We start from the raw sequence: 72,089 nt of genomic DNA, 5'->3' as shown, positions 1-72,089 counted from the left end.
GGTTAATGTTAGTCAGGGCCATTCTCTTGTAGGGGTTATTGAAAGTCAGATTGCGTTGCGCTAAAAAAATATTGTGTGTCAGTTTAAGCACAGTCATGTACAATTGTTCTAAGGGGACGTTTCAAGAGCCCTTTGAACCTGTTTTAATTCAGCACAGAATACCATGATTTTGTTTTCCAGCTGTGTAATTTGTCTTTCGGTTTCTTCTTACAGCTTCTGTACCTGTTCTCTTCTCTTATAGACCTCTGTCTGTACCTGTTTTTGTGTCTTATCGATTTCCCCTTGTAAAATTTTCGCTTTTGCTTCTCTGTCTTGTCTCAAATCTTCTAAGTAATCGATAAGCATGATACCTCATTACTCATCTTTCTCTACCTGCATCTAAACTGACGGGTGAGAGTCTGCCATCCTGTGATCCTGCCTGTTCTCGATCAAACATTTCACATCCACGTGTTTCTATGGAACTGTCATCCCCCAGTCCAAGTGACGGCAGCCCACTAAAATTTTTGCTCGGACTATCTGACATACACAGGGTAGTTCCGAACCGTTACTACAGCCTCAACGTGACCCCCTCATTCCTCGTCATCTGAGTGACCTCCTGTTACACCATCATAGCTAGTATCATCCAAATAAGGTAATTCTTTGTTAGGATCTGCTTGTCCATCCGGAATGGTAGTATGCGCCTCATCCAAAATATTTTTACATAAATCACGCTTTTGCTCTATTTCTCTCCACTTTCTAACTTACTCTGTTCGCTAGCATTACGTGGTTTACTTCGTGTCGACAGTAACTTTGTTCTCTACACTCCCTACAAAATGAAAAATGATGTACAAGAAAACATATAAAATTACAACGAACTAACTAGATCTGAAATGTATCTGACCATACTTAATCGTTACCAGCAGAAAACAGCACCATAACTGACTTTAAAAAATTCGTTGGTAATCACACAAACATAACAACAAGACACAAGGCTGACCAAAAAATGTGTGGGGTGAGAGCCCACCGCACTAAAAGAATTCTAAAAAAAAACCACAATACACTAATTCTAATCAAAACTAGTTGCTGCATCATGTAATTAGGGCAAATTACTGAGCTTGTGGCCAGTCTTCTTACTAAGTGTATAACAAAATTATGTGCTGACCATGTGCATTGTTGCAGACCATTGATGGTCGAACTCAGGAATCCAGTTGGCAGAGCTGAAGCCAGGACCCACCATGCCATTTCTTGTCAGGAGCCCAAGCAAGTTCAATAGTGTCAAGGGGCAGTGCAGAGTGATACAGCAGTATTCGGAAGTACTCCTTTATTCACCTAGTTTATAGAAGCGTAATGTCGGCGCGCCATCTGCGTGCTGTTCTGTGAGTCCAGCTGTCTCAGCATTCCTGGACTGCCGACACCTCTGCTGAGGTCATCAAGGCCACCTGATGAAGGAAGTCAGCTGCGCTGGCCTGGTCATCGCCCGCCAAGGCGTCACGTCTTGCGCCGCGTAGCTGCCCTGGTCCTAGCTGGCCTCCACCCTGTTTGGCCTGCTCTGATGAAGGTGGTTGTACTGGTCACCCATGGCCCTCAGCAACTGCTGCTCTCAAGACAGGACCGGACTCCAACTCACGCCCTCCTGGACGCTGTGCTGAAACTTGCCATCAGTGGTGCTTGCCAGATGGCAATACCCACCACAGTCCCTGACGCCGTTTCAGCACTGCTGCACCTCCCACAGCATAAGCCAGGTGGGAAGTGAATGTGGCCCGTCCTGGACCTGCTGCAGACTGCTGTCACTGCCCACCTTCAGGCAGACCCTGCAGTCCCCAGGTATCCAGCTGCCATTCCGTCCTACCCCAGTGTTGTGTCTCTGGAGGCGAAATACAGCCTGAAAAAGTACATAGAAACAAAGTACAGGTTTACACAGAGTATTTACAACATCGCTGCCAGACTGGGCCATTTAAGCGTAGACCAGAACAGGTCCGACCTGACTTTCGACTGACCTGGCACACACCTCAAACTAAAAGTGCCTGACTATTTATACTGCTTTTCCCCTCACTTCTGACGTAGTGGCAGAGAGAGACAGAGACTATGGCAGGAGTAAATTCCCATACGTCAGCCACTTACACATCGCCACTCCCGGCTCTGGCCTACTGCCTCGTCTCATACATCGCAATAACTTAAAACACCGCTGCTGTTCCCTGCCTCGTTGTTGCTTAGCCCGAACAAATCGTACGTGCAATATGCCGCTGCAGGAGCCGACTATTACCACACACTGCCAGCGGCCCCAGACTTCATCGCCCAACCGCGCCTTTACTGAATTTTAACAAAATTCCCCCTTCCTACGACTAAGACTAATATTGGTGTAGCAACATCTTGACTACTCCCAGAAATTCCTCAATCAGGGTCGCCATTATTTTTTGTAAATCCCTGGTGTACATACGGCAACTGTAAGAGTGACCGCCAGTGTTGTGTATGCAATGGTAATATCACACCTACAAATGAATTAAAAACACCCCTGCCATTGACAACCTACATGCAGAGGAATACATTAGATGATATATCTAGTCGTGATGATATTCTGTTGTTGCATAAATACGAAATCGTTAATGTTCAATAGATATCCTACTAGAATGAATATAACTGGGTACCATAGAAGTATTTATTTTCGGACAACAGAGAAACAAGATAAATGTATAAAATCCACACAGAATGTTAAATCCTACTCTTAACCTAGATTTGAGATTGGGAGAACATCTATCACTTTACTTAAAATCTTGCCCCGCCCCCCTCCCCCATTTACTAGATTAAGTTGATTGATATCGATTAGTCCTGTGAAACTGCAAACGTCCACTGCGACTGGCACTGACAGTAAAGAGCTCAGAGAACAAGCAAATGGAACGAAACACATTTACTGTGACCGTTTCCCTATCTGCCGAGCTGTCACTGATTACAGTACTGGAAGACGAGGTTCTGCAGCATCGATCTGCTCTGTACTGTTGGTCACCGTGCAGAGGATGGAGTCCTGGAAAGGCAAAAATTAATGTTTCGTCTCGTCATTTCAGTTAAAACATCTTGCTACTGCCGAGAAAATCCGATATGTCACAGTTGATTGTGCTTCGATAACAATCCGACTGGGTTCTGGGTTCGAATCTCTGTGCAACACAAAGCTTTACCTCACGGCATTTCAAGTAAATTACTTGTGAAGAAGCAATATTTATCATCTCTCGTAGTTTGTTAACAGGGACAATAGATGCTGGGTAGGAATTCGCGTCTGTTAAAAATGTCTACTTTATGTAATTTAAAGTTGATATTTACTAACTGATACTGTCTAAAATCGAGGTATATCACTCTCTGTATGCCTAGTCAGGAATGACTGTTGTATCCGTCAGTCACGAAATCTTTGCTTAGTCTGCATGACCTGGGTTTGACTCCATATACAGAACGAGACGGTTCGTCGTGTCATTTGAAGTTCATACATATTCTCAACTAGCAGCTCGTGAATAACTTAAATTTTAAATGTTATTTGGTGTTAAATAATAAGTATGATATCTTACTTTGAAGAGGAAATCATGAATACGACGAACTTACTGCGTGCATTACCTATCTGACGTAATAATGAGAGTGGTAACATTTCAGTTATGTCATTTATTGTAATAAATGTGAGATTACAAGCCTTAAGGACAGTCTTATCTGTGATGAGGTGTTCCCTGATGTTTGTAATATCGTGGTATTACTTTATATCTTGAGTTATTGCGGTACAGAGCAGTGAGCAGTGAACCATTTTCAATAGTCAAACGATTGTACCGAGGAGCGATTAGAGGACCTGCTAGACAGCCGCGTTATGAGGTTGTATGCGAATCAGGCGAAATGCAATTCAGGTCGTTCGAATACTTTTGAGCACGACTTTACAACATGGTAGCGTATCTAGGAACAAATAATCTATCAAAAATTGCAGTTGTTGCACCCGAAAAAATATTGTCAGTACTATGTTTAGTCGTCTGTCTGCTACAGTATTATTCTACTCATATCAACAAACAGTAAGTGAAATCAAATTAAGCAGACGTATTATCAAAAACCAGTTAAAAGTTTATTTTTGAAACAGTAACTACTGGAAACCAGTACAAATTTCAATTTTCAAGCACAAAAAGATATTGAAACACTAAAGAAACTCAGTTTATTTGAAAGTAGTACATAGGAAAGGAAATCTACTAATGTGCAATTACACGATTGATGAGAAATTGCTGGAAACAGCATACATCTTAAAATATCTAGGACTAACTATCAGAGCGACCTGAACTGTAACTACCACATAAAACAAGTAGTAGAAAAAGCAGATGCCAGACTGAGATTCATAGGAAGAATCTTAAGGAAAGATAACTCATACAAAAAAAAGTAGCTTACAAGGCACTTGTTCGACCGATTCCTGAGTATTTTCATCAGTCTGGAATCCTTACTAGGTAGAACTGATAGAAGAGATAGGCACCAAATCTACATTCATATCTTCATGGCTACTCTGCAAATCACACTTCAGTGCCTGGGAGAGTGTTCGTCGAACCGCCTTCACAATAATTTTGTTATTCCACATTCGAACAGTGCGTGGAGAAAACGAACACCTACTTATTTCTGTAAGAGCTCTAATTTCCCTTGTTTTATTGTGATGATCGTTTCTTGCTATGTTGATCAGTGTCAATAAAATATTTTCGTATTCGGAGGAGAAAGTTGGTGATTGAAATTTCGGGAGAAGATCCCGCTGCAACGAGAAAGCCTTTATTTTAATGATGTCAGTCACAAATCCTGTATGATGTGCGTGACCTTCTCTCCCCTATTTCTTGATAATACAAAACTTTCTCGATGTACTCTGTTAATCCTGTCTGAAAAGGATTCCATACCTCACAGCAGTACTCCAAAAGAGGATGGACAAGCGTAGTGTAGGCAGTCTCTTGAGTAGATCTGTTGCATGTTCTAAATGTTCTGCCAATACAACACAGTTTTTGCGTCGCTTTTCCCACAAAAGTTTTTATGTGTTCTTTCCAATTTAAGTCGTTCATGATTGAAATTCCTAGGTATTTAGCTGAATTTACGGACTTTTGATTTGACTGATTTATCGTGCAACGAAAGTTTAACGGATTCCTTTAGCACACATGTGGATGACCTCACACTTTTCATCATTCAGGATCAATTGCCAATTTTTGTGCCTCGTAGATATCTTTTCTAAATCGTTTTGCAATTTTATTTGATCTTCTGATGGCTTTACTAGACGATAAACGTCAGCATCAACTGGAAACAGCCTAAGACGGCTGCTCAGATTGCCTCCTAAATCGTTCATATAGGTAAGGAACAGCAGAGGGCCTGTGATACTACCTTGGGAAAATCACTTCTGTTTTTCCGATGACTTTCCGTCAGTTATTACGAACTGTGATTTTTCTGATATGAAATCACGAATCCAGTGGTACAGTGGTACAGTGTCAAAAGCATTCTGAAAATCTAGAAATACGGAATAAATTTGAAATCCCTTGTCGATAGCATCCAACACTTCGTGTGAGTGAAGAGCTTGCTGTGTTTCACAAGATCAATATTTTCTAAATCCGTGTGGACTGTGTGTCAATAGACAGTTCTCTTGGAGGTAATTTACAAAGTTTGAACACAATGTATGTTCCAAAATCCTGCTGCATATCGACGTTAATGGTAAGGGCCTGTAATTTGGTGGACTACTCCTATTGCCTTTCTTGAATTTTGATATGACCCGTGCAACTTTCCAATCTTTGGGTACGGATCTTTCGTCGAGCGAGCGGTTGTATATGGTGGTTAAGTACGGGGCTATTGCATCAGCATACTCTGAAACGAACCTAATTGGTATTCAATCTGGACCAGAAGACTTGCTTTTATTAAGCTGCTTCAGTACTCAGAGATATCTATTTCCAAGTTACTCATGTTGGCAGCTGTCCTTTGTTATTTCTAAAAGAACAATACTGCATTTTTACTGCAGAATAGAAGTGACAACAAAATTCTCGTTAACTGTGTAGCTGTGAACGTACTGACGACTTGCAGAACCTTGTCAACCATTCGTCAAAGTCAGTACCACTGATGAATTAAAAGGTATCTGTAGCAAGAACATTCATTCCCTCATGCTGCACAGTAAGAGGAATGGAATATCGTACTCTATGTCAAATATAACTGAGGTGCAGGAAGAAAATACTTTGGTAAGTTTCAGTCCCAGATGCTCATTATTAATGAGACACTGGGATACAGGAATCCCTGAAACTGCAACAAAATTGGCGATTTATTTTCATCCAAGTTGTTCCACTTTTTCACTTCAGAGAAGCTCCATCAGTAGTAGGTTTGAGTAGCGCATACATTTATCTAATTGCCAAGTTAAATATTGCTTTTTGTCAAAATGAAGTATAAACTGCGCAAACTCACCTTGCGATAGCCATTGCGACAGGATATTGAAACAGTGTGTCTCATTTAATTAGCTATAGGTGACAAGGGAGATCAATACCTTATGGGAGAACTTCTTGTGTCGATTTGCTGTAATGTGGGAGAAGAAATTTCACGTTTATTTTCGCACAAGCAATGACCTTTTAAAAATTACAGTGCTTGATAGAAAAATGAAAATTAAATGAAAATGTAGATTCAGCTATATCATCGTAGGTAAAGTTCTGCACGTTAACCTCGTGGCAAAACACTCTCCTAGCATTTACCAAAATCTCGTTTCGATATCTCGAACGTTTTAGGTGATATGAGTTACGCTACGAATATTTCAATCTCACGCGCGTGCAATCGGAAGTAAACTCCATACATAAATTCCATTTTCTCGAGAATGGAGACAGGTAGAGTCCTCCTCCCATGCCTGAAGAAAATTTCAATATCTTAGCTACATTTCGTTTGCAGCAACACATGGTGTAATATGTACCAGTCGCAAAATCATCGTGATTCACATTTTTCATTGCAGACTTTTCCGAATTTCGCACAGTATCTTACTTAAGTGCAAATGCCAGAATAAGTATGACCATTAGCGAGGTGATGAACACTTTACCATGAAGCTGACATACTAAGCTATAGACAAAGTAAAAATCATTTTTTATGGATAGTTTTTGTAAAAGCGTGTGAGAGAGACTACTGACTTAACGGAGCAGGCATGACGTTCTCGACCTGTTATGGCACTGCTGCAGCTTGGCTAGTAGGCTAACCAAAGTTCTCTTTGTGCACCTGAAGGCGCGTACAGCTGCCTTGGACAGTGCAGCGAGTCGGTACGCCAGACTACGTATTTTTTGTCTGTTCTTACACTTACGCTCATAGTGCGGGTAAATCAACGAGACGTGCCAGGTCAGAACTGAATACACCTACTGCCAAAGTGTGGGTGGTACTACCGAAACGCCTGTCATTTAAATCCTACAAAAGTGGCGAAGAAAAGGGAGCCAAGTTTTGTGAAGAAAGGTTTAAACAAAGTGCAGACTGAAGATGATTTTCTTAATAAAAGCGCGTTCAGTGACGAACCCACCCTCCGTATCTCTGATAAAGTGAATCGGCGCAATGTTTGGATGTGGGTTGAGCAGTAACCACGTCGTATAATCGAACATGTACGGGACTCGCCTAAGGTAACAAGATTTACAGTCCTTTTTTGCCGGATCAGCTGTCGATACAAGCAGATTACTTGAGTTAAATAATATTTTTTCGCCAGCGTTTATGTTTCTGTTGAGATGTCAGCTTTTCAGATTGCTTTGACGGACGCCATAAGATGTTTTGATGATGGCGTAAAAGGTAGATTAAAAACCATGAGCAGTCTAGGCATCAAAACTTGGGACAAAATGAAAAGTGGGCTGCTAGGTGTGGTCAGGTAATGTGTCACTGTAGTTGGAAAAACTGCTTGTAGCATGACAAAATAGGCCAGTATAACAAAGAAAAGAAAGAAAACTAAAGAAGATGAAAAGGACATTCAGAATCAACAAAATTATGGAGATGGAATGTTTCGACATTTTATCACTGATAAGAAAGTGGCACACTAATCTTTTGTTTCATTTTCCGGTAGTCAACGTTCTTGCATACTTAGGTCCCATTATCTCATTCAATATTAAAGCTACAATAGAAAAATTTTGCATACAAGATCGTGCTTGCTTACGCAGTGAAGCACATTATTCAGTAACGTATTAAATATTGTAAGCTAGAGCATGTCATATGTTTTCAATTACTACGAGAAAAAATTGACTTGTAAAAAACATTTTTTTGAAATACACGCAAAACAACAGATTTTTAAATATTCTTGGTTTACCGTTTCAACAAGTTGATAATTGAAAGAACAGATCTTGTTTTGACCTTTTATTTTGAATTCTAACTTAATCATAGCTAACACTTGGTTCAAGAATCATGAAAGAAGGTTGTATACATGAAAGAACCCTGGAGATACTAGAACGTTTCAGATAGATTATATAATGGTAAGACAGACATTTAGGAACCAGATTTAAAATTGTAAGACATTTCCAGTGGCAGATGTGGACTCTGACAACAATCTATTGGTTATGAACTGTAGATTAAAACTGAAGAAACTGCAAAAAGGTGGGAATTTAAGGAGATGGGAACTGGGTAAACTGAAAGAAGCAGAGGTTGTACTGAGTTTCAGGGAGAGCATAAGGGAACGATTGACAGGAATGGGGGAAAGAAATACAGTAGGAGAAGAATGGGTAGCTTTGAGGAATGAAATAGTGAAGGCAGCAGAGGATCAAGTAGGTAAAAAGACGATGGCTAGTAGAAATCCTTGGGTAACAGAAGAGATACAGAATTTAATTGATGAAAGGAGAAAATACAAAAATGTGATAAGTGAAGTAGGCAAAAAGGAATACAAACGTCTCAAAAATGAGATCGACAGGAAGTGAGAAATGGCTAAGCAGGGATGGCTAGAGGACAAATGTAAGGATGTAGAGGCTTATCTCACGAGGGGTAAGATAGATACTGCCTACAGGAAAATTAAAGAGACCTTTGGAGAAAGGAGAACCACTTGCATGAATATCAGGAGCTTTGATGGAAACCCAGTTCTAAGCAAAGAAGGGAAATCAGAGAGGTGGAAGGAGTATATAGAGGGTCTATAAAAGGGCGATGTACTTGAAGACAATATTATGGAAATGGAAGAGGATGTAGATGAAGATGAAATGGGACATATGATACTGCGTGAACAGTTTGACATAGGACTGAAAGATCTGAGTCGAAACAAGGCCCCCGGAGTAGACAACATTCCATTAGAACTACTGACAGCCTTGGGAGAGCCAGTCCTGACAAAACTCTACCATCTGGTGAGCAAGATGTATGAGACAGGCGAAATATCCTCAGACTTCAAGAAGAATATAATAATTCCAATCCCAAAGAAAACAGGTGTTGACAGATGTGAAAATTAGCGAACTGTCAGTTTAATAAGTCACAGCTGCAAAATACTAACGCGAATTCTTTACAGACGTATGGAAAAACTGGTAGAAGCCGACCTCGGGGAAGATCAGTTTGGATTCCGTAGAAATGTTGGAACAAGTGAGGCAATACGGACCCTACGACTTATCTTAGAAGAAAGATTAAGGAAAGGCAAACCTACGTTTCTAGCATTTGTAGACTTCGAGAAAGCTTTTGACAATGTTGACTGGAATACTCTCTTTCAAATTCTGAAGGTGGCAGGGGTAAAATATATAGATCGAAAGGCTATTTACAATTTGTACAGAAAGCAGATGGCAGTTATAAGAGTCGAGGGACATGAAAGGGAAGCAGTGGTTGGGAAGGGAGTGAGACAGGGTTGTAGCCTCTCCCTGATGTTATTCAATCTGTATATTGAGCAAGCAGTAAAGGAAACGAATGAAAAGATCGGAGTAGGTATTAAAATCCATGGAGAAGAAATAAAAACTTTGAGGTTCGCCGATGACATTGTAATTCTGTCAGAGACAGCGAAGGACTTGGAAGAGCAATTAAACTGAATGGACAGTGTTTTGAAAGGAGGGTATAAGATGAACATCAACAAAAGAAAATCAAGGATAATGGAATGTAGTTGAATTCAGTCGGGTGATGCTGAGGGAATTAGATTAGGAAATGAGACACTTAAAGTAGTAAAGGAGTTTTGCTATTTGGGGAGCAAAATAACTGATGATGGTCGAAGTAGAGAGGATATAAAATATAGACTGGCAATGACAAGGAAAGCGTTTCTGAAGAAGAGAAATTTGTTAACATCGAGTATAGATTTAACGTCAGGAAGTCATTTCTGAAAGTATTTGTATGGAGAGTAGCCATGTATGGAAGTGAAACATCGACGATAAATAGTTTAGACAAGAAGAGAATAGAAGCTTTGGAAATGTGGTGCTACAGAAGAATGCTGAAGATTAGATGGGTAGATCACTTAAGTAATGAGGGGGTATTGAATAGAACTGGGGAGAAGAGGAGTTTGTGGCACAATTTGACCAGAAGAAGGGATCGATTGGTAGGACATGTTCTGAGGCATCAAGGGATCACCAATTTAGTACTGGAGGGCAGCGCGGAGGGTAAAAATCGTAGAGGGAGACCAAGAGATGAATACAGTAAGCATATTCAGAAGGATGTAGGCTGCAGTAGGTACTGGGAGATGAAGAAGCTTGCACAGGATAGAGTAGCATGGAGAGCTGCATGAAACCAGTCTGACGACTGAAGACCACAACAGCAAACAACAACTGTGGAAGTATAGGTGGCGGACTGCACGTACATCGGTTTTGGAGGACTGGGTTCTACATGATTCTGGGACGAACCCTACTACAAGCTCCAAATCTGATGTACGCACTGTCCGCCATCTCTAAGTAGAATCGTCAGTCTGAAAGGACCCATGATCACACAAACGCCCAAAAACGACTTTCTCTTGAAATGTTGTGTGGTGTGGTTGGTGTCTGTGAGGATACTTGTTTTGGTATAGCCGTACTGCATATCAACTGTCTCCATCTGCTTTGCCATACACAAACATCATCTCGGCATGTTCCCGACATGAATACCAGAGCATTCTGCTACTTACAGTGACCTGCGTCAATCATGCAGTCTGCAGCACGCAAGGAACACACGGCTCCTGGCCAGAACGGTCATTCGTCAGCGTCATTTACTGTGGCAACGATGCATTTCCGGACACATGTTCACAGGTCCTTTTTTCCTCCACTTCCTGTCAGGAATCCGTACCCGCTGTTTGTCGATTTTATAAATGTTCGTCCTATACTTAATAGCTAATATGCATTTGTCCCGGTTTTTTGGGAGAGGATCACGGCGAACCTAGCCTTGTAACATGTCTTTTCACGTTTGGAGAAACATTAAATTACGGAAGTAATTTTTATAATTTCAGAGGAAGACCGCAGCACTTAAAAATTTAATGCCATTATTTAAAAATGAAATAAGAAAATATATTAAACTTTTATTATATAACCAACTAGTAACGAAAGTGTGAAAACTGCTTGAAGGTGCAACACACTCTCCTACACATTAGGATGATCAACGTCTTTCTAATAAGCTAACACAATGATGAAAGGAAATCCATTGTGTTTCGAAATGTAGCCGCAAGGCACGAGTCGTGGGGTGGCTGTAGGATGGCGTATGAAGTGCATGCACAAAAAAGAATATCTTTCGCTTGAAAGCCCCTTAAAATTTTCAGTGAAATCTTTTTGTTTCTGTTACAGTAGTATAAACATATTGAATTTTTACTTCCACTAACACTACACCTCCACTGTACCACGAGTAGTCTGCTACAAGATTTATGCCACAGTCTAACATAAACAGTTGCAACACTCTTATCCATTTTTATCACACTCTGCGACAGCAGCGCACCAAGTGGCCAGCGAGAAACACCTTTGAATACGATATCGGATGAGTGCGAATAGTGTTGTTTATATTGATCTGTAACATAGTTTTTGCAATGGAGAGCTTATGAAGTGCCACAAACACCGAAAACTAAAAAATAACAACACATTTGGCTTTCTTTAGTTTTCTAACAACTCTGGGAGGTATGAAACAGTAGAAGACGTGAGTTTTTGCAGAAAGACTTTGTGTATCTATTCAAAAACACGAAATTTTGTTCACTATACTACCAGTGAAATCAGTGAATGTGGAACGCAGGAAACTTGTAAGGAATTCACTCCTACATTATGTAATCTACCAAGTAAGCCACCAAAACTGTAGCCAAAGAGAAAACTTGATAGACGTGTTAATAACACGTCAAAAGTCATTGTTGCTACATCTGAGCCACAATCGTCAAAGACCTGCAACACTTTCGCTTCTAAAGCAAAATTAGTTACATTTGGGCCTCGTCGTCAAATAATGAATCCTGCCTAGTCGTCAAAGATGGGAGTCCAGGAAACCGGCTTCCTCAGATCGCTAGGCAACAATTCAAGCAAATCGTATTAATGAGTTTTATTACGAAATGAAATTTACAGATACTTAACTTTGAGTTATACAGATGCGTCGAAAGCAGAGGGCGACATGCAAAATAGCAATTTTCTCAGTTTAAACAATTCGAAGTCGCTCCTATACAAGTGCTGCTGGTGCCTCATTTCTCTCTGATATCTCATGTTTCCCTTCAATTACCATAATTACGTAAGAGTTAAAAATAATGGAAATAACTTCACGAAACTGTTTCTAAACAATAGCTGCAAGAGCACTATTATTTGCTAACTGACACCGCCTATTTCCTTGCGTGTAGGTGTTTCACATGTTGTAATGTAACGTTCTCATCACACTCAGGTGTCATCTTGTGCTCTTGCGATGAGAAGAAATGCGCATTACGTTTCGTAGAACTTGCTATGACGTGTAGCTCTTTGGAAATGTGGGATCAAAACCTTCCAGACGAAAATAAAATTTCTTATGTTTTTCCCTCTTTTGTCCATAAAACAAAGAAAATGCTTTTCAGGCAATTCATTATTTATTATAGTCATGTTAATTAGTTTGTCTGGTTAAAAAAAAGCAATTTAGTCATAACTAACTCATCGTGGATCCAGAGAAAGTGAACGACTAAAGATACCAAAGAGTTACTATTATGCATTTCACAGAAATTTTAAATCAGTAGTAGAGTTTTATAATTCTTTATCATGAATCACATATTTCCTTCCTGAGAGTTATGAAAGGGAAAATGTCTCCCTGAATTAAGTCTCACATATAAACTGTGTATTGCTCTGAATGCCGGAAGATGAGTCGTCTAAGGAATCTAAGTCGAGTCGTCAGTCCCTTCTCCTGGACATGCTTGCTGGTGGCACAGCATCTGCAATTTCAAAAACCATAATGGCGCCTATGGAACGAGTTAAACTGCTGTTACAAGTGCAGACCAAATTGAAGAAAATTGAAAACAAAGCAAATTACAGAGGTTAGTATTCTGCAAGGCGCAGTGAAAAGGTTTTTTATTTTTCTCAGTATGTCTCCTCACTTTTTTTCTAGTTTGAGTGTCAACACACACATACACAGGGAATGTGTGATGCAAATTCTTCCCGTACGAGAAATGGGCTTCAGAATAAGAAAAAGAATACGCAATAGACAGAAGCAACTATCACATCATAAATGGCTTTCTCTCTCTCTCTCTCTCTCTCTCTCTCTGTGTGTGTGTGTGTGTGTGTGTGTTTTACAACCACTGATTGTAATCAGTTATAGTTCTCTCTGTGCGTCCTCAATCCAGGCAATTGGTAATTCCCTGTTAACGATATGAGGTGTTTCGAAATCTGTCTTACGTGTCCACAGCGGCCCAGTTAACATCAAAGAAAGTTGTTACTTTTTCGATTACGGTACCCTAATCAGCTATCATATACGTGCCATAACTTACTGACATTTGCCGGCGTCGGTCAAAGACGTAACGTCTATATGAAAAATTGTCTTGAATCGTGGCTCATAGTTAAAAAAATAAATAAATTTTGTTATTAGTCACAAATGCTGTTAAAGAAGAATAAGCTTATAATTAGCATGCATTATAATTTATGACAAGTGCTGCAGAATTCATGGGTATAGGACCATGATAGAATATTTACTTACCGTAACGACACTATATTGTATACTTGTCTTGTTGTGAGTTTATTTCTTACAAGTGACATCTTCCTTATGGGTTATATATCACGTGCCTTCGTATAGAAATAATAACACTTGTTTTTGTTTATCTGTGCCAAACTTCGTAATGAAAGAAATATGCTTGTATATAAAAGATCAAGAAGTTTTTATGTGAGAAGTGAATCTGTTTATGTAACTTTATTTTTTCATTTATTGTTGATGGAATGATCTAGTGAGAATATCGCTAAGTTCATAGGAACGGTTCCAAGTACAGTAGGACAACACATACCTGAATAATCAACGTAAAAGTTCCAGACTTAATGACTATCCTCTAGTTCATATAAAATGCTAATGATATTCTGCCCATTTACATGACAAAATTTTTCCCAGTCTGTTTTCCGAAAACTAGGAAGAGAATTAGCTCTTACGTCTTTCATTAATGAAACTGTCGAACAGGTTCGAATTCCTAAACTAGATTTGGAAGATGAGCCGTGGAAGCTCGAGCACCGTAGGCATTTCTCAAGAGTCAAATTCTCATTTCAGCTCATGAGAAAAGCACTGAGATAGCAGTTTCGTCAAATAGAATGAATGCTTCACTGTGTTCAATGTGAAGTAGAAACTTGGTGATCGCCTGTTGTGGAATGGTATCGAGCATTTTCGAATTTTTAAAAAGTGACTTTGCTTACCGAGATTTTGCCTTTTACATCTGCTACTGAATCTGAATGGAAGTGTTTAGTACCTTTTAAATTCCGCTATCCTAAATACACGGCGAGTATTCAAAAATTAAAATGATTAAGTTGGCAGTTCACCGCGTAATATGGAGGTAACTTTTTATCGCAATTTTTCCCTTAATGAACTTTGATGTGAAAAACACCATCGGTATGATTCGCTGCTTACAACTGTATACCTTTTTGAGTGTAGGAATATCGACATGTGCAGAAAATATACACGTACAAGATCCTCTAGAGAAGCAACTCAAACGTCAAGATATATAGGGACTATTTTTAGAACAAAGCAGACCTTGTAAGAAGAATTTTTATTATTTTTGTATCTCTCTGATAAGAAAGGAGCGGATGATCACTACTGTCCGTGATTGTGACCTTACGTGAATCATCCTCCAAAACTCGAAAATTCAAAAATGGCAAAGGATTTGTTATATTTCTCATTCACGGTGATAAATTGGGTAAATGTACGGAAAACTCAGCAGCATGCCATACTTAATCTCGATATTTGTACAGCGTTTGCACTTACGTTCTCAGAGCTCAGCACTGTAAATTTTTTGTTCAAAATTTTCGAGAATTCGCGAGAACAAATGTCGTTCCCACCTTGATCCACGCACCGAAAGTTCACAACTTTCGTTAGTTTAAAAACAACAGTGCTTGATCATCTTCTGATAGCAGTCGACAAATAGTCAAGTTTTCGTAAAGAAACAAAACTTAGGTTATATCCATAATGTTCTTTCCAAATTGTTATATTCTATATACATTAAATATCAGATTTTTAACAATCAGTATTTATTCCAGAAATTATTGCCAAAAGTGAATTATTGAAAAAATGATTTGGATATTGTCATCTAAACATATTTTGTGTCCTGTTCTCGCTTCCCGCACACGGGGTCCCGGGTTCGATTCCCGGCGGGGGTCAGGAATTTTCTCTGCCTCGTGATGACTGGTTGTTGTGTGTTCTTTATCATTGACTCGCAAGTCGCCGAACTTGCCCGCATGGGGCCTCCCGGCCAACAATGCCATACGATCATTTCATTTCATTTCATTTTGTGTATTACCTTCCTGTGCATCATGAATTTGCAATTGAGGACTTTGTGAGTCGCAGATAAATTTTCCATTTTGTACACTAAACACTTCACCAGAGTTAGGTATATAACATCTACCTGACATCAGTATACTTGAAGAATTTTCGAAAATATCAAATTCCTGGTTAGAGAAGACAAAGTTAATATTGACTACTGAAAACAGCTCGATTTTCTCCATTCCGTTCACGAACGTATGTTGGGTAACCATCTGGAAAATCTTCATAAAGTTAACTTCCTTTCCACCTAAAAGCAGCTTTATTTATTCTTCTTTGCAGCATCAATAAAATGATTAACTGTTACAAGAAAAGCAATTTCTCAAGTTTCAGCACCTCAACTTCAATTAGATAGAGGAAATTAAGCCATTTTTGCCTCACTATGTTTGTGAATTTTTTTCGTAACTGAGTAAAGCCTAAGAAAGTTTTGGCGAGCATGGACAGTCTGCTATATAGAAACGGTAAATAAATTAAATAATGGAATGAAAAGAAGTACCCAAAATCCAGTTACGATTGAAACTCATAACGTAGCATCCAATGCAGTGTACAATGGGATTTTTGACTGCTATTTTGTTTTGTTTTAGCTGTTCACAATTTTTACTTCGTTTATCGTTTTATCCACACCTGTCACATCTGCCTTCGTACCCAAAATCAGTCGACACACTAAACACAGAGCACAGTGCTGTTAGCTAATAACTTTAGCCTAGGATGAAACAGACGTAAAGCTGTCAGTGATGGCCGAGTACCTTCTGTTTTTTATCGATGTAATAAATCTCTAGCAGTCATTGCGTTAGAGTCTTCAAGGAGTGCACGATTCTGACCAGATAAATTGGAGAACCTATCCTGCAGAAGCGTAGACTGTAAAACCCGGTCCCTGGTGATGGCGGCGGTGCGTCATGGCATGGATTCACAAGACATCAAAAGCATGTAAGCAGCTATCCTAATCCATGACCACTCAGCCAACACACGCAAATCAAGGAGTTTGATCGAAGTTGAGAACCGAGTGAGATGGCGCAGTGATTAAAAACACCGGATACCGGATCAAATGCCCGGACGCCCATGCAGATTGTTCTCCGCCGTTTTCTTAAATCGATTCAGACTCTTGTCAGAATGGTTACCTTAAAAAGGACATATCCCATTTCCTTACCTATCTTTAGCGTTTCCAAGAATGTTTCCTGTCCCTTGTGGCATTGTTGTCGACCTTTCGTGAGACCACAAATCACGCTCTCTGGCGACACAAATGTGTTCAGCGCGTCGGGTCACCTGGAGGATGCTTCGCGTATGTGGGGAGTTCCTCACACTTCTATAGGACAATCTGGGAGCTATGGGGTAAAGGTTCGTGATCACGTTACGAGATGTCCGCTATCAGAGAGGCCAGAGGCACAGTGAGAGGAAAGTGGTTTGCGCGCTTGCTCAGACGAGTAAAGTTCTAGCGTGAAACATCAGCCGCCTCATTACCAGCTAGATAAGTGGGCCAATATTAGTATCTCTGGCTGTAACGTCGGCGCCAGCTGTCATTCCTACGAACAGCTCTCATTTCATACGAAGTGAGATGAATGTGGCGACCTTATGACGTGTATCGAAGACGATGGAATCCGTGTATCGATTTTTATGATCGTTCGAGGCGCTGGACTACTGAAGGCACCGTTAGATGTCTCTGGTCTCACAACCACGTAATCCTAGCCATTCTAGCAGATAAATTAATGCAACAACTCATTGTATCTTCAATTAGTATATTCATTTCAATTTTGGAAGTTGTTTCTACCTTTTTTCTGTGAAAGAACTTGCGAACATCATACTCGTTATGCATTCCGAAAAGTAACAATAAGTTTTCAGAGTTGTAAATAAGTATCTGTTTATAATAAAGACGAATTCCACGTTGAATTCGGTAAGTTAGTTCTAGGATCGGAAAAAGGAGACGTGGGCATAATACAGGTAACAGGACCATTTCAATGGCAGCAGCATTCATTTATCACAACGCTCTTGACATTTACATCCTTAATCTGCATACCACTGTGAAATACATGGTAGAGAATTTTTCCCATTGCATCGCGTAATAGTGTTACTAGTGGTCAGCGTTAATTATTGTAGCGTGACAGGACGGGACTTTACTGATTGTTTGGACAACAACGAACTCCTGTAATATCGTTATGCATATTTATGGATTGTTGAACACCTGTTCTTTCATTCCTGTGCTAGTAGTTGTGGGCCTGAGTCCACTATTGGGAACAATTGGCAACTGAAACATTTTTTCTACAGCCTAAATCTCATCACCCACATTATTTACTCTAGGTATAGCAATTTAAAAGTTTTGTCATTCAGATTCGAAAACTGTTAGTAGTTCCTTAATAAACCAACAATCACAAGCCATTTATTTAAGTTTCTGCAACACTATTTGTATCGCTGAGACACGTGCTATATTTACAGCGTTGGCCGTGTCCTACGTGAGCGATGGAAGCGAGCGACAGCTTCAGGCGACAAAACACAATCCATAGAGGTAGAATAAGGGGAGATGGCGCTACAGACTTACGCTGTAAGCGGTTTTGAAGCCAGTGGGCGGGGCCTGCCGCCATCTTAGATCCCCCAAAACATTAGCAGACGAGTGTTTACAATTGCTTCTTGTTCGTTATTTCTGTCTTGTGCACGCGATATTTATTAAATGTTACTCTGTTTTAGTGAACAACACAGCATAAGGAACGCAACTTCAAACGTTTTTCTGATCTTAAATGCGTACTCGATACAGTAATACGACACGAAAATATGACGCTTCTGGCCTCAGTACAGTAATTCCTTTTTGTTTATACACTTCGAATAACAGAGATGAGAAGCATGTGCTATGAAAAGCGTGCTTTCTTAATCCATTTCTATTCACTTTCATTGTGTTTGTGTCGATAATTGATAAAGCAGAACTCTAAAAGCAATGATTGATAGTTTAAAGGCACATATCTGTATTCGTTGCATTTTCAAGTCCAACGCAAATTTTTAATGTTTAAGTTTGCAAGAAACTTGCCTTATTTCCTTTGGTGTCCCATAGATGTATGGAGGGATGATATGAACAAGACAGCTGTCATGTCAACAAAGTGAAAGATTCGTTAAATTACGAAGGAAAAGAACAGAATTTAAGATTGTCAGGCCCATTGTAGTTTACACATCTGCTTTGTTCATAAATTGTACCTAGCAAGTGACATTCAGTGTGGCAAATAACAGCAATTTACAGGGTAACACGACAACACAGTGATTAATGTAATGATCTAAATAGCCTGACTTAGATGGGGAACTTTGCTTTAACAAATATGTAACCAAATTTATAATTTAAGCACTGTAACATGTAACCTATAGCTTGATATCCTTAAATGATAAAGGTCAGAATTTATTTTCGTTAATCGTCATACTTACTGTGCTGCACGAAACTGAGTACATGGCTGAACGAAATTTTTAAGAATTTGCAGAGGTAAAATCACGATGTGTACGTATAGTTCATTTAAGGCCATACATTATTGCGTATGAAATGTAACCAATATATCTAACTTGTATTTAAAATTGAGACCGGAATGATATCTCTTTTAATTCTTGAGGTATTGGTTGTTACACTACTGGCCATTAAAATTGCTACGCCACGAAGTTGACGTGCTACAGACGCGAAATTTAACTGACAGGAAGAAGATGCTGTGATATGCAAATGATTGGTTTTTCAGAGCATTCACACAACGATGGCGCCGGTGGCGACACCTACAACGTGCTGACATGAGGAAAGTTTCCAACCGATTTCTCATACACAAACAGCAGATGACCGGCGTTGCCTGGTGAAGCGTTGTTGTGATGCCTTGTGTAAGGAGGAGAAATGCGTACCATCACGTTTCCGATTTGATAAAGGTCGGATTGTAGCCTATCGCGATTGCGGTTTATCGTATCGCGACATTGCTGCTCGCGTTGGTCGAGATCCAATGACTGTTAGCAGAATATGGAATCGGTGGGTTCAGGAGGGTAATACGGATCGCCGTGCTGGATCCCAACGGCCTCGTATCACTAGCAGTCGAGATAAAAGGCATCTTATCCGCATGGCTGTAACGGACCGTGCAGCCACGTCTCGATCCCTGAGTAAACAGATGGGGACGTTTGAAGACACGTCTCGGTCACCTCTTGTTCGTATTGACGGCACTTTGAACAGTGGACGTTACATTTAAGATGTGTTACGACATGTGGGTCTACCCTTCATTCGATCCCTGCGAAACCCTACATTTCAGCAGGATAATGCGCGACCGCCTGTTGCAGGTCCTGTACGGGCCTATGTGGTTACAGAAAATGTTCGACTGCTGCCCAGGCGAGCACATTCTCCAGATATTTCACCAATTGAAAACGTCTGGTCAATGGTGCCGAGCAACTGGCTCGTCACAATACGCCAGTCACTACTCTTGGTGAACTGTGGTATCGTGTTGAAGCTGCATGGGCAGCTGTACCTGTATACGCCATCCAAGCTCTTTTTGGCTGAATGCCCAGGTGTATCAAGGCCGTTATTACGGCCAGAGGTGGTTGTTCTCGGTACTGATTTCTCAGGATCTATGCACCCAAATTGCGTGAAAATATAATCACATGTCAGTTCTAGTATAATATATTTGTCCAATAAATACCCGTTTATCATCTGTATTTCTTCTTGGTGTAGCAATTTTAATGGCCAGTAGTGTATATCCGCGGACGGGTCGCTTGCGGCGCGTCCGAACCGTTCCTGCGCTTTGGGAATCGAGTGGTAGTAAAAACCGAAGTATCTCATACAAGGTTCAAACGACGAATTTTGGAAATGACAGCACGCAGAAAGGACTATTTTATCATATGATTAACAATCGAAACGTTTTTGCAAACGCGTGAGCAGAGCGAAAACAAGACTCCCTATATCTTACACCATGAGTTTTTGTCCAAATTTTCATAGCCAAACAAAGGGAGAGAAACAGGTAAACGGGGTATCAAAGTGACCAGTATGAGGTCTAGTTTGGCATGAAAATATTTAACTGCTTGAAAGTAATCAGGGTAATGAACGAAAACTTAAATAATAAACTGAGGAAAAATTGAAATATTTCACGAAAAGCTGCTGCAAATGAAGTGTCAAAAATTTCATCTGTTCAAGACCCAGCTATTTTGCACTTAAAAAGATACATTGGTGCGGTATTTACATGTCAAAAAGGCTTCATTCGAATCAAGTACATTAGGAAGGCAAACGAGAAGTCACTGAGATCATGCTTTCCGAATAAAACTTGAAACTCAGAAATGGAAGAAATCAGTCAAATGATAAAATTGTTTGTGTAATAGAAATAAGTGGATCAGACAAACGTTCTATGTGCCTTTGAATGATGCTCGAAATCATGAATAGAAAATGAAGTGCACCTAATGCTTCCCTAATTTTTTTTTTTCGTAATTTGAGACAAATCATTACACAAAACGTTTGACTTTCTTTTAAAAAATTTTGGGAGCTTTACTTTTACTGGCTTTTTAGAGTAATAGAAACGCTTTTCCTTAACACTGACTGCTGATGAATTACGTTCGCAACATCAAATATCTGTAAAATTTCATGGTTCATTGTAATTCATTAGGAATTAAATGTGTGTGATATACTCGCTACCCCTACATTACAGCTAGCTGCTTTTCAGTGGTAACAATCTGTGTGCTTATGTTTGTATTTAGTGTAGTTAGTCATGTGATAGTCATACCTCAGCATTTATTGGTTGTTAAAAGCTATTGATCATGTAAAAAAACATTCGCATTTAATTTATTGATGAGATAGTCGAATGCTCCTCTGCTCATTCACGTGTATTCGAAGAGTTTGTATGGTGATCTTCCAGTTGACAATACTTCTGAAATTCTCCATGGAGATTCCTCCCTTTGTACATTTTATGCACAGCATTCCTTTTTGCTTTATTTTCTTAAGTAAACCTAATTCTGTAGCCTTACTATCCAGCTACAGTATTCTACAGGTTAAGGACGCCGTTGTATAGAAACAGCTGGTTGGCTCTAAGCAGCCACCTTGTAGCGCTACATGGTCGCTCGCACGCAGGATACCCAAGGTTGTCGCCCGATGCTGTTGCTTGTTTTGTCACTGGAGTGTTGCGTATCCGGAAGTCGATTGCTGTCGCTCGCTTCTGTCGCTCATGTAGGACACGGCCTAATACTATCACCCTTCAAAGCATGTCCCTTTCCTCCTGACTCACCTTGTATGTAAGCAAGAATTTTAACACGAGGCCTGCCGAAAAGTAATGCCTTCGAATTTTTTTATGTGAAAACTCTTTGAAGTTTTTTAAATAAAACAAACATTTTACATCTTTTTCTCCATGTTTACATATTTTTTCCTCAACATAATCACCCTTTCTCAACACAATTACCCTGGTGAAGAACACATTTCTCGCAACGAGAGACCAGTTTGTTGATACCGCCACTGTGGAATGTTTGATTTTGTAGATGGAGCCACAGCCTAATCTCTGGTTGCACCGCTTCTTCCTCACTATCAAAGTGAAGAATTCGAAGGTTTTCTTTAAGTTTTGGAAACAAATGAAAATCGGTTGGTGGCAAGTCGGGACTGTACGGAGGATGACCGATGACAGTTCACCCAAAGTGTCGGATTGTTGCAGGAGTCGCAGCACTCGTGTATGATCTGGTGTTGTCATGCTGATGATGGAGAGGGTGCTCCATGCGTGAACAAACTCTTCAAATTCGGGACTTATTACTGCACGCTGTTTCTCTTCTCACACACCGACATAGTTATCGTTCCTCGCCGCCATGTAACACGCTACAATTTGGGGGCCTCTAGCGGCAGAAGGCTGCAAATATGTAGACATAAAGAATAAAGATGTGGAATGCTACAGTTCAATTCTTTGATCTTGGCGGCTCGCGCATGCCCGCCCAGACGCGGGAGATTGCTGCGTTGCCAGTTGCACGCCCCAAGAGAAGCAGCGCCATAGTACAGTATAGTTCGCGAACTACGTTTAGGGGGAAGCGCGCAGTTTATGAAGTAAAGCCACCACGGTCGCATTAACCCTTTCGCTGCTACAGAGACGTGCTCCCCGCATTCCGCGCTGTGCGCGATTTTGTCATCACTGCACTGCTCACCTGTACAGACACACGGTGTTCCGATGCTTTGACACACGTATCATTCGATTTCACAAACACTATTTGGCCCAAAAATTTGATTTTTACACGTCTTCTTGAATGATACCTTCCCCCATAAATGACTTAATTTTGTTTCGATGTTCAACGCAGTTATTGTGCAGCATTAAATGTAGTAAACCATTGCAAGAAATTTTGAAGAGTTTGCGGAGGTAAAAGTCCATAGCGTATACTTTCCGTATGGTCGATTTTAGTTGCCACTAAAAATTTCAAAAAATTACATTCAAACGAATAAAATTCATGAAGTAAGACACTTCGATATTGTTTTACATAAAGGTTAGAACTCAGAACTTTTCGCTTAGCAACCAAACACTTTAACCATTACGCTAACGCAATTCGTCATTCGACAGACTTCCTGGAAGACTTTAAAACATCACGCAAAATACAAACACTGTTCGTATGACAATGAATTACTCACGTTTCGTCGAAGTACAGTAGGAAATAAACAACTAGCGATGTTCCTTATTGCGAAAAAGCGGTTAGTGAGAATGATACAGACACCTTTCCTTGCTATCGCCTGAGTTAGGAGGCTTACTGCTTGTTTGGTTTAATTAATTAATATAATATGAAACAATTGGTATAAAGAATGCTTTTTTCAAACTTTCTATACAAGAAAGTCTGCTGTCAAGATATTGCTTTTGTTCAATTACTTTATTTATGACTGAAAGTTTCTAAAACTGAAGACACTCGTTCGTGCTCTGCACTGCAGTCGAGCTTTGGCAACGTCGTTCTCTGTTCATTGTCTGACTGTGTTTTGTGGCGTCTGTTTTTTGTGACGTCAGATGCGCAGAACGAACCTAAACTCGGCCGCCGTCGTAAATGACGCGCACTTTAATAACTTTGCTTCATTTAAAGCTTTCACGTAAAAAATGCGGGTACATTACTTTTCAGCATGCCCTCGTAATTTTCGTTTTTTATTTTTCTTAGAGAACGAAGTTTTGGGGCCTTTGGGACTGTGAGAGAAAATTGTATCCCCAGTAACTGCTCTCTTACAAATAAGTAGAAAATAGATAAAGATGAAAGAGGTACTATTCATTTTTCCGCACAAAAGGAAATTGGTCCGTTTCTGTGTAAACGGCATGATAACCCGGTTTTCTCTTCAGTATCAAATAAAACTGGTGGAATGCGAGAAACTAATGCTAAAAGATATTCTCAGTGGTCAAGGAAACACATTGAAGTTTCTCGACCCTCCATTCTAATTGTATACAAGCACGTGGCTGGAACTGATTAAATGGATAAAAACGTGAGTACAGGATAAATTTCCGCAACAGGAAATGGTAATGGACTCTTTTCAGTTGGTTATTGGGTGTGTCTGTACAGTGTACGCAATGCGTGGATGGCAATAGAAATACCTTTTCTCATGTAAATTTTAGAATAGAATTTGTGAACGTGTACTTGAGCCGGTGAGGTACGCCACTGAAAGGATCTGGACAAGCCCAGCACTCCAGTACTGTAGTAATAGATGAGCTCGAGTTTGATGTAATGAACCATCTGATTGTGAATATACAGGAGCTCAAAAGAAGACGATGTGCTGATGACATCAGCGTGTACCAATTGTAAGGAATGTGGTGTGGGACTGTTTGCTGAATGTTTTGTTCCTTATCATACGAAGTAATTTGTTGTTTTTGTTTTTGATTTTTACTTTGTGTTCATGTTTAATTTATTTCTTTGCATGTAAATGTATATTTTCCATTCAATAGCGCTTTGCATTACATAGAACGTGATTCTGTGATGACTGTAAAGGGTAAATGTGTCAGATTGAGGTAAGGGACCCTGGTCCAGAAACGACCAAATCGTAGGTTATAAGTAGACTGCGGATTTTAGGTAAAAACCTGTTTTGTTCCTGAGTTCCTATTTGCAAACAAATTTGTACTTATGCGTTTCATGACTATTTACACTTAATAGCGTTAATTCTATAGGACCTAAAAAAGCCTATTTCGACGTTACTGCCTATTTTTGCCTATTTCGGCTTTAATATCCTAAAAAGCACCTATTTCATAATATAAGACAGTGGCTCCAACTTTTTCCATACTTTGCCTAACACTTCGGTCTTTTTTTATTTTTTTATATCTCTATCCCTGTTAATACCAGATTTGTTTTCGCTGGGAAAAAGTGAACGATGAACTGTTTTTAATTTTCCTTTTACTGCGGTGCATGGGAGCGGTAGCGGAAGTACCGTATTCGTTGCTGGACATATGGCACCTGTCAGATGGCCGCCCCTTCTGAACAAGCGAATAGAATCTACCGGTGCTTCAGATGAAAACATCCTACTACTGGCAAATTATTTTTCGAACAGGAAAATTCACGTATAATACCTTTCACGAAACAGAGTAGTTTGATAGGACTGCCTGTAGACAGCAGCGAGAAAATGCGCGAAGGGCAGTAATTTAGCTATAGAGGGCGTCTACGATTAACATTGTGATTTTTTAATCCGTAAAACGTTTCTTTGCGAAAATACACAGCTGGCCAGAATCCTACGAACGAAATATTTTCAAATATAACATTTAGTACTCCCACGTTCAATTCTAATGTGTAACTCAAATCTTTGACCGGTTCCCAGTATCTCACAGAAGTTAAGCACTGTCGCGCTCGGCACGTACTTGGATGGATGACCATTCAACCGTGCCGAGTGCTGTTGGTACTAAGGCAAGCAAACGAATTGTAAACAGTCTCTAACGACCTTCGCCTTCGACGGGACGTAAAGCCCTAAGTTTACTTCCTTTTTCTAATCTTTGAAAACACAAGAACTCTATGTCAGATTAACGAAGTAGGTACTTTTTAGGATTTTGATGCCAAAATAGGCAAAATTAGGCGTCAACGTCGAAATACGCAATTTTAGGTCCTATTGAACTAACGGTATTCAGTTTAGTTAGTGTATTTTAATTTATTTTTATTTTCTCTGCATCATTTTTATTAGAGCCTATTTTAGGTTTTATACAGTCTAAATGAACTACTGAAGGAGCCTATTTTAGGTGCCTAAAACACACTTTTTTACGACCTAAAAATCCGTGGTCCAGTTATAAGTGTCAATCTTTCTGATACCTCTGACGATAGAATACGTGTACTGATACTATTATTGTTAAGACTGTAGGACAGACGCCGGCCGGAGTGGCCGTGCGGTTCTAGGCGCTACAGTCTGGAGCCGAGCGACCGCTACGATCACAGGTTGGAATCCTGCCTCGGGCATGGCTGTGTGTGATGTCCTTAGGTTAGTTAGGTTTAATTAGTTCTAAGTTCTAGGCTACTGATGACCTCAGAAGTTAAGTCGCATAGTGCTCAGAGCCATTTGAACCATTTCTTTGTAGGACAGGCAACTTTCGGAGGTGGTGTGTGGACCAAAACAATCAAGTCTAGTAAACAGAGGCTCTAAAATGAATATCTTGAGAACTATGTTCATTGTACAAGTGCTCATAGGCCTTATGGTTCGCATTTTAGATCCAAAGTTTATCAGACTTTTTTCTTGTTTGCTCCATACTGCCACCTCCGAAAGTTACCTACCCTCAACAGTGCCAGTACACGTAGGACTACAACGCACTAGACAAGCTGGCTGCGACTGCCTGGCTGCGGCAGCCAATAAAACAATGACGTTTCATTGTAGCCACGCATTAGACAGCGATGGTTTCCTGGCTGCAGTATAGTATAAGCTGGATTGCACGGCAGCGAGCTGGATCCGCGCAGCCAGTTGTGTGAGGAAGGGTGTCTCGTGGAGACCACATGTGACTGCCTTCATTCTCTGTGCATTTGTGGAAGCACGCAGATCTTGTTTGCACCCAGTCACAGAATTCGCGATGACGTTACATATGAAGAAATTTATTTTCACAATTGTGGTGTTTTACTGCTGATAGTTTTTTTTAAAAAAAAATTCAGCATTTTCTCCCCTGTGCGACCATTTGTAGTTAGTGTCATGAATCTTGGAGTTACTAGGTGACACAGAATTTTGCAACAACAAATACTTTGTTTTAGTTTAAAAAAGGAGAAATAACTAAATTGTGACTATCACCATGTTACCTTCGAATTTATGAACATTTGCTTGACGCTATTTGACAGAAGGTATGTCAGACCTGCAGATTTCATTGTTTTGTTTTATGTTCATTTGATCTGCATAAAAATACAAGCAAACAGAGTAAATAATAATATCGTTACAACAAAGATCTATTAAGCAATAACAAAATAATTTACTTGTGGCAAAAATTGTATTTATCTAACTACAACTGACATTAGATTTAACATAATTATTGGTTGATCAGATGTACTTAACGAAAAGCTGATTAAATTTTGGAAATTTATTTGCCAGTAATATTTGATTAGCAATTCAGGATTAATTGTCAGTGACCATGTCATTTCTAGGTGTAGTGGATTGCTTCGTTAGAGTCTTCAAGGAAGAAGGCTTTCTCAGTTATTGGCGGGGAAACCTTGCTAACATCGTACGAGTTGTTCCCTTACAGGCCTTAAATTTTTCACTCAAAGACAGATACAAGGAAATATTTCTTAAAGATGAACGTAACGCAAGTTTTTGGAGACTTTTTCTTGGAAATTTGGCATCTGGTGGAGCAGCGAGTGCAACATCTCTTACCGTTGTATACCCACTGGATTTTGCTCGAACAAGGTAACTACAGGCTATGAGGACATGACTAATTTTGCACGAACGATGTACACGAGATAAGACTGCAATGTCACTGTAGATCAAAGTTGCTTCTTTGCTTCTGTAATTCTCTGTCTTTGTGAAAACTGCACATAATTTACTTCTTATACTTTTATTGGTTTCATTTGTCATAGATACAGAACTTATTGAAAAAGTTTGTCTTATATTTTGTGCTTTTGCTAAACTTACAATGTAACATAAGACAACTAAGGGTTATTAAATAACGAAATATAAGAAACTATCCTCAGAATAACAGGTGATTTTATGAAATTTTACTATCCAGCATCTTCAGAAGAAAATATTGTCTAATTTCTTTTAGCTGTATGTTGTCAATTTGAACGAATATTTTGTCAGTAGTATCTACAGTCAGATATAATTCTAATTCAGTTAATATTATAAGTCTCTTTTCTGATTGCAGACTGGCCGCAGACACTGGCAGGACTTCCGTTGATAGACAGTTCCGTGGTATGACAGACTGCTTGGTGAAAACATTCAAGTCAGATGGTATTGTTGGGCTCTACAGAGGTTTTTGGATATCCTTACCTGGTGTCATCATCTATAGAGCAGTTGCACTTGGAGGTTTCGACACAATAAAGGCACTACTGCCTCAATCAAAACAAGATTCTATGGGTACATCATTGTGTATTGCTTTGGTATGTACACGTGAAAATACAATTTACATTTGTCGCTGTCAATAGGTACTATTTATAAATGAGATTACAAGCATTATATGTATATATTGCCTATGATTTAGATAACGTGTTACATATCTCAAAGAAGTTATGTAAAGTATTTCAAAACCCTCCAACTTGTAGAAACTGCAAAAACATTTGAGCAATTTTCTTATCTCAGGAAAACTCAAGCGCGAAGCAAAAAAGATCATAAAAAAGTATGATTTGCTTAAAAAACGACGATTACTTCTTTATATTGATAACATTTCAGTTATAACGGGAAATTTTAAGTCAGATTAATGAAGAATCCATCATATAACTTCCCCATCTTTCAATCACCTTCTGTCAATGCAGACAATGGAAATGTTCGAAAACGTGAGTTACTGAATAAATCTGATGCAGCTTGAACGCCAAGAGGATGTTTTAGCAAGGAGCCTCTGTGAAAGACGTCTGTGCCCTATCATGAAGCATTTTACTGCAGGATCTGAAAATAATTAGTAGAAACAAGATGAAATATATACATACGAGAATTTTGGCGGCATCTGAGAAAAACCTTTGGAAGATAGAATAAAGCTTATACAGGTTTCGGAGCAAAAGCAGTAAATAAAAGAAATAAAAAGAAAACAAAGGCAAATTACTGTAGGTGAAAGAATGGTGTAGGAAACGTGTTGCAATGTTTAGCTGCATCATTTTGTAGGAATTTTATCGAATGTCAGCCATTTCTGGTTTGATTCAACCACATTTTACATCTAAATCAGCTATAAGAGTTTAGCGATGACACTGATAAACGTGCTGAATAGTTTCAGCTGTTGTGTGGCCTCTTATTTAGTCATTCTGCTTTTCTGTACGGAGTATTCCAGTGATCAACGTATCTTAAGGAATGATGCATAGGAGGAAATGTGCCGTTTTGCAGTAAGGGAACGGGCTCGAAAGCATTGAAGTTAAATGTGTTGTGTAATAACTGTGCCAGTGGAATACGAGAAGAAATGAGCCGTTCATACGATGTAATTATTTGGTTTATTGCGTATATAGCTAACACCGTGGGCAGGCACCACTGTCTTGCAAGTAACACATTGGGAACAACAGCTAGACCATTATCATTCAGAGGAATAGCAAGGGTTAGGCCCTGCAGACTTCGGACATCACACTCTGTTGGGCCAATAACTGTTGAAAGAAGGTTCGCTTTAACGGCCCATCGACTCCGTGGTCATTAGAGATGGAGAAAGAGCTCGAGTAGAGAAGGGAAATTCGCAGTCACCTTTTCGAGGGAACAGTCCTAGCATTCCCCTCAAGCGATTTTGGGAAATCAGGGAACCTAAATTTGGATGACCGTGCGAGGATTTGAATCGCTGCCCTAAAAAAGGCAGCCCAGCGTCTTACTACTGCCTCACATCATTCGGTCACATGGCTCCTACAACGCAATATGGCCGATACTTAATATTCTGCGTATATAATTTTCTTGGTTTTTCGGTTGGTACGTGCTTCCTACATGCTTAACTACATCAGTGTAGACTTCTAAGAGCCATATAATACTACCAATCGTTCTGTCTAGGCATAAGGGAGACATGTGTAATGTTAACTGTGTTGCATGGAATAAATGACCTGCACCTACCAGTTTCGTTTAAGTTCACAAATGTTGACTGTGAATGTTTCACTTAAGCTGTTGATAAGACATTAAACTGCTCTCTAGTAAAGTAAGTACCAACATAGATCTCCTCATGCCACTGTTTGGCAATTCGTCTTTGAGACGGTTAGAGTAAGTAGATGGTCGCCAGTCCAAATCTTACACGTGCTTATATTAACCATTCAGCTATGCAGCGTTACGGATATTACATGTGGATCATACTATCTTTTTGCACATGCTCAAGAACGTGATTAGCCAGGAAGAACAGTGTCATATTTTACAGAAAACCTTCCTGTACGCTATTTTGTGCAGATATACAGACCATTACTAGGTCCACGTCTACATAGTAACGTCTACTTTTTGAACACATTAATTTTTAGATTTTTTATCTAACATACGACTGAAAACACAATACGTTTGTTAAAGATATATAAAAATATATAAAACAAAGATATTAATGAAAATAAAATAGTTTAGTGTAGAAACCTTTATAACATTTAGGTTAATTCTCATTATAAAGTAATACCAGTAGCCGATCACTGTCATTAGTGATATTTACTGAGAACGAAATCGATGTCGCAACTTTACTGTAATTGAACCTAACTACGAATGAAAACATTTTGTATCAAAAGAGCTGAGTTAGTTTACTGCTACTTACATCGAAAATTCTGCGTCCCTTGGGAGTGTCAAGAAATTTTTTGCATTGTCTACGTATAATATTAAAGTACACTTTGCACAACGTCCTGCAGGGTCTGGAATTTTTCGCCGCAATATCAAGATAGCTTGGTCACTATTTTCGGTATGAAAAGAAAGTTCTCGAATACTGCGCGGTTTGTGCGGATTCCACACGTACATTTACATAACTATTTTGCAATTCACAGTCAAGTGCCTGGTAGAGGGTCCACCTAACCACCTTCAAGCTACTGCGTTTCTCTACCGTTCTATTCTCGAACAGCGCGCGGGAAAAATGAACACTTAACTCTTTCCGTGCAAGCTCTGATTTCTCATATTTTATTACAAGGGTCATTCTCCCCGTATAGGTGGACGCCAACAAAATATTTTCTTATTTGGAGGAGAAAGTTAGTGACTGAAGTTTCATGAGGAGATCCAGTCGCAACAACAAACATCTCTATTTTAATTATTGCCTCGTCAATTCGCCTGTCATATCCGTGACACTCTCACACCTATTTTGCGGTAATACAAAACAAGCTGACTTCTCTGTATTTTTTCGGTGTCCTCCGTCAATACTGTCTAATACGGAACCCACATCGCGCTGCAGTACTCAAGAGGACGGACAAGCGCAGTGTAGGCAGTCTAATTATTAGACCTGTTGCATCTTCTAAATATTCCGCCAATAAATCACAGTTATTTGTTAGCTTTCCCCACAACATTTTCTATATGACAGTTCCCTAAGTATTTAGTTGAATTCAAAGCCTTTAGATTTGTGCGATTTATCGTGTAACTGAAATCTTCCGAATGTCTTGTGATACTCATGTGGAAGAATTCACGCTTTTCATTATACAGAGTCCATTGCCACTTTTCACACCATACAGATAGCTGGTCTAAATCATTTTGCAGTTGGTTTTGATCACCTGATGACTTTACGAGATGGTAAATGACAGCATCATCTGCAAACAATCTAAGAAGGCTGCTCAGGTTGTCTAGTAAATCGTTTATATAGATTAAGAACAGCAGAGGTCCTAAAAACTTCCTTGGGGAAAACCAGATAGCTCTTCTGTTTGACTTGATGACTTTCCGTCAGTTACTTCGAACTGTGACTATTCTGAGGAAACAACGAATCCAGTCATACAACTGAGATGATACTCCTTAGGTACGCAATTCGACTAGAAGTTGTGATTCTTGAAGTTTTCCGGGCGTATTGAATGTTCGATGAGGTTTCGGGATTGCAGCCCGATCATGTTGACTTCTTACCACGATTTTTCGGCTGGCAACTGCCCAGCCATATTCAGGTGAGACTTTAAGTCATTATGAATAAACTGTCTTCTCTCAGAAGAAATTAGAGAGATTACCGGGTCGCAAGCCTTGTGCAGTTGAAACCCGCTGTCACCATTTATAAGATTTTGTGCTAGGCGTATTTCCAAAGATTCTTTAATTACTCAATCCCAAAAAGTTCTCGCTGGGGCCAAGATTTTCGTGGCAGAAAAATCCATAGCGTGTCCTGTGGTAATACAGTGCTCAGCTACAGCCGACTTACTGGGCTGCGAAAGGCGAATGTGGTGCTCATGTTCAACGCACCATTCATGTATTGTGCGTGTCGTCTGAACGATGTAAACATTACCACACTGGCATGAAATTTTGTTGATTCCGGCCTTCCGCAGGCCCAGCTCGTCTTTCACTGAACCGAGAAGGGCACTTATCTTCGCTGGTGGACGTAAGATTAACTTGATGTTTCCTTAGGATCCTGCCTACTTTAGATCAAAGGTTGCCGACCTAGGGGAGGAACGCCCTGGACTTGAACAGCTCTTTATCTTCTTGATGATGTGGGTGGTCACGTTTCTTCCTTCTTCGCGCTGTGCTAATTTGATGTGGAGAGTAACCATTACCTCTTAACACCGGCTGTAGATATTCTAGCTCCTTTGTAAGGCTGTCTCCATCAGAAACAATACGAGCACGGTGCACCAACGTTCTAAGGAAGTTTGTGAAGGGTAATGGCACCTCGACGCTTGCAGGTAAAGGTCCGTATGTGTGGATTTACGGTAGACAGAATGCCCTAATGATCCATCCACTCTCCTAGTAACCAAGACGTCCAAAAACGGCAAGCAACCATTCTTCTCCATCTCCATCCTAAACTGGATGTTCTTGTGGGTTGCATTCAGATGTTGCAAGAAACGTGACAGTTCTTTTTCACCATGGGCCTACACTACAAAAGTGTCATCTACATACCGCCAGAAGACTCTCGGCTTAAGTTCTGCCGAATCAAGTGCCCTTTCCTCAAAGACTTCCGTAAAAAAGTTTGCTACCAAAGGCGAGAGAGAACTGCCCATGACAACACCGCCAGTCAGCTCAAAATATTCGTTGTTAAATAAAAAGTAGGCTGAGGAAAGGACATGATGGAAAAGTGCTGTTATCTCGGCCGTGAACTTATTGCTGATGAACCATAAAGAGTCCATAAGAGGAAGCTTAGTGAAGAGTGAGATGACATCGAAGATCACTAATATGTTAGTTTCACTGAGTTGAAGTGACTTCAGTCTATTGATAAAGTCAGCCGAGTTCCTAACATGATGCGCGCACTTCCCCACAAAAGGTCTCAGTAGAGAGGCGAGATGTATTGCCAAAACATACGTGGGAGCACCGATATTACTGACGATCGGCCTTAAAGGAACCTCTTTTTTAGGGATCTTTGGGAGTCCATATAACCTGGGTGGCACACAACTATGAGGTCTTAGTCTTTTGGCCACTTCTTGCGGAATAGAGGAAGAATTCTGCAGATGTTTTCCTTTCCACTTTCGCTGTGGGATCTTTGTCAATCTTCCGATACATTGGTTCACTCAGCAAGTTATAAATCTTCTGTCTATAAACCTCACTTGGCAACAGCATTGTGGCGTTTCCCTTATCCGCGTGAGGATCTTCTCGTAGCTTCCGTAGTTCGGCCCTTTCCATGGCAGAAATGTTGCTCTTCTGAGGTGGAGCTTTCGTCAGTGCACGACATGTTTTACGTCTTCTTTCTTCTGCTAGGAAGAGGTCTAACAGCTTCCTCAACAGCACTAATAAAATCTGAGGCAGGGTTTTCGGCATAGGGACGGAGTTCAGGCCTTTCCCAAGCACAGACATTGAAGTTTGAAAGGTAAGAGCCGAGGTACTGGCAGAAGTAAAGCTGTGCGGACGGGGCGTGAGTCGTTCTTGGGTAGGTCAGATGGTAGAGCACTTGCTCCCGAGTTCGAGTCTCGATCCAGCACTCAGTTTTAATCTGGCAGGAAGATTCATATCAGCGCATACTCCGCTACAGAGTGAAAATTTCGTTCTGGAAATATCCCCCAGGCTGTGGCAAAGCCATGTCTCCGCAATATCCGTTCTTCCAGGAGCGCTAGTTCTGGAAGTTAGGCAGGAGAGCTTCTGTGAAGTTTGAAGGTAGGAGACGAGGTACTGGCAGAACTAAAGCTGTGAGGACTGGTCCTGACTCGAGCATGGGTAGCTCAGTTGATAGAGCCCTTGCCCGCGAAAGGCAAAGGTCCCGATTTTGAGTCTCAGTCCGGCAGACAGTTTTAATCTTCCAGGAAGTTTCATATCAGCGCACACACCACTGCAGAGTGAAAATTTCATTCCACATGTGCAAAGCTCAACATGCGTTTTAACAATGTTACGAAGTGTGCTGCAATAACTTTTTTACAATAAGTGTGTTGTGGTGGAATTCAAGGACATACACATCCCGCTAGAAAACAACTAGGATCATAACAAAACGAACCGTTATCTACTGGAACGTATTGTGCAGCAGACGACATGCTGTTAACTAAATCATCTATGTAACGAAAAATGTTATCCATCTAAAGACGGACGTGGTAGCCTGAAAGCAGTTGTGGCAGTAAAATAAAACATTCAAAAAGTCTTTTGTGGCTGGTTGCGTCATTCACCAGTGAAAAAATCGATTCTCTGTGGTACGTGTACTGTATAGCTTTCTGGAGGTGTATGGCGCCCACTGTTCACACCCAGTTACGGTTCCAAAATTGTGCTATGCTCGCATTAGTCCTATAAAGTGATCATCAGCAATGGAAAATGCATGAAACAACGACATGCTATGAGGAAATAGAAAAATGTATAGCAGCAATGTTTGACTTATGAAGTTACATACTGTGGTGCACTAACTCGGTGAACAGAACACAGTCTCTTCCACATACAACGTCTCTCAGGCAAATGTATACACAGGGATTGCAGTACCTCTCAAACCCCTGTCACTGACTAGAATCACTGCAGCCATAAAACTGAAGACTCGATTTATGTCTAAGATGTGGCAGGGAAATGGAGTCCTTCGTGTCCATCTTTGTTCATCTAAAGGAGGATGGTGAAATAGGTTTTCCATTGCTTTGGTGGACATGATTCATCAGACATGCATTGGAAGTCTCCTACTGACTTTGGAATGGGGAGGTTTGCTGTTAACGATTGCATGTAGATAGAACTCTATATTGCACACAGAACACACAATTGTATACCAGTCGAAAACAGGTCATACCACACAACTGATACAGTCCAAGAGAACAACGGGAAGAAAGTGGTTAAATTTGTGATAAATGACCTACCACAACATCTCCCTCTCTCTAGAATGCGTCATCAGTCTACCATTAAAGTATACCTCGTTACAACCCCTCTCAACCAATTACTCTATCTACTTTCTATCTACTTTAACGCAGATTCATGTAAATTTAGAGGCAGATGGTTCTCTTTATTAGGAATGTATTCAACAGAGCAGTCAGCTTGTTTGTATTGCTATTACCTCGTAGACATACAGCAGAATGACGTTAAAGAAACCATGCATCAACTGTTTTGTAAGGTATTTGTTAGATGACGCCTTTTGGTTGTGATTGGTGGAGTGTACAGAGACACACATTGTAAATTCTGTTTGCTGGAGTTTAAAATACTTAGACAGTTTTGCACACGGTCAAACATACGATTCATTCTGTAGTTGTATATTGTAGTCTCCAAGCTGGTAATACAATGCTCTTTAACTAAGGAGGACGTAAAGTTTATCAGAGCCACATGTCCGGATACTGTAAATACTGTTTGTTAGAGTTTAAAACACCTAAACAATCTTGCACAGGGTCAAACACGCGATCCATTCTGTAGCTGTATATTGCAATCCCCAAACTGGTTACACAATGCTCTTTAGCTAAGGACAACGTAAAATTTTTCGTAGTCAATTGTCCAGACACTTTATAAAAATCTATAAGGTGGTGCCAATAACTTTGGGGTAACAACCTGGGCGTGTGATCCGACATATATAAATTTATTACTCCACATTTGGCGGTCACCCAAGTTAAACAATATATTCCAGACGTCTTATACCTGTCTACGAAAAATTACTGTCTCCCTGGTTCCCAGTGCTTCCATGCCGACTTTTCTTGTATTCCTCTTGCTGTCACAAAGTCGTTCCCATGTACAAGAATTTTCCTGAACCAGGCAGACATGCAAGTACTCTCTCATTCTCCCTCAATCTCCTCACATTTTGGCGTATTTCCCCACAATTTATACGAATTTTCCGTCAATTTTCATAATTTTACCTATTTTACGGTATATCACTTCTGCTCATGTGATCATGATCTCACTTCTGACCACGTATTCTAAATTGCTTGCAAATGTAGTACAATTGTTAACTCCTAAACAACAGCGCTATTTTTCTGTATGTATGTATGTGTGTGTGTGTGTGTGTGTGTGTGTGTGTGTGTGACGGTTTCACATGCCGCCCCCCCCCCCCTTAGCCCATACTCAGAAAACTACCGCCAGTGAATCCAGCTTCAGACACCGCCCTGGCCAGGCCATATCACAGGTGGATTAGCCTTCGAACACCATCCTGGCTGTAATGTGTGGTGGAGCGACCTCCTAACCCTGTCCTGCTCATAATGCGTGGTGGATCCTCTTTTGAACCATATCCAGGCCGTAACAAAAAGTGGATCGAGCTCCAAATCTTATCCCAGCCACAATGCATGGTGGATACATCTTCGAACCCTAATCCGACCGTAACATGTGATGGATCCACCACTTTCGAACCCTATGCCTGGCTGTGTGGTGAATCCACATCTATGAGCTCTATACCGAACCTAGCATGTGCCATGGGGACACCCCCCACCCACCCCCCACCCCCACAACACACACACACACACACACACACACACACAGACATAGAAAAATAGAACAGTTGCGTTAGGTGTTAACAATTGTACCACTTATATATGCAATTTTAGAATACACTACCATAAGTGAGACAAAATCGCTAAAATTACGAAAATAGAAGCAGAATACGTATAAATTGAAGGAAAATACGCAAAATGTGGGGAAACTGAGGTAGAATGAGAGAATACTTACATTTCTGCTTTGTGCACGAAAATTCTTGTAGATGCTAACGAGTATGTGATAGCAAGAGGAATAGGAGAAAATGTCGAAATGGAAGCACTGGGAACCAGGGAAACATTAATTTTTCGTGTACAGCGATAAGGCGGCTGGAATAGATTGTTTAAGGTCGATGACCACCAAATGTAGAGTAATCAAAATGCTGTATATTATAAAAGTTAAATGCACAATGTGAGTGCCGCTAAAACTCAGAAACGAGTGCCAGTACGATCAAGGGAGTTATATAGTATGGTATCCCTCTATTCCCCATTCATGAAGAAGGTTCCAATTTTTACCTGAAGGGCGTGCTATTGAAGCTACAAGGGCTGGGAAGTTTCGCACTGAAGTTTCTAGAGCATTCCAGTGTATTCGAGAACATTCCAGAACATTCTAGAGTAATCGAAAGCATTCTACAACATTCCGGAATATTCTGGAATATTCCTCGGTGCTCCGGGATGTTCCGGAATTTCGGGAATAGTCTGTAACATTAGGGACTATTCCAGAATGGTGGGGCTACCCAATGATGGGGGAATATAAAGGAAGACCCGTCGTGGTTTCGAACATCAGTTTCTTATCAGTGACGAAGGGTAGAAACGACAAAGTAGTGCAGTGAGTGAATAAAAACAAATAGTGAAGTGTGAGTAGTCAAAGTGATACAGTGACTGAATATAAATCGGTAATAAAGTGTGTACGTGTATTTAGTGTATTTGTTGATAAAAAGTTAATTTGATTTATATTTTAGACAATGCCAAAAAGTAAAAAAGGAGGAGGTCTTGCCACTTCTCAAGCAAAACGACGAAACCGAAAAGAACAGCGAAAAAGCGAAACAGACGAAGAGCTCGAAGCACATTTAAGTTCCCAAAGAACGAGAATGAGCACGGAGAGAAGCAGAGAAACCGAAAATCAGTGAAATGAAGAATCAAGAATTGCGAAGCAATCTTATAATAAAAGACTGTGAACTCAAGCCAGCCGTGAAAATAACGTATTATCCTACGAGAGGCGCGGACTAGGACGAATAAACAGTACAATCTAACAAATGAAGCATTCCTCTACGACCCAATGAAAGAACGTAACAAACACGTGATAATCAGAACAATGGATAAAATCTGCCAATTTTGCAATGCGAAAAAATTCGGTACAGAAGCATGACTGCAAAAAATCGATTACCACCATTGGAAGCACATCCGCAGGAATTTTTACATTACATGGCCGGGGAAACTCCGGAGTCAAAACACTTTCTTCAAAATATAAAAGCGAACAACACCTGCTTCCAAATGACTTCTTTCGGTGTCACTGCGATCAGTGCTACCAGAGATGAAATCGTTTACGTTTTTTTCCATCCAAGAACAAACCTATCACAACATGGGTCATTAATGCCACTACCCAATGAAGACTAAAAATGTCTGCAAGTATATTTCATCGGAAATGAAGAAACATAAATCGATCAACAATGCACAGATATCAGTGGATTGAGACGAGAAGTAGTCAGAGATGTAGAGGATCTTACACGAACACAATCAACTGATTCACATACTCAAAACAGCACAAGACCGAATGATTTCTGATTACTATAAGGCTATAATTCGAGTAATGGAGAATGGAGAACGTTGATTTAATGCGCCTCAGATAGACGAAGTCGCCATCATAATAGTAGACAATGAAAACGCAAGCTGTGACATAATTGTACAACGAAGAACAAGACTACAACGTACTGCAGAGACACACCGTTCATATTATGATGCCCTCAAATATCCATTAATATTTCTGCACGGAGACGACGGATGTCATTTTAATGTGAAACAAAGTCAACCTGAAACAGGCGTAGAAACAAAGACAACAAAAGTCACTTCCGAGGAGTTCTATGCTTACCACTTCATGACCAGAGACAATGAAGCATTATCACATGCTCAACACCCGCCATTTATTCCAACAATTCCTGGTAGATATGTATGCAAAAATAGAAGCGGAACGGATGCTTTACACAAGACTGAATCAGAATAAACTTCGCATGGAAGAATACATTCACCTTCGACAAGCAATCATAAATGACGGAAACATTCACGATATTGGAACAATGTTAATCTTACCCTCATCACACATAGGAAGTCCGAGACACATACACGAATACTCTCAAGATGCCATGATCTACATAAGAAAATATGGATGACCTGACCTCTTCATAACATTCACAATCAACTCGTCGCGGCCAGAAATCAAAGAACAACTAAGATACGGACAAGCCCCCAAGCATCGACACGACATAATGGCCGGAATTTTCCGACAAAAACAAATGAAATTTATTGAATTCATCACAAAATACAAGATTTTGGAGCCGTTAGATGCTGGATATACACAATCGAATGGCAAAAACGAGGACTGGCTCACTCATACAACCTCATATGGCTACACGACAGAATTCATCCCATGGATATCGACAGAATCATCCAAGCTGAATTTCCCAATCTATACGAAGATCAGGAACTGTACCACATAGTAGCGAAAAACATGAATCACGGATCATGTGGGCCATCAAACCCTCTTCGCCATGTATGAGTGACGGAAAATGTACAAAAAAAAAAAAAAAAAAAAAAAAAAAAAAAAAAAAAAAAAAAAAAAAAAGAAAAAGAAATTACCCAAAATCATACTTGGACGATACACAAAACAGAGTTGTCTTCTATCCCAAATACAGAAGACAACCACCCAAGAACGGTGGCTTCACAGTAAAAATACTAATACGAGGCAGCATAATCAGTGGGTAGTACCACATAACACACTACTTTCCAAAATGTTCCAAGCACACATAAACGTAGAACACTGCAATTCAACGAAATCTATCACATACGTCTGTAAGTATGTGAACAAAGGCAGCGACATGAAGTATTTTAAATAGTCAAAGACAGTGCACAACAAAACAGAAACGATGAGATACTCATGTACCAAATGGGAAGATTTCGGTTCTCCCATATGGGAATATGGACCAACTGTGCAACATTTAGCACTACATTTGGAAAACGGACAGAGACTTTACTTCACAAAAGACGCCTTCAGTAAAATTTCGAGCGAACCACCATCACATAACACAATAGTAACATCTTTTTACCAACTGTGCCAAATGGATCCATTCGCGAAAACATTACTATATGTCGACATCTCTATCTATTATACGTGGAGCACAACAAGAAAAATCTTTCGACGACGAAAACAAGGAATTCCAGTAGAAGATGATCCAGGAATCATGAAAACCAGCCCACTAGGCAGAGTATACACCGCACATCCGAACAATGCTGAATGTTTTTATCTCTGGATGTTGCTACTCGAAATACGGGGACCAACAAGTTTCACAGATCTCAAGACTGTTGACTATTACCTACGTCAGACGTACAGAGAAGCGTACCAACGCCTAGGACTACTGGAAAACGACAATCGGTAGGAATTAACACTACAAGAAGCGTAACTCACAGCCTCAGTTGAACAAATGAGAGACTTTATTCTCCACAATTCTAACAACATATAACCCACCGAATTCAAAATAGCTATGGGACTCCTTCAAAGAGGGTACAAGTGATGACATACAGTACGAAGCCCGAAAAGCTCATCCAGACCTGACCATCGAATTCAACTACGATGTCTCCAATGAAACACTCATTCACCTAGAAGATAAATGTGTAGCAATAAACAATCAGACCTTATCACAACTTGAGATACAAGCACCAAGAAAAGATGCTTTTATGGAAGGAGGACGAACTGCCCATTCCGGCCTACAACTACCGTTGAATATAGCCAAAGAACAATTTCCGGTACATAAAGTCTCCAGAGCATCTGGACGGGGTGAACTTCTAAAACAAGCTAAAATTATCTTCTGGGGCGAATGAGGAATGGCACATAAAAAATCATTCAAAGCCTTGGACAGAACATTATAAGACTTGCGAGGAAACTCTGAAGTAATGGGAGGAGCGGTATTCATAATCTCAAGGGATTTTCGACAAACACTTCCAGTAATCCCCACGTCAACACCAGCAGACGAGATCAATGCACACTTATAAAAATCACATCTCTGGCCACACAGACAAATACTGAGAAAAACAAAAAGTATAAGACTTGAACTATCGAAAGACGAAACAACAGCATATTTTGCCCAACAACTTTTACAAATAGGTGAAGGCACATGTCCTACTGACCAAATGACCGGCCTCATTAAACTCAACAGTAATTTCTGCAACATAACCACTACTGAAAACGAAGTCATCGATTAAATTTATCTAAGCATTGTTCACAATAATACCAATTCGGATTGGCTATTTGAAAGGGCAATTTTTGAAACTAAAAATAATATTGTCGACGATATCAACTTTAATATCCAAAAGAAAATTCGCGGTGAAGTGAGAATATATAAATCGTTCGACACGATGGTATAAACTTCCCTACAGAATTTCTTCACTCTTTGCAAGTTCCAGGAATTGCATTACACTGCCTTCGACTCAAAATTGGATCTCCGATCATACTACTCAGAAATCCCAACCCACGAAAACTATGTAATGGAACACAGATGATCGTCAAACAGCTATCAAATAACTTCATCGAAGCCGAACTTATGACTGGAAAGTACGAAGGACACAGACTATTTATCTCCAGACTTCCAATGATCTCTACTGAACAGCCATACCAATTCAAAAAACTGCAATTTACAATCAAATTAGCCTACAGTTTTACAATTAACGAAGTGCAAGGACAAACTTTAAAATGTTGCGGCATCGACGTCAAAGACTCCCTGTTTCTCTCATAGTCGACTATACCTAGCTTGAAATTCGAAAAATCTGTACTTATATAGTCTACCCAGGATAACAAAATGAAAAATGTTGTTTATAAACAATTATTGTAAATAGTTAGAATATGTTTCCAATAAAATTTTTTTGGCTCTTATACTTTCAAGTTTGTCCTTTTATTCCAACTACCACACACTCTCATATCAGCTCCCTGAGCGAAGTCGGGTACAGCAGCTAGTAAATTTATACAGGGTGTTTCAAAACTGACCGGTATATTTGAAACGGCGATAAAAACTAAACGAGCAGCGATAGAAATACACCGTTTGTTGCAATATGCTTGGGACAACAGTACATTTTCAGGCGGACAAACTTTCGAAATTACAGTAGTTACAATTTTCAACAACAGATGGCGCTGCAAGTGATGTGAAAGATATAGAAGACAACGCAGTCTGTGGGTGCGCCATTCTGTACGTCGTCTTTCTGCTGTAAGCGTGTGCTGTTCACAACGTGCAAGTGTGCTGTAGACAACATGGTTTATTCCTTAGAACAGAGGATTTTTCTAGTGTTGGAATTCCACCGCCTAGAACACAGTGTTGTTGCAACAAGACGAAGTTTTCAACGGAGGTTTAATGTAACCAAAGGACCGAAAAGCGATACAATAAAGGATCTGTTTGAAAACTTTCAACGGACTGGGAACGTGACGGATGAACGTGCTGGAAAGGTAGGGCGACCGCGTACGGCAACCACAGAGGGCAACGCGCAGCTAGTGCAGCAGGTGATCCAACAACGGCCTCGGGTTTCCGTTCGCCGTGTTGCAGCTGCGGTCCAAATGACGCCAACGTCCACGTATCGTCTCATGCGCCAGAGTTTACACCTCTATCCATACAAAATTCAAACGCAGCAACCCCTCAGCACCGCTACCATTGCTGCACGAGAGACATTCGCTAACGATATAGTGCACAGGATTGATGACGGCGATATGCATGTGGGCAGCATTTGGTTTACTGACGAAGCTTATTTTTACCTGGACGGCTTCGTCAATAAACAGAACTGGTGCATATGGGGAACCGAAAAGCCCCATGTTGCAGTCCCATCGTCCCTGCATCCTCAAAAAGTATTGGTCTGGGCCGCCATTACTTCCAAAGAAATCATTGGCCCATTTTTCAGATCCGAAACGATTACTGCATCACGCTATCTGGACATTCTTCGTGAATTTGTGGCGGTACAAACTGCCTTAGACGACACTGCGAACACCTCGTGGTTTATGCAAGATGGTGCCCGGCCACATCGCACGGCCGACGTCTTTAATTTCCTGAATGAATATTTCGATGATCGTGTGATTGCTTTGGGCTATCCGAAACATACAGGAGGCGGCGTGGATTGGCCTCCCTATTCGCCAGACATGAACCCCTGTGACTTCTTTCTGTGGGGACACTTGAAAGACCAGGTGTACCGCCAGAATCCAGAAACAATTGAACAGCTGAAGCAGTACATCTCATCTGCATGTGAAGCCATTCCGCCAGACACGTTGTCAAAGGTTTCGGGTAATTTCATTCAGAGACTAAGCCATATTATTGCTACGCATGGTGGATATGTGGAAAATATCGTACTATAGAGTTTCCCAGACCGCAGCGCCATCTGTTGTTGAAAATTGTAACTACTGTAATTTCGAAAGTTTGTCTGCCTGAAAATGTACTGTTGTTCCAAGCATATTGCAACAAACGGTGTATTTCTATCGCTGCTCGTTTAGTTTTTATTGCCGTTTCAAATATACCGGTCATTTTTGAAACACCCTGTATATGTTGGAACACAAACGCAGGTGTGACCCTAAAGTTGTCAGCACTACCTAATAGATTTTAATAAAGTGTCCGGACATATGACTATGACAATCTTTTCATACTCCTTAGCTAAAGAGCACTGTATTACCAGCTTGGGGACTACAGTATACACCTACCGAACGAATCGTGTGTTTGATCCTGTGCAAGACTGTTTAAGTGTATTAAACTCTAAGAAACAGAATTTACAATGTGCCTCTATGTACTCTCTGCCAATCACAACCATGTGGTGTCAGCTAACAAATACCTCAGCTAACAAATACAGTTGCTGCATGGTTTTTAACATCATTCTGCTGTATGTCTACGAGATAATAGCTGACTGCTGTGTTGGATGCATTCCTAATAAAGAGAACCATCTGCCTCTAAAATGTACAGGAATCTGCGTTAAAGGATGATAGAAATCAGATAGAGTAATTGGTTGCGAGAGGTTGTAACGAGGTATGCTGTAATGGTAGACTGATAATGCATTCTAGAGAGAGGGAGATGTTGTGGCAGGTCATTTATCACAAATTTAACCATTTTCTTCCCATTGTTCTCTTGGACTGTATCAGCTATGTGGTATGACCTGCATTCGACTCGTATACAATTGCGTGTTCTGTGTGCAGTATATAGTTCTACCTACATGCAATCGTTAACAGCAAATCTCCACATATCAGAGTCAGCAGAAGACTTTCAATGCATGTCTGATGAATCATGTCCAACAAACCAGTGGGAAACCTATTTCACCATCCTCCTCTAGACGAACAAAGATGGATGCGAAGTACTCCATTTCCCTGCCACATCTTAGACATAAATCGAGTCTTCAGTTTTATAACTGCCTCCAAATTTACATGAATCTGCGTTAAAGGATGATAGGAAGCAGATGGGGTAATTGGTTGAGACAGGTTGTAAAAAGGTATGATTTATTGTTTGACTATTGTTGCATTCTAGAGAGAGGGAGATGTTGTGGCAGGTCATTTATCGCAAATTTAACCATTTTGTTCCCGTTCCTCTCTCAGGCTGTATCAGTTATGTGGTATAACCTACGTTCGTCTCTTACGCAATCGCGTGTTCCGTGTGTGACTTAGAGTGTTATCTACCTGCAATCGTTAACAGCAAAACTCCCCATACCACAGTCAACAGAGGACTTCCAACGCATGTGTGATGAAATCATGCCACCGAACCAATGGAAAACCTATTTCACCATTCTCCTCTAGACGAACGAAGATGAATGCGAAGTACTCAGTTTCCCTGCCACATTTTGTTCATAAATCAGTTCCATAACTGAACGTGTTATAAAGCTGCTTGCAAATTTAGTTCAGTTGTTAACACCTACACAACAGTGCTGCTCTTTGTGTGTGTGTGTGTGTGTGTGTGTGTGTGTGTGTGTGTGTGTGCGTGCGTGTGTGTATGTGTGAGTCGGTTTAGACTGGGGGACCGTCAGCACATTTACTTCTTTTAGGATCCCATTTGCTAATCTAATTCCTACGGCATCGCCCGACAGACTGCGATGTTATTCAATTACCCTTGTTTTAATTTCGTTGGGGTTCATCTTATAGCTTACAATCACTTTTCAAGACACTATCCATCCCATTTAAATAATCTTTCAAGTTATTTGCTGTCTCAAAAAGAATTACGGTAGTACTGACAAAACACAGAAGTTTAATTTCTTCTCCTTGAATTTTAAATCTCTCTTTCCAATTTTTCCTTAGCTTCTTTCACAGTTTGCTTGATGTATAGAATGTGTGACACCTGACAACAGGGATAGGCTACTACCCTGTCTTGACTCCCTTCTTAACTACTGCTTCGCTTTAATATCCTTCGACTTATAATTATAGTCTAGTTCCTATAAAAAATAGTAAATAACCTTTTGCTGTCTTATTTCATCCCTTATACCTTTAGAATTACAGAGAATGTGTTTCAGTCAACAATGCTCTATAAATACTATAAATACAGGTTTGCTTTTCTTCAACCTGTATTTTAAGATAAATCGTAGGGTCAGTATTACATCGCATGTTCCTGCAATTCTCCCGAATCCAACCTGCTTTCTCTGACGTCGGCTTCTCTCTGTCTTCACTTTGTGCTGTGAGTTATTCGTGGCAATATTTTACGTCCACGGCGTATTTAACCGATGGTTTATTAATATTAACACCTGTCAGCACGTCCTTTCCTTGGAACTAGAATTATTACATCCTTTTTACGTCTGAGGGTATTTCGTCTGTCTCAACACATCTTGAATACGAGATGGAGTAGTTTTGTCATGACTGACTTTCTCAAGGATCTCAGAAATTCCGAGGGAATATTATCTAATCCAGGGACCTTGTTTCGACTTAGGTCGCGTGAGATTTTCATATTCTCTTGGTCGCTATGTGCAAACTACTAGTCCTACAGAAAAAAATGAACAGGACCTTTTAGTAGGAAATTTTGTACTAGGATATGTTTTCGCTGGGGGCTGTAGTATTCCAATAATTCAATAAAAACGTACAAAAGTGACCTACAAACGGTTTTTTTTAATAACTCGAAAACCGTGGCGTCCAGAAAATACGTATCCCGTTACAAAATTTAACTACATCAAATTTCCTACAAAAAGGTCTTGTTAATTTTTTCTGTAATATTAATAGTTTGTGCATAGCAAGCAAGAGAATATGAAAATTTCGCGCTTTGTTTTAGAAGGCATTGGGGATTGCATAAGGATCGTAGGCAGGGGCAGCTCAATCACCCCGTATGTTCCTTCTATCTTGCTGCCTTTCCTTTGTTGTTTACTACTGGCTTTTAATCTTCTTCAGTGCTTCATATTTCATGTAGTTCAGCTCAGTTTCACACCATTTTGTATAGAGACTAGCATTTCTGTCCCCCTTTCTCTTCTGTCTTATTCTCTGTTTGCCAGATATTTGTATAAGTTCTTCCATGAAACAATGGAAATTCACTTATTACAAATTAACTGGCAACAGAACGCCACGCCTAGAATTCGCAGCAAACCTCCCGGCTGACTAAAAACTGGGCCTTTGTTCAATTCGTCTTATGCGGACTGGCGACTAGAGAGCTTCTGAAGCACGTAGCCATGGAGAGAGCACTTACGTTCAGAGATTTTATGCAGGTTGGCTTAAACATCACAAATACAGCAACTTATCTTGAAGAGAGAACCACTCAAAGACACAAAACTAATGTAAGGTGCACCGCTGGAAATTTTAGCAGTATTATTATTGTCGGCGTTACACGCCATGTATTTAGTGTATATTACTGGTCGTAACCTCAGACCTTTCTCTGTTGAACCGGTTTATGGCAAAACGTTATATAACAGAATTTGTAGAAATGTCCAGTTACATGTTGACCAAATATCAGAACAGTGTAAAACTGACAACTCTCTCGTAATGTAGAGAAATGTAAGGCTATGTACTTCACAAAACGAAAAAAAGGAAAAGAAAAATGTACGAGGGACGTTCGATGAGTAACGTAACACATTTTTTTCTCCGTTAGTATCATGGCGCAATATTCCTACTTCAGTCCCTATAGTTTCATGACTTTTTTGTAGGTGGCGATACCATACATAGCCTTCAAATTGGCATCTGCAACAAAGATGCGATCCAAGCAAAGAACTGTGTCATTTGGCGGAAAACCAGAGCAACTCATTTATTCATCGGTTCTTGCGCAATGTCTACGGAGAGCTGGCAGTGAACAAAAGCACGTTGAGTCGTTGGGCGAGGCGTCTGTCATCATTCCGTTGCAAATCTGTCCGATCACCCGCGTGCCGACCGGCCGCACACAACTACACTCCTGGAAATTGAAATAAGAACACCGTGAATTCATTGTCCCAGGAAGGGGAAACTTTATTGACACATTCCTGGGGTCAGATACATCACATGATCACACTGACAGAACCACAGGCACATAGACACAGGCAACAGAGCATGCACAATGTCGGCACTAGTACAGTGTATATCCACCTTTCGCAGCAATGCAGGCTGCTATTCTCCCATGGAGACGATCGTAGAGATGCTGGATGTAGTCCTGTGGAACGGCTTGCCATGCCATTTCCACCTGGCGCCTCAGTTGGACCAGCGTTCGTGCTGGACGTGCAGACCGCGTGAGACGACGCTTAATCCAGTCCCAAACATGCTCAATGGGGGACAGATCCGGAGATCTTGCTGGCCAGGGTAGTTGACTTACACCTTCTAGAGCACGTTGGGTGGCACGGGATACATGCGGACGTGCATTGTCCTGTTGGAACAGCAAGTTCCCTTGCCGGTCTAGGAATGGTAGAACGATGGGTTCGATGACGGTTTGGATGTACCGTGCACTATTCAGTGTCCCCTCGACGATCACCAGTGGTGTACGGCCAGTGTAGGAGATCGCTCCCCACACCATGATGCCGGGTGTTGGCCCTGTGTGCCTCGGTCGTATGCAGTCCTGATTGTGGCGCTCACCTGCACGGCGCCAAACACGCATACGACCATCATTGGCACCAAGGCAGAAGCGACTCTCATCGCTGAAGACGACACGTCTCCATTCGTCCCTCCATTCACGCCTGTCGCGACTCCACTGGAGGCGGGCTGCACGATGTTGGGGCGTGAGCGGAAGACGGCCTAACGGTGTGCGGGACCGTAGCCCAGCTTCATGGAGACGGTTGCGAATGGTCCTCGCCGATACCCCAGGAGCAACAGTGTCCCTAATTTGCTGGGAAGTGGCGGTGCGGTCCCCTACGGCACTGCGTAGGATCCTACGGTCTTGGCGTGCATCCGTGCGTCGCTGCGGTCCGGTCCCAGGTCGACGGGCACGTGCACCTTCCGCCGACCACTGGCGACAACATCGATGTACTGTGGAGACCTCACGCCCCACGTGTTGAGCAATTCGGCGGTACGTCCACCCGGCCTCCCGCATGCCCACTATACGCCCTCGCTCAAAGTCCGTCAACAGCACATACGGTTCACGTCCACGCTGTCGCGGCATGCTACCAGTGTTAAAGACTGCGATGGAGCTCCGTATGCCACGGCAAACTGGCTGACACTGACGGCGGCGGTGCACAAATGCTGCGCAGCTAGCGCCATTCGACGGCCAACACCGCGGTTCCTGGTGTGTCCGCTGTGCCGTGCGTGTGATCATTGCTTGTACAGCCCTCTCGCAGTGTCCGGAGCAAGTATGGTGGGTCTGACACACCGGTGTCAATGTGTTCTTTTTTCCATTTCCAGGAGTGTATGATTCCTTCAATGTTGGACCGTGCAGACATACTCTTTCGAGATTATTGACCGATCACAACCAGACACTCGGTTATCTACGGATCACAATCAAACACTTCACTGCTATGCTGTAAGTTTCTGTTGGTAGTGCTGACGAACTCGTCCAGTAGTATGGGTACTCAGAGGTTGGTTCCTCGCTGCCTAACATAAGCCCATAAAGAGCAAAGAAGGACTGTCTGTTCGGAATTGCTTGCGCCTTACGAGGCTGGGAGTGACAATTTTTTGCCGAACAGTGGTTCAACACTTCGTATCGGAAATAAACGGCAATGCGTGGAGTGGCGCCACACCACCCCTAATCTCTCTAATACCCACAAAAAGTTAAAAGCTGCACCATCAGCCGATAACGTCATGGTGACGGTCTTCTGGGAATCTGAACGGGTTATTCTGTTTGATGTCCTCCCTCATGGTGCAACAATCAATTCGGAAGTGTATTGTGCCACCATCAGAAAATTGAAAAAACGACCTCAGCATGTTCGTCTCCACAAAAAAAAAAGCAAACGATCTTCCCCTTCTCCATGAAACCGCAAGGCCTCACACAAGTCTGCGCACCCAAGAGGAGATCACTAAACTTCACTGGACTATTCGTCCTCATCCACACTACAGCCGGCTTCCATCTGTTTGGCCCAATGAAAGATGCACTCGGCGGGAAGTGGTACGTGAATGATGGGGAGGTTATTACCGCAGCAAGATGTTGGCTCCAAATCGACCAGTACATTGGCCCATGCTGCCATGCATGGTGGCGTACGACAATCACGTTGAACAGAGGTTATTTTGAAAAGTAGGGTTTTGTAGCCAAAAGAGTGTGAATAATATGGTGTAATGGAATGCTGAATAAAACCAATCAGCTTTCAGAAAAAAGTGTGTTGCATTACTTATCGAACACCTCTTGTGGTAAATCGAAAACAAATTAGTGAGCTTCTGCTATGCAACGGACGAGTCACAACTACTTCTTGGCAGGACTCTACGGAAGACTATTTGTTGTAAATCGTGGGAGTTTATAAAAGAAAAAGTAGGACAGCCTGTACTGGAAAATATCTGAAGTGTAAGAAGTCTACGTGATGTTGGAATAACAGAATATCGAACGTATGCAAAGAAGGGCAACACGAATGATCACAGGTTCTTTTGGCACGAGAGTATAACAGAAAGACTGCAAAATATCAAAACTCGAAACAGAGCGGAAATCTGGTTTAAAATTCCTAGAACTATTTTTCAGGGATGAATGGCGGCTGTTGCTATCCTTCTGCAAATCGAATACATGATGACCATGAGTACATAATTAGACCAATCACAGTCGACACAATGGAAAATAAGCAGCCACACCTCTCACGCTTCGTCCATGAATGACTCTGATGGAATCCTTACTACATATCATGTCGCAAATTACCCTCTGCTATTCATTTTGCAGTGATATGGAGAAATTAGATGTGGATGTAGATGTATTGTACTTACATATTCTGTATAAGAGTGGTAAATTAACCTCAGTAACTGCTTCAAAGCTAAATGGAATCCATTCGTTACAGGGAGTAATGTCGCTTGCTACCGCAATGTCGCACCCTTTCGACACGGTACGCCGTCGGATGATGATGCAATCTGGACGGAAGGGCAGCGACGTCATGTACAAGAACGCTCTCCAATGTTGGGCTAAGGTCTACAGATTGGAGGGAGCCCGCGCTTTCTTCAGAGGTGCACTTCCCAACGTCCTACGGGGCATTGGGGGTGCCATAACCATTGTACTGTATGATGAATTCAAGAAACGTTCTTACGGAAACCTTAGCAGACGCGTGCCCTCTTGACGCCACGAAAAAATGAAGAGACCACGAGCACAGTCCCGGTATATCAGAGCTACGGCGAACGACCCAGTAGCATCAACACTTGGGTCTGAGCGACGGAGTTATGAGAACAGAAATTCGTCCATTCATCTTCTTTTTATACAAGTTTATGTTTATTTCTAGTTGTGCATAGTTTACCTTATTGCTTCATGTGTAAACAAGTGCCAGGACCGACGCTGAACGCATATGTCTTTCACACATCATGTTACAGTTTTTTCGGTGGTAAAACACCGAATGTGTACAGTATACAGAGTACCAACTTTTAATTTCTGAAGTAATAAAGCCGGAAACTTTCCAAGTGGTTGCTACCTTCGTACCTTTTCTAAATCGTTTTTCTAATACTTGAGTGCTAAGGAAGTTCAGAAACCCACTGGGACATAATAACAATTGTAAAGATTTAGTTTTTAAATTGTGAAAGGAGTCAAATATCACAACACTAATGAAATAATTTCATATACAACAACCAATGTAAACAGAAATCTCAGTATTAAAATGACAGAAAACTTCTCGACCATTTTCAATCATATTAGGTAGTGTCTACATAAAGCCTATAGCTAGACAGGTTGTAAAATTAGTTTACAATCATCCAACATTGAAATAAGAGGAAAGAGATACACTTATGTTTTGTTTACGAAGCTACACGGTTGGTAAATGGTGTTCTACGTCGGAGCGGTGTAAACACACACACACACACACACACACACACACACACACACACACACACACACCGATTTTTAAATTTTTGTCTGGGATAATCGATAACATAGTTCCAGAAATAAATTAAAAATATGTTCGTGGTAAACAAATCCGTCACAGTTGTAAAATACTTTTATTGACCGAAGTTTTGCATGACAGATGTGGTTATACACCACCACGGTTTCAGGGTGTTAACCCCATCATCAGGTCTATCTGAAATCTGTATCTGAAGCAAAACAACAGTTGTAACCTACTCCATAAAACAATTAGAAATTTTAAAGAATTAAGGATTAACGTTTATAAATTAAAAGTCAGATAAAATCACGGTGTTTAACACGAATACGGTCCGCAGCGTTACCGTTCAGTCCGCTCCCCGTAACTGCACGGGTCACCCGGGTGCGCTGTATTAGCGTTCGGTAAGTACTGGACTCGAATGTAGGCGTTTCCTTGTGGTTCACCACATCCCGGTGTAAACTGATTTGCGGTTTCTGCAGCGCAGGATTGTAACTTAGTTTAACATTGGGCTAATGTCTAATGTCGTATGGTGACTTTATTTTTGTAGGCTGCATGCTTTCCGGTGGCAATTCTGCGACTGAAAGTTGGGGGTTTTCTGCAGCTACAGTTTGGAATATTATATGAGGGCCTACCTACGGCAGATGTTTGCCCACTGTACTGGTGTCCACAATTAAAGCAACAAACCTATATTTCCCCATTCTGTGATTAATTCACGATATAACCATACAAACTGTCAACAGATGTCCGTACGATTCTGTTCTGCTCAGAAGATGGCATTCCGGTGAACGGACAACCATGCCAACGGTAGAGTCAGGGCACCTCTCAAACGGGGTAGTGTTTGCCGGGTAGTCCCACATCCACAATGGCCGTGTACACAGCCGCAGACGGTGCAGTACGGCACAGAGAAGGCCCCTACCAGGCTCTCTGCGGTGGAGGGCCATAGGAAGAATGGAACTGGGACAGTCAAAACTGAATTGGCCCGATGGCTTAATATGAATCATTCTGTTGCTTTTCGGATGTGGCGACAGTTTATAGAGGCCATAACTGTATCCCGAAGACCAGGACAGGGCCGACCACGTGTGACTTCAGAAGAGAGGACCGTTATTTGGCTGTAAGGGCACGACGGTACCACCTTAGTGCTGCACGGCAACTAGCATCTGACCTCGCAGCCTCCACTGAACATCTATCGAGGCAAAATGTGTACAGAAGGCTTCGGCGGAGTGGTGTTGGTCTGGAGAGTGATTCTCGACGGATTCACATCTGTATGGAACGTGGAACACGATTGCAGGACCCAAACATTGTGGATTGGAGGATCCCTAATGGTGTGTGCAGGTGCTATGTTGACAATTCGAACACCTCTTCATGAAACTGTATGGGTGAATCGGCAAGGTTTAACTGCTGTCAGGTGCCGTGACGAGATCTTGGGACCTTATGTACGGTTGTTGCGAGGAGCGGTGGGCCCAGACTTAGTATTGATGGATGTTGATGCTGGACCTCATAGAGCACATGTGGATGATGTTTGCTTGGAAAGTACGGCGGCGTGGCCTGCTCGCTCTTCCGATTTGAATCCCGTAGAGCATGTCTGACATGCACTAGGGAGACGCGTTTCATCACATAAGCATCCACCAACCTCTCCAAGACTTGCTAGCAGCTCTGCAGGAAAAGCTGGCGTTATTGTCTCAACATGAGCTTGATGACTTCATTTACAACATGCCCTGTCGTTGTCAGGCCTCTACTGCTGCCAGAGGTGGTCACACCCCATCTGAGTACATTAAACCAGTTGTCGGAATGCGGTGCAATTCCGTTAAGTTGGAAAAACGAAGAACGTAATTGTCTACCTCTGTGCGTGTTGCAGTTGTTTACATTCTGTATTCTTTACATTTTTCTACTTTACTATTACCTGTTTATACTGTTTGGTGCCAAAATAAACGCAAACTTGAAAAGTTTCCGTTTGTTGCTTTAATTTTGGACCCTAGTGTAGTTGTTTGGGCATGGACATGACATCCTACTGTTGCTAGGTAGGCTATTTTTTAATCATTTCATCTGATTTTTCAATTTGTAAATGTTAATCTTTAATTCTCTAAAATTTCTTAATTGTTTAATGGAGTAGGTTACAAATGCTGTTTTACTTCAGACTAGCTTTACACCCGCTGCTTTGGTCACTTGGGCTGTATGGTCTGCACAAATTCTTTTTTCTTTAATCGAATTTTTATGTTGTTCACAAATTTCAACAGCTTCTAAACTTTTCACGCTAATTAAGGTCACAGAAGCACGGTCTTTCGCTACGTACTCCTGACGAAAACGCGATTGTTGTAGCTGGAGTCGAAGGTTTTTGTTAATCATGCCTTTTGCGTTCTTGCGGCAACGTTACTTTGAACCTTTCATCCCATAACATATTTCTTTGTATCTAATCGCAAAGCGAAATTCCAACTTTCATAGATTTAGTCTTCAAATTTTTTTTTAATACAACGAAATGTTTTCTTAAAAACATTCATCCCCTATTTTACCCCACAGGGACTTTAATTTCCAAAAACATTAAAACACGTATTTCTCTAATTTGTAACAGAGAATCGAAATACAAATTTTCATAGATTTAGCTTTGAAAATGCTTTTATAATGAAATAATTTCGTAAAACTTTTTATTCTCTACTTCACTTCCGTAGTGGATTAATTTTCCAAAAACACTGAATAACGTATTTTTTTAAATTTGTAACAGAAAAGTCAAATACCAGTTTTCAAAGATGTAGCATTAAAAATGTTTCAGTAGTTCTTTAATGACGACTTACTTTCAAAAAACTTTCACCCACTACTTTACCCCCATAGTGCTTGAATTTCTAAACACGCCGAAACACGTACTTTTTCATTTCCGACTGAGAAACAAAGTTTCGTAGTTCTAGCCTCAACATTGTCTTAACAGCGGCATGTTTTTAAATATCCTGTCATGCCCTATTTCGCCTCTTCGGTGTGGAATTTCGAGCAACCTTTCTTAAACGGATTTCCATCCCATATTTTACCGCACTGGGGCTTAATTTCCGAAAACAGTGAAACAAGTATTTTTCTAATTTCTAACAGAGAATCAAAAACACATTTTCACAGATTTAGCTTTGAAAATGCTTTCATAATGAAGTAATTTCATAAAACTTTTTGTCCTCTAATTCACTTCCGTAGTAGATGGATTTTCCAAAAACACTGGATAACTTTTTTTTAATTTCTAACCGAAAAATCAAATACCAGTTTTCAAAGGTGTAGCTTTAAAAATGTTTTAGCAATTCTTTAATAATGACTTACTTTCAAAAAACTTTCACCCACTACTTTACCCCCTTAATGGTTGAATTTCCAAAAATGCTGAAACACATTTTTTTTTTTATTTCCGACTGAGAAACCAGTTTTCGTAGTTCTGGCCTGCACATTGCCTTAACTGCGACATATTTTCAAACTTCCGGAAGGCGTTCGATACAGTTCCGCACTGTCGTCTGATAAACAAAGTAAGAGCCTACGAAATATCAGACCAGCTGTGTGGCTGGATTGAAGATTTTTTAGCAAACAGAACACAGCATGTTGTTATCAATGGAGAGACGTCTACAGACGTTAAAGTAACCTCTGGCGTGCCACAGGGGAGTGTTATGGGACCATTGCTTTTCACAATATATATAAATGACCTAGTAGATAGTGTTGGAAGTCCCATGCGGCTTTTCGCGGATGATGCTGTAGTATACAGAGAAGTTGCAGCATTAGAAAATTGTAGCGAAATGCAGGAAGATCTGCAGCGGATAGGCACTTGGTGCAGGGAGTGGCAACTGACCCTTAACATAGACAAATGTAATGTATTGCGAATACATAGAATGAAGGATCCTTTATTGTATGATTATATGATAGCGGAACAAACTCTGGTAGCAGTTACTTCTGTAAAATATCTGGGAGTATGCGTGCGGAACGATTTGAAGTGGAACGATCATATAAAATTAATTGTTGGTAATGCGGGTACCAGGTTGAGATTCATTGGGAGAGTCCTTAGAAAATGTAGTCCATCAACAAAGGAGGTGGCTTACAAAACACTCGTTCGACCTATACTTGAGTATTGCTCATCAGTGTGGGATCCGTACCAGATCGGGTTGACGGAGGAGATAGAGAAGATCCAAAGAAGAGCGGCGCGTTTCGTCACAGGGTTATTTGGTAACCGTGATAGTGTTACGGAGATGTTTAACAAACTCAAGTGGCAGACTCTGCAAGAGAGGCGCTCTGCATCGCGGTGTAGCTTCCTCGCCAGGTTTCGAGAGGGTGCGTTTCTGGATGAGGTATCGAATATATTGCTTCCCCCTACTTATACCTCCCGAGGAGATCACGAATGTAAAATTAGAGAGATTAGAGCGCGCACGGAGGCTTTCAGACAGTCGTTCTTCCCGCGAACCATACGCGACTGGAACAGGAAAGGGAGGTAATGACAGTGGCACGTAAAGTGCCCTCCGCCACACACCGTTGGGTGGCTTGTGGAGTATAAATGTAGATGTAGATCCTATCATGCCCTATTTCACCCCTTCTGTGTGGAATTTCGAATAACCCTTTCTTAAACGATACCTACAGTATAAGATCGACACCTTCTCCAAAGTTCAATTGTCTATCCTTAGCGATTTGGGCTTAATAGTTGTTTAATAATTTATTTAAAAAAAAAACTTACAACTACTATTTCGCTCCTATAGGGGTTAAAGTTCGAAAAACTATGAAACATGTATTTCTTTATTTCTGACTGTCAAATCAAATACCGATTTTCCCAAGTCTAGCTTCGAAATTGCCTTAATAGCGACATATTTTATAAAAACCTTTCATCCCCTATTTCAACCCCGTAGGAGCCGAATATCGAACAATTTCTTCTCAAACGACGCCTGCAGTATAACATGAACACCCTCTGCAAATTTCAAGTTTCTATTGTTAGTGGTTTGGACTGGGCGATGATGAGTCAGTGAGTGAGTCAGTTAGTCGGGTAACTGCCTTTTACATAGCTAAGCACACGCTGCTTCGCTCACGTAGACTGTGTGGTATTCACCAGTTTCTTTTGTTTTTGTTTTTATGTAATCGAATTGTTTACGAGTTTCTGTAATCGAATTGTTTACGAATTGTAACATCTTATGAACTTTTCACGCCAAATAGGACCACAGAAGCATGGCCTTTTCCGAATGTGCTTCTAACGAAAAAGCGATTCTGGTATTTGGTGTCCACGGCTTTTGTTAATCACACCTTTAGTGTTATTGTGGTGATATTTCCATAGAAACCTTCATCCCCTAACACATATTTCTTTATATTTAACCGAGAAGCGAAATAACAATTTTCATAGATTTAGCTTCAATAATTTTTTAATATAACGAAATAACTTCTTAAAAATTTTCATCCCCAATCTGACGCCTTAGCGGTTGAATTTCCAAAACAGTTTTTTATTTCCAACAGAGAAGCAAAATACACATTTTCATAAATTTAGCTTTGAAAATGATTTCATTATGTCATCCTCACAGGGGTTGAATTCCCAAAACCAGGTGAACAGGTATTGTTTATTTCTAACTGAGAATCAAAATTAAAATTTTCATAGATTTAGCTTAAAAAATTCTTTCGTAATGAAATATTTTCATAAAACAATTCATCCCCTGTTTGATCCTATTAGGGTTTGAATTTACAGAGCATCGAAACACAGGTTTTTTATTTGTAATTGGGGAGTCAAATATCAATTTTCATAGATACAGCTTTAAAAATACTTTAATTGCTCTTTACTAATGATTTATTTTCAAAAAATCTTTCATCTCCTGAAACTTCCTGGCAGATTAATCTGCCAGGAAGTTTCATATCAGCGCACACTCAGCTGCAGAGTGAAAATCTCATTCTTTCAACTCCTATTTAACCCCACAGTGGTTGAATTTACAGAAATGGCGAAATAAATGTTTTTTTTAATTTCTGACCAAGAAAACAAATACCAATTGTCGTAGCTCTAGCTTCGAAATTGCCTCAACAGTGCCATATTTTCACAAAGCCTTTCATCCCCTATTTCACCCTCTTACGGGATGAATATCGAAATAACCGTTCTCAAACAACGCCTACCGTATAAGATCAACATCCGCTACAAATTTCAAGGTTCCATCCGTAGTGATTTGGGCTGGGCGCTGATGAATCAAGAGTGTCAGTCAGTCGGGACATTGCCTTTTATCTGTAGAGGTTTTAGGTACACCTTACGAAGGGGCTAAGACCCCAAAACAGTGATAGTGTGTAGTAACTTATGTCGTGCAAGACTTCGGTCAATAAAAATATTTTGCAACTCTGGCGGATTTGTTTATCATGAACACGTTGCCGAACGGTTGCACATGTCCTATGTATAAAAATAAATTTAAAATAGTTTCAATGCCCCGGTTGCGAAGAACGTTTCTGGGAAGTTTTCTTTCGTTGTCTGGCAAATGCCGTGATTGGTAATCACCTCCCAGTTATCCCAAATTGGAGACTCTGTTCCACATCTTCCTGGTATCTGGCTGGAAAGACTCGCGACTCTGTAAAGTGTCGGATATCAAACAGCTTGTTCTATTCCGTCGAAGACAGACTGATATATAAACGTCGGTGCTCTGACTGTCTAGTTTAGTAGCGCTTTGAAAATGACCAAGGGTCTCATGAAAACTCCCTGCAGCTTTTACGATGCGGGTTATCAGCGCCGGGGGTGTGTCTGTTGGGTGTCTCGTACAACAGGTGCTTCATTACCAACAAAGAAGAGAAATCCATAACGTCACATCGGGAAACGTCTTAAGAAACAGCGGATGCGGCTTAGTACGTTCGAAGCAAAGGATAAAACGCCAGGTAGGCATGTTAACCAAGAAATGATGAGCTACTTGAATAGCTGATAACACATAATTGAAGGACGAAAGAAAATAACGAAAGGCAGAATACTAAATTTTGTTTTCAAACTTTCATATCCCTAGAAAAATCAAGGAATGCTGTCACCATTCGTCTGCCTTATAGTTGCGAAGATGGTTGGTGTAGATATCAGTGTAAATGACAGTGACGAACGTTTAAATTCACCGGTATTCAACACGGACCTACTGCTTCATACACCACTGTGATGTTCAATACGGATTCTCTAAGGGAATGAGCTCCACTTCTAACCACAAATTCGCAGCGGGTGAAATGTAAAGAAAATTATTCGGAGTATCTGAAAACCAGTACAAGTCACATTCATGTACAAACCAGCCAAAGAATAGCTTTACAATACTGCTGACCTAAATCATTTAAGGCTCACTGTAACAAAATTACAGAACAATCGCAGAGCCCAAACATAATCATCTGCCTGGGACAAGGGTACTTTGTCTCTGGCGCCAAGTACGGATGATGACAAAGCTCACAATGTGCAACTAAACTGGCGTTGCATCTCCTTAGGTTTTAATGGTGTTTTAGCAAATTCAATTTGCGGATATGCAACCGCGTGTGTCATGCACCGTAGTATTTCAGTCATGTAGCTCGTCACTACCATCACTGCAATTGATGCTACTGAGACGTTAGGATGTTATAATCAGGCTCGTCTATCTGTGCGTTCCGTCCCTGGTCCACTAGCAGTCTCCCGCCGTTTTCCCATATATCGACAATCCCATAAAAGAACTGATGTTTTCTTTGCGGTCTTTGCTGAGTTGAGGTTTTCTGCCAATCCGATATTTTTGACCTTCTTTATCACGATCTCCCAGAATCGACAGGTCTGAGAGCAGCATTCGACTACGTTACTCCATCTCATGTTGCAGAGGAAAACAGTGTTCTGGTACAGCTGATTTGCTATGCCGCATGAGTTTCGCGTACCTTTGGTATTCTGTACATCGGATCTCAACCGTCGCGGCTGTCTGTCTTATATAAAGCGTGTCACGTTTGCAAGAAATATGATACTGGATTCTCTTGCTTCTGGATGTTCTGTTGTTGTGCGTTGTCCCTCTAGACTGCATGTACAGTATTCTGAATGGAGTATCCACAGTTCCCGATTATGACGTACTGTTAATATAGTAAATCCACGAAACGTGGCTGCACGATCCGTTACAGCCATGCGGATAAGATGCCTGTCATCTCGACTGCTAGTGATACAAGGCCGTTGGGATCCAGCACGGCGTTCCGTATTACCCTCCTGAACCCACCGATTCTATTCTGCTAACAGTCACTGGGTCTCGACCAACGCGAGCTGCCATGTCGCGGTACTATAAACCGCAATCGCGATAAGCTACAATCCGACCTTTATCAAGTCGGAAACGTGATGGTACGCATTTCTCCTCCTTACACAAGGCATCACAACAACGTTTCACCAGGCAACGCCGGTCAACTGCTGTTTGTGTATGCGAAATCGGTTGGAAACTTTCCTCATGTGAGCACGTTGTAGGTGTTGCCACCGGCGCCAACCTTGCGTGAATGCTCTGAAAAGCTAATCATTTGCATATCACAGCATCTTCTTCCTGTCGGTTAAATTTCGCGTCTGTAGCACGTCAACTTCGTGGTGTAGCAATTTTAATGGCCAGTAGTGTAATTCCACATTACATGGATGACGTGCACAACTTCTGTCCAAATGAGGTGGAACTTGTCAGTTTACAGGGCTGCGTGTATATTATTTGTTAGTCTGTATGGCTTCATGCTGACCATTTACACATTACAGAATAGAATAGTTGTAATGCAATTAAAATGTGCATATTAGGCTTTTTCGCTACTCATATTAGTAGTGAAACATGTTCAAAATTAACAATAAAAGTAAACATATTTGTCTTCTTTACGTAGCTTGCTACTACTTTGCAGTTTAAAAAAGGATATGTCCTTAATAAACTACTTTGCTATCTATCAGGTCTGTTTATGTTATTAGCTGAGTAATCAGTTTTTTGTGGCTGCTTTTGAACACCTTTCAGTACGAAGGCTACATTTACCCACTTGGTTACACAAATATTTTCGACTTACATAGCCATTTTCAAATATTTACCTGGAAAGTAGCTTTGTATGGAAATAAATCTTGGACTACAAACAGCAAAACAAAAAGAGAATGGAGCCTTTTGAAATGTGGTACTACGGAAGAATTCTGAAGATTATATCTGTAGGTAGAATAATGAAGACGCATCGACTCGAATTGGGGAGAAAAGAAACTGATGGCACAACTTGACTAAAAGAAACGAGCGGTTGGTGGGACACATTCTCAGGCATCAAGAATTCGTCAGTTTGGTAATGGATGGATGTGTAGGGGATAAAAGTTGCAGAGGGAGATCAAGTCTTGATTTCAGTAAGCAATTTCAAGAGGATGAAGGCCGCAATTGTTATGAAGAGATGAAGAGGCACACACAGGGGCGTTGAGAGGCGCATCAAACCAGTTTTCGAACTTACGGCCGCAACAATCCGTGGCAAAATGTTTATTGATATGAATATGGCGATCTGACTAAACGACTGTCTGTAAACCATCACGACAGTAACATTTCTAGTACAGTCTGTAGATAGTGTCAAACATAGGAACGTCGTGTGAATTCGCTGCCATTTTGATGTCTATGCCACCTTGCTCTGGGTAAGCACCGATAATGGCTGAAACTCGTTGTTTAAATAAGAAAACTATTTGTTAAATATTAAAGACTCTGAGGACAAATGTCGCTACATTCAAGAAATTTATGACTCTGGTGCTCTCTGTAAAAAAAGATGTACGTATCTTTCTGAGCCACTAACATCTTAAGTCATGATCAATGAGGTAGTTTTTAGTAATAGCGGTGGATATTATTATTCTTTTGAAATTATGATGAACTATTTATGTCATTACCGTTTACATTGTCGTAAAGAAGTCAGAAAACTGAAGCCATTCAAGTATCGGCCACAAGATCACTGGGGATGAGTACTAGGAACGTATACTAGTCCCACTTCGTATTGTAAGGAGCTTTTAAAAAGTCTTATTATTGAACGGAAACTGTTTTCTCTAGTGGTCGAAAGAGTTGAAAGGTTTACGTATTTAAAATGTTTTCTGTCCCACCACTAATGATGCATGGAAATCTATTTTTTCTTTCAAAATGTGAATGAAAGATTTTTGAACTATTCGCATGAAATGGAGATACGTATGGGGTGTCTGGAACACCTCAGTTTGTAGCATCACAACATTAATTTCACCGTGGAACTGGAACAGAAATCAAATGGTTCCCTCACAAACTGCACCTGCTGAAAGCTACACACACCGACTGTTGCGTTCATGGTACAAGTTATCATTAAACAAGGCACAGGTGTTGTGTATTAAGTATTTTTTGGTTCTTAGGACGCACACCCTTACAGCTAACCATAGCGTGACTGTTGAATCGTCGCATCTATTAGAGTATGTGATCAGAGACAATCCATGCTCCAACCAGTCGGTCGAATGTGCTATCCGGAGAGCAACAGCATGCCAAAGCACAGGAACCCAAAGGTGTTACTTACGTGTGATACACACGCACAGTGTCCTCCAACATGCTAAACTCGCGTCCAGGAGAATGACATTTAAAATATTAATCCTGCTGCCTAGATGCCTGTTTACCATAGTTTCCGTAATCGCTCTGGCAAATGCTGGAGTGATTCTCTCGCAAACGGTACGGCCCACTTTATTCCTCATTCTTCCGAGATATGAGCTTATTCCCCGACTCTAATGACCTCGTTGTTGATGGGACGTTAAATTATAATCTTTCTTCCTTCCACCAAGACCAATAGGCACTAAAGAAGCATGGGATCAAATGTATGCCATACCGGCCTACAGAGACCATTCACCATAAGCGCAATATCAAGGGTAATTGGGGTTGTGAAAAAATGAAATTTACCGCATTCGGTTCGAAGGGGACGTGACATATGCTATACATACAACTAGGACAATTTGCAGTCAACGAAGAGAACACGAAAGATATACAAAGCTATTACAGCGAAGCAAATCAGCTGTGGCAGAAAACTGCCTTGAAATGGACAGTGAGATGACTCTGCGGTAAGACTTCAATATTGTCAGACCTGTCGATTCTGGAACAGAGGAATGTAAGAGTCTTTAGAGATGGGATTGGTATGAATCCTCAGCAAGAGATAAGAAGATCGCCAACTGAGCGGGGCTTGACTGTCTACAGACGGGCCACCAGGGGAGCGGACGTGTTGGGCGCAAGCTTCGTAGCAAGAGTGTCACCATAGGGAAGACCATCTAATTGTCTCACAACTACATATGTCTAAAATGGAGAGTACCTTGAACAGATATTATCGCCACAGCTTCACAACTACACCTACAACGAAAACTGTAACACTTGATGCTCCCAGTGCTCGCAAACGGAATTAGATTACAACACCTTAACGTGTCAGAGGCACAGAGCTATTCATATTCACAGAAGTAATTTAGGATGGACGCCTGGGAAGATTGACATGGACATTACTCTTCGAGCAATGAGTGTTAGTAGTTAGTGGTTAGTGTTTGTTGCAACCTCGGACTTTTCATAAATCATCACTTGTCGCTGAGAATCTCGGACTTCTCACAAATCACTCACTTGGTGCAGAGAAAGTGCTACTCTACAGAAATTATGAAAAAATGGAATCAATTCTTGACAATAAAATGGAGCCTGATTCCGAACTTAGTAAGTATCTGCTCATCTGGAGAAATGTAGAGCTTCAGGCTTCACATAATGTGAAAGTGTTTTTATCTTCGCGAACAAAAAATGAAAATGAAATGTGCGTGACGCATTCTTCGCCGAGAGTTCGCTTCTGGAGTGATCGGTCGCCCTGAGCAAAGTTCTTTTATTTGACGGCACTTCGGCGATAGGTGAGTCGGTGATGAGAAAATGATGGTGAGAACAATATATACACACACCACAGAGTCCCGAGTGGAGAATATCCCCGACCCGACAGGTAACGAATCCTTAGCCCCGTGATCGATAGTCTGCAACGCTAACCACAGAACCACTAGCTGGTGACTTCGCACGTACAATTAATTAGTCACAGCACTGGTTACTAATATCAGTCATACTCTATTAGAGCAGCAACGTGTATTGAAGTTAAACCAAATTACAAGAACACGTATAAGTGTAGTGGGGTACTGAGAAATTAATTTGCTAATAAAAGGGTTGTACGACTGGCCGAAGAGCTCAAGACGGGGTCGGGGTAGAATGAAAAATTACAGAATCTGTACTCGCAGATACCGAAGGAAGGACACCTAATACCCCACGATGACCTACTCAAAAAATTCCAGTAATTCATGACAGGTTTTAGAAACGCTTTTTATTCTAACAATATCCCTCCTATAGAGCCCTGCTAATAAATTTAGACTCATCATCATTCGAATAGTGGCTTGCAAGCAGTCATTCTTCTAACCCTATAAACCTGAAAAGAGAAGGAGAAATGTGCTAGTTGTTACTCGCTTCGCTAAAATTTAGGAAATGTAGTTTTAAGTGTAGTATATTTACTTACTGGCTAGTAAATTTCGCACAAAAAATACATTCAGAACTAAGCAGAATCTATTCGTTTCAGGCAGTAACGTCATTATCTACTGTTGTGTCTCATCCACTGGACACCGTGCGATCTATGATGATGATGCAGTCTGGACGGAAAGGCGACGATGTTATTTACAAGAACGCTCTCGACTGTTGGAATAAAGTCTACAGAACTGGGGGAATTAGCGGATTATTCGGAGGCGTAGTGCCAAACATCTTAGCCAGCTTAGGGAGTGCCTTTGCCGTTGTACTGTATGATGAATATAAGTCACGTAGCAAATGGGCGAGTTCAAGAGACCATAAGCATGCCTGAGATGAGTGAGACGTTACTGTTGCGCGAACAGTCGCGTTGCACGGCGACGAAGAAAAAAATGGAGCTGGATACCGTACTTCATTTTAGACAAGCTTCCTTTCCTTATTTCATTCGACAGCTGTACTAATACCAAGACCGACATTTGTTGCAATGGTGTACATTTTTATGTATTTCCTCTTCTTTAGAACGATAAAACACTGTGTATATGTATAGCACAAAAAACAACGAATATTATTATCCACTTGACAAATACTGTTTTAAATTCCGTAGATGATTGCTCTGATTACTAAATACATTTTCTTCAGTCACTAAAAGCTAACAAGTTAAATAAATAACCGAAAACACTCCTGCTAAACAGGCAAATTTATCCTGCCTGCCTCGCTGTATCTGGAAAGAATCTAATTTTACGAAGAGCGTGCAAATGGAAAAAAATTCGTGTACAGCATGCGAAGAGACATGTCAGTATTAAGGTAAAAGATTTGAAGTCAGCACCCTTACCACCAAATTTCTTAAGTGATATTCCAGACGCGAGATTTCAAGTTTTCTCTGCTTGGTTGATTAATGACGTACTTCGCGTGTACAACCAAGTTGTTGACTCCATTTTACGTTTGGAGCCCAGTCAGCGAGTATACATGACAACGCAGCTCGCAACACCAGAAGAAAACTTGGTCATCAAAACATTGTGTATGAAATGAAATAAACAAATTGGCTGTATACCCGAATGCATACCACTGCTGTGTCAGACATTTTCTTTGGTTAGTTTGTAAAGTCTATACAGGGTTTTAGAACATTTTTCCACACAAGCGACATATCATGTTTGCCTCCCCCCTCACCCTCCCTTGTCTTTCCTTGGGCTTTTACTCATTTCATAAATACACTCGTAGAGAAAAAGAGGAATTATCCGAATGGGACGGTAATAGGTAGATGTGATGTAAATGACAAACAAATGATTACCATTTCAGAAAAATTGAATAATTTATTCAAGAGAAAGACCAACCAATAACGCATTGGTCCACCTCTGGCCCTTTGGAAGCAGTTCTTCGGCTTGGCACTGATTGACAGAGATGTTGGCTGTTCTCCTGGGGGATATCATGCCAAATTCTGTCCAATTGGCACTTTACATCATCAAAATCCCGAGCTGTTTGAAGGGCTCTGCCCATAATGCTCCAAACGTTCCCAATTGGGGAGAGATCCGGCGGTCTTACTGGCCAAGGTAGGTTTCGGCAGGCACGAATACAGCAGGAAAAACTCTCGCCATGTGCAGGTAGACACTATCTTGCTGAAATGTAAGCTCAGGATGGCTCTCCATGAAGGGTAATAAAACGAGGCGTAGGCCCTCCAACCATCTGGGATTTTAACGATCTTACCCGCCAGTTCGACATAATTTGGCATGATATCCCTCAGGAGGGTATCCAACAACTCTATCAATCAATGCCAAGCCGAATAACTGCTTGTGGAAGGGCCAGAGGTGGACCAATGCCTAGACTTGCTGAAATTGTGAACCTCTTTCTCTTCAATAAATCATTCAATTTTTCTGAAATTGTACTCATTTGAAACTTCCTGGCAGATTAAAACTGTGTGCCGGTCCGAGACTCGAACTCGGGACCTTTGCCTTTCACGGGCAAGTGCTCTACCAACTGAGCTACCCAAGCGCGACTCACGTCCCGTCCTCACAGCTTTACTTCCGCCAGTATCACGTCTCCTACCTTCCAAACTTAACAGACGCTCTCCTGCGAACCTTGCAGAACTAGCACTCCTGAAAGAAAGGATATTGCGGAGACATGGCTTAGCCACAGCCTGGCGGATGTTTCCAGAATGAGATTTTCACTCTGCAGCGGAGTGTGCGCTGATATGAAACTTCCTGGCAGATTAAAACTGTGTGCCGGACGGAGACTCGAACTCGGGACCTTTGCCTTTCGCGGGCAAGTGCTCTACCAACTGAGCTACCCAAGCACGACTCACGCCCCGTCCTCACAGCTTTACTTCTGCCAGTACCTCGTCTCCTACCTTCCAAACTTAACAGAAGCTCACCTGCGAACCTTGCAGAACTAGCACTCCTGAAAGAAAGGATACTGCGGAGACATGGCTTAGCCACAGCCTGGGGGATGTTTCCAGAATGAGATTTTCACTCTGCAGCGGAGTGTGCGCTGATATGAAACTTCCTGGCAGATTAAAACTGTGTGCCAGCAGGTAGGAGAAGGGGTACTGGCAGAAGTAAAGCTGTGAGGACAGGGCATGAGTCCTGCTTGGGTAGCTCAGTTGGTAGAGCACTTGCCCGCGAAAGGCAAAGGTCCCGAGTTCGAGTCTCCGTCCGGCACACAGTTTTAATCTGCCAGGAAGTTTCATAGCAGCGCACACTCCGCTGCAGAGTGAAAATCTCATTCTTGTACTCATTTGTTGGCCTGTACATTCATATCACATCTGCCTATTTCCATCCCATTAGGATAATACCTTCTTGCTGCGTCCTTTTTGTTTAATAATAATAACTCTCCTCCACAGCTGAATCGTAGGGTTGACGTTTTTCGTGCAGTGGGCCTAGGTTCGATTATTTGATACGTCAACAGTGTTCACTGACACGCTCGTCACTGAAATTGCTACAGATGAAAATATTTGCACCAAGCTGTGAGCCACAGGAGAGTTATTACTTATTTATGTATAATATTATGCAGAAAATTTTCTCATTATGTATATAAAGTGGACACTATTAAAAGTGAAAACGGACACGTGTAACAATATATAGTAACAGAAACAGAAACGGCTGTTTGTGAGTTGTGGTTATGAGCCTCCACTTACTTCAGTCTGAAGTATTGCCCTATTAAGTATAAATGTACTTCGGTCAAGTCAAAATTTAATTGGGCTCATATTTCACCCATGGCCTACGTTACTTTGCGCTTCATCAGGTAATGTAGCACACGCGTGATGGGAGACAGTTACATTTAGCAGCTGGTTTGAGTCATGTCTGTCTTTGTGAGTGAGTGATCAACGTGTCTGACTGTCATTTAGAGGGCCTGGGTTCAGTTCCTGGAAGTGCTAGGGGTTTTTCATTAGTGGGAGACTATAAGGGGTCCACTCCACCTCATAATGTCAACTGAAGAACTACTTGAATGAGTTGTGAGTTGAATGAGAAGTAATGGCTCCGAAGTGTACAAAGTCGACAACGGCCGGGAGATTGATGTGCTGAGACCCCCCCCCCCCCCCCCACCATATACAGTGTCCCATATTGTGTATTCATGTTTTCTGACATGTTCCACATCCCACAGGATCTCCTCACTACGGGTCAATTGGAACGAAAAGTACATCTAATCTAATGTAATCCAGTGATGGGATGGCGAGGCGCGGCGACTCGAGCGCACCGAGAATTTCTCGAGCCTCTGGGTAATGCAGGAGTAGGTTTAATAATGAATAAAAAAAATAAGAGTGCGGGTAAGCTACTACAAACAGCATAGTGAACGCATTATTGTGGCCAAGATAGACACGAAGCCCACGCCTACTACAGTTGTACAAGTGTATATGCCAACTAGCTCTGCAGATGATGAAGAAATTGATGAAATGTATGATGATATAAAAGAAATAATTCAGGTAGTGAAGGGAGACGAAAATTTAATAATCATGGGTGACTGGAATTCGAGAGTAGGAAAAGGGAGAGAAGAAAACGTAGCAGGTGAATATGGATTGGGGGCAAGAAATGAAAGAGGAAGCCGTCTGGTAGAATTTTGCACAGAGCATAACTTAATCATAGCTAACACTTGGTTCAAGAATCATGAAAGAAGGCTGTATACATGGAAGAACCCTGGAGATTCTAGAAGCTTTCAGATAGATTATATAATGGTAAGACAGACATTTAGGAACCAGATTTTAAATTGTAAGACATTTCCAGGAGCAGATGTGGACTCTGACCACAATCTATTGGTTATGAACTGTAGATTAAAACTGAAGAAACTGCAAAAAGGTGGAAATTTAAGGAGATGGGGCCTGGATAAACTGACTAAACCAGAGGTTGTACAGGGTTTCAGGGAGAGCATAAGGGAACAATTGACAAGAATGGGGGAAAGAAATACAGTAGGAGAAGAATGGGTAGCTTTGAGGAATGAAATAGTGAAGGGAGCAGAGGATCAAGTAGGTAAAAAGACGAGGGCTAGTAGAAATCCTTGGGTAACAGAAGAGATGCTGAATTTAATTGATGAAAGGAGAATATACAAAAATGCAGTAAGTGAAGCAGGCAAAAAGGAATACAAACTTCTCAAAAATGAGATCGACAGGAAGTGCAAAATGGTTAAGCAGGGATGGCTAGAGGACAAATGTAAGGATGTAGCGGCGTATATCACGAGGGGTAAGATAGATACTGCCTACAGGAAAATTAAAGAGTCCTTTGGAGAAAAGAGAACCACTTGCATGAATATCAAGGGCTCAGATGGAAACCCAGTTCTAAGCAAAGAAGGGAAAGCAGAAAGGTGGAAGGAGTATATAGAGGGTCTATACAGGGGCGATGTTCTTGAGGACAATATTATGGAAATGGAAGAGGAGGTAGATGAAGGTGGAATGGGAGATATGATACTGCGTGAAGAGTTTGACAGAGGACTGAAAGACCCAAGTCGAAACAAGGCTCCGGGAGTAGAGCCAGTCCTGACAAAACTCTACGATCTGGTGAGCAAGATGTATGAGACAGGCGAAATTCCCTCAGACTTCAAGAAGAATATAATAATTCCAACCCCAAAGAAAGCAGGTGTTGACAGATGTGAAAATTACCGAACTATCAGTTTATTAAGTTACAGTTGCAAAATTCTAACGCGAATCCCTTACAGACGAATGGAAAAACTGGTAGAAGCCGACCTCGGGGAAGATCAGTTTGGATTCCGTAGAAATGTTGGAACACGTGAGGCAATACTGACCCTACGACTTAGCTTAGAAGAAAGATTAAGGAAAGGCAAACCTACGTTTCTAGCGTTTGTAGACTTAGAGAAAGCTTTCGACAATGTTGACTGGAATACTCTCTTTCAAATTCTAAAGGTGGAAGGGGGTAAAATACAGGGAGCGAAAGGCTATTTACAATTTGTACAGAAAGCAGATGGCAGTTATAAGAGTTGAGAGACATGTAAGGGAAGCAGTGGTTGGGAAGGGAGTGAGACAGGGTTGTAGCCTGTTATTCGATCTGTATATTGAGCAAGCAATAAAGGAAACAAAAGAAAAGTTCGGAGTAGGTATTAAAATCCATGGAGAAGAAATAAAAACCTTGAGGTTTGCCGATGACATTGTAATTCTGTCAGAGACAGCAAAGGACTTGGAAGAGCAGTTGAACGGAATGGTTCAAAATGGTTCATATGGCTCTGAACACTATGGGACTTAACATCTGTGGTCATCAGTCCCATAGAACGTACAACTACTTAAACCTTACTAACCTACGGACATCACACACACCCATGCCCGAGGCAGGATTCGAACCTGCGACCGTAGCAGTCGCGCGATTCCGGACTGAGCGCCTAGAACCGCTAGACCACCGCGGCCGGCTGAACGGAATGGACAGGGTCTTGTAAGGAGGGTATAAGATCAATATCAGCAAAAGCAAAACGAGGATAATGGAACGCAGTCGAATGAAGTCGGGTGATGCTGAGGGAATTAGGTTAGGAAACGAGACACTTAACGTAGTAAAGGAGTTTTGCTATTTGGGGAGCAGAATAACTGATGATGGTCGCAGTAGAGAGGATATAAAATGTAAAGTGGCAATGGCAAGGAAAGCGTTTCTGAAGAAGAGAATTTTGCGAACATCGAGTATTGGTTTAAATGTCAGGAAGCCGTTTATGAAAGTATTTGTATGGAGTGTAGCCATGTATGGAAGTGAAACATGGACGATAAATAGTTTAGACAAGAAGAGAATAGAAGCTTTCTAAATGTGGTGCTACAGAAGAATGCTGAAGAATAGATGGGTAGGTAGTGGCTAACGAGGAGGTACTGAATAGAATTAGGGAGAAGAGGAGTTTGTGGCACAACTTGACAAGAAGAAGGCACCGGTTGGTAGGAAATGTTCGGAGGTATCAAGGGATCCCAAATTTAGCATTGGAGGGCAGCGTGGAGAGTAAAAATCATAGAGGGAGACCAAGAGACGAATACACTAAGCAGATTCAGAAGGATGTAGGCTGGAGTAGGTACTGGGAGATGAAGAAGCTTGCACAGGATAGAGTAGCATGGAGAGCTGCATCAAACCAGTCTCAGGACTAAAGACAACAACAACAACTAGTTCTCAAGCAATTCTCGAGAAGCTCACGAGAAATGGCTCGGCGGCGTGTGCCGCTGCGCGCCAGTTGGCTGCGACAACATACGCCGCGCCGCTGTTGTTTTATGAATTGAATGCCGCCGCTAGACATACACGCTCGCTGTGCTCGAAACTAATATGTCTCAGGTTTCATTAGAGTAAAGTTGTTATTCAAATCAATATGGACACTCGAAAACGAACGTCATGGTGCTGGCAATACTTTACGGAGGATGGAGATAACGTTACTTGCAACATTTGTCGTAAAAATCTCCGTAATGTATCAAAAAATACAACGGGCATGATTGGACATCTTAAACTGCACAATTTATCGAGCAATAAAACAGCGACGTCCGTGGATACAGAGGCTCATTCTTCCAATAGTACGAGGCAGACAGAATATCCAGGTACGTATAGTGCAAAAGGTGAATTCCGTGCAAAAGTTCGGATAGTGTCCGAGGTGGTCTGCCACGCTTAAAAAACATTGATGTTTTAATCGTACTCCGATAACATACAACATACCCCATAATCAAACCTATACTATCCTGGCTTTTGCACGATACGATATCTAATTTTATTGGACTAGTTGTCGAGCATAACGTATCCCCTTGCAGGAGCACTGATCTAAATCTTACGTTTCTCTTCATAGAGGGAAGTAAACGGCAACAACAGCTAGATGAAGCACTAGTGGCCATGATAGACGATTTTCAACTCCTTTCAATCGTCGAGGACATTGGTTTTCGACGTTTTGTTTCACTGATGGACCCACAATACTCGATACCAAATCGAAAAAAGTTGCGCCTCATGACTGAGGACGATTACTATAAACAGAAAGAGGCTGCAGACTTGGCCTTGGAAGACTCTACTTGTGTTTCTTTAACGACCGATATTTGGACCTCACTCAGTAGTGAGGCATATATTGCTGTAACTGGTCATTTCATTAACACTAATTGGTGCCTGAAAGCTTTAGCTCTCGAGACATTCCGTTTCCCAGAAAAGCATACAGCGCTAATTATTAGTGAGGCGTTAGATAACGTGATTTCAAAATGGAACATTGAAAACAAAGTTGTAAGCATCACAACTGACAACGCCAGTAACATGACGGCAGCCGTACAACTTACTTACAGTGGCAACATAGATATGCAACATGTGCCTTGTTTAGCACACACCATCAATTTAGTTGTGAAAACTTCTTTCAACAGCAACAGTGAGCTCTGCATAATGAGGGAAAAGGCCAGAAAAATTGTTAGCTATTTTAAAACAAGTTGCAATGCTAATGAAAAACTCCATGAGATCCAGGATGTAATGAAAAAACCTATTCACAAATTGATTCAGGAAACCGAAAACCGATGGAACAGTACGTTTTATATTCTACAACGTCTAGTGGAGCAAAAGGAATGCATTGCAGCCTGTTTATCATCTTTGTACTCAGGTGTAGAGAACCTTACAGCTGACGAGTGGCGAATTTTGAGCGAATGTTTATGTGTACTGGAGCCATTTGAAGTGGTAACAGGTGAAATCTCAACTGAAAACTATACCTCTCTTTCGAAAGCTATTCCAAAAATCAGACAGCTAATCCTAACCGTATGCAATGGGAAGTGGGCTACCACGACAGCGCAAGAGCTACAGCAACATTTGCACAACTCACTAATAGCCAGGCTAGGATTAATAGAAACAAGCAAAGTACATGCCGTTGCCACAGTTCTCGACCCAAGATTCAAAACGTTACCATTTACGAATCCCATTCATTCAAAACATGCCGTTCCAAGCCTAATTGGAGAGTGCACAAACGTGATAGAGACCATACGATCTACTCATTCGGCTGCTAACGACACTG

General features: G+C 41.1%; 1 protein-coding gene across 1 annotated transcript; it reads left to right on the top strand.

The window, feature by feature from the left end:
- The first annotated feature begins 13,119 nt into the window (after positions 1–13,119).
- Positions 13,120–50,520, top strand: LOC126481788 (ADP/ATP translocase 1-like). The gene is made up of 4 exons (XM_050105743.1): positions 13,120–13,303; positions 27,271–27,529; positions 27,984–28,218; positions 50,248–50,520. Exons 1-4 carry the CDS (start codon positions 13,120–13,122, stop codon positions 50,518–50,520), a joined length of 951 nt encoding a protein of 316 aa, XP_049961700.1.
- The last annotated feature ends 21,569 nt before the right edge of the window (positions 50,521–72,089 follow it).

The sequence above is a fragment of the Schistocerca serialis genome, chromosome 5 (genome assembly GCF_023864345.2).
Source record: "Schistocerca serialis cubense isolate TAMUIC-IGC-003099 chromosome 5, iqSchSeri2.2, whole genome shotgun sequence".
Taxonomy (NCBI): Eukaryota; Metazoa; Arthropoda; class Insecta; order Orthoptera; family Acrididae; genus Schistocerca; species Schistocerca serialis.
This window is presented reverse-complemented; position numbering and strand designations above follow the sequence as displayed.

What these genes read in the sequence shown, in the direction of transcription:
- LOC126481788 (XM_050105743.1), top strand. Translation starts at nt 13,120, where the DNA reads ATGCCGGAAGATGAGTCGTCTAAGGAATCTAAGTCGAGTCGTCAGTCC. An exon ending in AAACAAAGCAAATTACAGAG is followed by an intron (nt 13,304 to 27,270) that starts GTTAGTATTCTG and finishes TGTCATTTCTAG; the next exon opens with GTGTAGTGGATTGCTTCGTT. An exon ending in CTGGATTTTGCTCGAACAAG is followed by an intron (nt 27,530 to 27,983) that starts GTAACTACAGGC and finishes TTCTGATTGCAG; the next exon opens with ACTGGCCGCAGACACTGGCA.